General features: G+C 48.7%; 1 protein-coding gene across 1 annotated transcript; it reads left to right on the top strand.

Annotated features, from left to right (window-relative positions):
- Positions 1-23549: 23549 nt before the first annotated feature.
- TGM2 (transglutaminase 2) lies at positions 23550-56913 on the top strand. Its single transcript, XM_082857730.1, has 13 exons — positions 23550-23653; positions 27128-27307; positions 33169-33411; positions 37044-37162; positions 39820-39948; positions 40991-41168; positions 43456-43591; positions 44482-44585; positions 46171-46413; positions 48455-48727; positions 53029-53189; positions 54177-54313; positions 55040-56913. The coding sequence occupies exons 1-13, from the start codon at positions 23644-23646 to the stop codon at positions 55188-55190; spliced, it is 2064 nt and encodes a 687-aa protein (XP_082713856.1). The 5' UTR covers positions 23550-23643; the 3' UTR covers positions 55191-56913.
- The last annotated feature ends 9728 nt before the right edge of the window (positions 56914-66641 follow it).

The following is a 66641-nucleotide window of genomic DNA, read 5'->3' as shown; positions in this document are numbered from 1 at the left end:
GCCAAGTTAACACATAACAATGTTTTACTTCAATAAAAAGCTATTGGGGGCAGTGTCTTTGGACTGTCAGGGTTGAGAGCCACTAATTTAGCTGAAGCTCATAAAGAAATCCACAGTATGATTACAGTCATCAATCATAAAGCCAGTTCTACATTAAGTTCCATGAATAGGAGTATTGTAACTAGATCAAGGGAGGTGATTCATTCAGTCTCTCTCTCTCTCTCTCTCTCTCTCTCTCTCTCTCTCTCTCTCTCTCTCTGCTAATTAGTCATCACCTGGAGAGTTCCGGTCATTTCTACAGGTTACCCCTTGATAGTGACTCAGGTTTTCACTGGAATGGCGTGGCCAAGACAGTAGCCAAAGGAAAATGATTGGCATGTCAATGGAGCATGATTCATATAACAAAGCAGAAGTCTTAAAAAATGGGTGAGTCCTCAATCTGATAAAGGGTATCTATGAAAAACCCACAGCTAACATGATATTTACTGGCAAAAGACTAGACGTTTTCATTGTAAAATCAGGAGCAAGACAATGATGTCTCCTCTTGCCATTTCTATTTAATATTGTACTGGAGGTTCCAACCAGAGCAATCAGTTAAGAAAATAAAATTAAAGGCATCCAGATTGGAAAGAAGTCAAACTATGTTTATTTGTAGATGACATAATCTTATATAGAGAAAATCCTAAGGAACAAACTGGAAAATTATTAGAATTAATAAATGATTTTAGCAAGGTTCCAGTATACAAGATCGATATACAAAAATCTATTGAATTTTTATACACTAGCAATGAACAAATGAAATGCAATTAGGAAAACAATTCCACTTACAATAGTATCAAAAAGAATCAAATATTTTGGAGTACATTTAACAGAAGATGTGCAAGACTTGTATACTGAAAACTACAAAACATTGTTGAAAGAAATGAAAGATCTAAATAAATGGAGAGACATTCCACGTTTATGGACCAGAAGACTTAATATTGTTAAAATGGCACTACTCTCCAAATTGATCTAAAGATTCAGTGCAATCTCTATCTAAATTCTGGCTGGCTTTTTTAATTTTTTTTTGCAGAAATTGACAAGACTATCCTAAAATTCATGTGGTATTTCAAGCGACACCAAATATTAAAAACAATCTTGAGAAAGAAGAACTAAGTTGGAGGATCCACTCTTCCCAATTTCAAAACTAACTACAAATCTACAGCAATCAAGACAATGTTTGCTGGCATTAAAGACAGACATATAGATCAAGAGAATAGAATTGAGAGTCTAGAAGTAAACCCTTACATTTGTGGTCAACTGATTTTCAACAAGGATGCCAAGACTACTCAATAGGTGAAAGAAATCTTTCAGCAAATGATGCTGAGACAACTGGATATCCACATGCACACCATACCAAAAAAATCAACTCAAAATGGATCATAGATCTGAATGCAAGAGTTAAAACTATAGGGACTTCCCTGGTGGCACAGTGGTTAAGAATCTGCCTGCCAATGCAAGGGACATGGGTTTGAGCCCTGGTCCAGAAGGATCCCACATGCCACAGAACAACTAAGCCTGTGTACCACAGCTACTGAGCCTGCATGCCACAACTACTGAAGCCCATGCGCCTAGAGCCCATGCTCCACAACAAGAGAAGCCACTGCAGTGAGAAGTCCACGCACCGCAGCAAAGAGTAGCCCCCACTCCCCACAACTAGAGAAAGCCCTCACACAGCAACAAAGATCCAATGCAGCCAAAAATAAAAAATATAAATATAAATAAATAAATATATTTATTAAAAAAACCCAAGAGTTAAAACTATAAAACTGTTAGAAGAAAATACAGGAGTAAACCTTCATGACCTTAGGTTAGGCAAAGCCTTCTTAGATACAACACCAAAAACACAAATGGCAAAAAAAAAAAAAAAAAAAAAAAAAGATAGGACTTCATCACAATTAAAAACTTTTGTGCTGCAAACAATATCATCAAGAAAGTGAAAAGACAACCCAAGAATGGGAGCAAATATTTACAAATCACATGTATTATAGGGAATTTGTATATAGAATATATAAATAACACTAAGAACTATATAAGTAATGAAAAGATAACAATTTAAAAATGGGCTAAGGATCTGAATGGACATTTCTCCAAAGAAGATATACAAGTGACCAATAAGCACATGAAAAGATGTTTAACATAGTTAGTCACTAGGGAAATGTAAACCAAAACCATGACAGCCTCTAATGGCTATAATAAACAAAGAGAAAATATTAAGTGCCAGGGAGAATGTGGAGAAAATAGAAATTCAACCATTGCTAATAGGAATGTACAATAGTGAAACAACTTTGGAAAGAAGTTTGGCAGTCTGTCAAAAAATTAGAGTTACCATGTAATTCAACCATTCCACTTCTAAGTATATACCCAAGAGAAATTAAAATATACATCCACACAAAAACATGTACACAAATGTTCACAGATGCATTATTCACAATAGCTTAAAACTAGAAACAACCCAACTGTCCATCAACTGATGAATGATATATCCACTGATGGAATATGATCTGGCAATAAGAAGCAATGAAATTCTGATATATGCTACAACATGGACAAACTTTGAAATCATTATGCCAAGTGAAAGAAGCCCGTCAAAAAGACCACGTACTGTATGATTCTATTTATATGAAATGTTCAGAATAGGAAAATCCATAGAGACAGAAAGTAGATTAGTAGTTGCCTAGGATGAAAAGCAGTGTAGAGAATGACTGCTAATGGGTATGGAGTTTCTTTTAGGAGGTGAAGAAAATGCTCTAATATTAGATTCTGGTGATGAATCCACAACTTTGAATATATTAAAAGCCATGAAACTGTGCACTTTAAATGATGAATTTTATGGTACATTAATTATATCTCAATAAAACTGTTTAAACAAAGATTGAATCCTTGATTCCATGAATAGAAATTTATCCTGAGGCAATCATTGTCAACAGGCTCAAAAGCATAGTTTATATCATTCAGAGTTCAGTTGCAGGAAGCAGAAACCACATTTTCTGCTTTAAACAGAAAGAGACAATACTGGAAGTTGGGTTCTTGAAAAATTATTGAAAGACCTGGTGAGTGGGCTGTGTCTCTGGGAATGACTCTCGTAAGTCACCACCGTACTGTCTACCTATGGGAGCTGCTGCCTCTACCACATCCTGGAAGCTTGGTAACTGCTGTCTTCAGAAATTTGTCACTTCAGAGAATTCTCTGGCAGTCTACTGGTTAGAACTCTGCACTTCCACTGCAGGAGACATGGCTTTGATCTCTGGCTGGGGAACGAAGAACCTGCAAGCCATGCAGCATGGCCAAAAATTCTTTAAAAATAAATAAAAAAAAGGAATTTGTCACTTCAGCTTTAATCTAGGGATCAGATGTTGCTGTTGCCCTCATCACCATCTCTGGACACCTATGAGCTGGTGACAACACTGAGACCACAGTTGCAGAAAGACTTAATGCCTTCACAACCAGCAGGAAACAGCCAAAGCAGAAAGAGAGTCTCCACCTTGCTTTGCCTTTAAAATCTCACACATGTGCGTTTAATGGGTATGACTGAATTGGTCTCCAAACCCTAGCTGTAAGGGAGTCTGGGAGATGCAATCTTCACCCTTCCAGCCCCTGCAATACAGGAAGGCACATCAAAAGAAGTTGAAATGGATGTAAAATGAGCCAACCCACCATAACCAATGGCTTCAGGGATGACCACTGTTTGCAATAGTGAAAACATGGGAAAAAAAACTAAATGTGCAACAATAGGGATTTGATAAATTAGGCTTCATCTATTTGATGAAATTCTAGACAACTGAAAAATGTGTTGTAGAAATACATGTTGTGATCTGAAACATGTTAGACAAAAATGAAAAAAGGCAGGTGAGTAGTACTAAATAGGCAACTTTTATGACATTAGGAACCACATCTGTCTTGTCCTCCTGGGCATCCCACTGACTGGCACATAGTTGGCACAGAGTAGGTGCTCAATAAACTTTTGTTGGATGATTAAAAGTAATTCCATTTTTAGAAGTTAAATACATATTTATATGCATTCATATATACACACATATTTAAATATGGTATAGTAAGCCTGAAAGAAATACAGCAAAATGTTAACAGTTGTTCTCTCTGGTGATAATATTTGAAGTGACTTCTGCTTTCTTCTTTTAGCTTTTCTGTATTTTACAGATTTTGAACAGTGAACATGCATTAATATCAATTAAGGAAAAAACGCAGATGTTCTGGTAAAGCCACAGAAAGAAAACATGCCTGCTTCATTTTTCTGTCTCCCACAGGGCCTGGCACAGGGGTGGGCCCAAATCTATGGGTGGTGACCAAGTGACTGCACCTCTGTTTGCTGCCTGAGTGATTTCTGGGTATTTCTCAAGCAGCCTGAGGGAAGAATTGGGCTTTTAGGAAAAACCTGACTCTAACACAGTATGCTTCCTTCAGCTAAAACTGGACAAGTGCCAAAGCCATGGCACTCTACCTAAGTGCTACTCTTGAGTGTTGCAGAGGCTGTGCCAGAGTGAGGTCTTATTCAAGGGTCTTAAAGGGCTAGATCAATGACTCAGTCCTGCCCTTCCCCACGCACCTATCAGGCCCTGGAGCCATTGATGCTCTGGCTTGCAAAGCCCGCATCACTGTTACCAGCTGGGCTCAGGCAGGAAAGCCCTGGGGGAAATGGAAGTGGGGTGTCTGTCCTGCTCCAGGACTGTCCCTCAGTTTTGTGAGGAGTCCATCAGACAATGGTTTTTACCACTTTCACTTACACAGCTATTGAGGTCGTAGGTCACATTAAGAGAAGTATAGGAACAAGAATGAGAAAACTGAGAATTCAGTTGGCTCTGTGCAGCCCGGAGCCATGCTTGGGCTAATCATATAAATTATCAACCTTGTTTTCCCCATCTCACTAACAGCAACCTTCTGCCTCACACATTTTGCCAGTGGTCAGGAAACCTGGTCATGGCTGGCCTTCTTCCTCCTTGGGGCCTTAGTGAGGGTTGGCTTGGGGAGGCCCCAGAATGTTTGATAGTTAGCACCAGACATCACTCCATTTATTATACCCATTAGCCAGATGGAAAAACTGAAGCTTCTGAGGGGAAAGGACATGGTCAGGGTCACACAAACAGAAAAGGAACATGTAAGCAGAGGCTCCCATATACACCATGGTCTTTGGAGAATACAGGGCAGGACCAAAGAAGAGAAACACAAAGAGAGATATGTCACAGAAGGATGGGAACTGGTCCTGTTTGGGAACAGTTTATCTCATAGGACATGCAAACATATCCCAGCCTCAGGCTCAGCTCACCTACAAACCAGCTGGGAGAAAATGCTCTGCCCCCAACCAGCTGTGGGTACCATATTTTGGCTTCAATTTGCTCATCTTTAAAATAGGGCCCAGGGGAGAGGGCAGACAGCAGAAGAAGAGCAACAATTCTGCAATCTGTGGAAGGAAAACCACATTCACAAAAAGATAGACAAAATGGAAAAGCAGAGGACTTTGTACCAGATGAAGGAACAAGATAAAACCCCAGAAAAACAACTAAATGAAGTGGAGATAGGCAACCTTCCAGAAAAAAAATTCAGAATAATGATAGTGAAGATGATACAGGACCTCAGAAAAAGAATGGAGGCAAAGATCAAGAAGATGCAAGAAATGTATAACATAGACGTAGAAGAATTAAAGAACAAAGACCTAGAAGAATTAAAGAACAAACAGAGATGAACAATACAATAACTGAAATGAAAAATACACTAGAAGGAATCAAGAGCAGAATAACTGAGGCAGAAGAATAGATAAGTGACCTAGAAGACAGAATGGTGGAATTCACTGTCGTGGAACAGAATAAAGAATAAAGAATGAAAAAAAATGAAGACAACCATAGAGACCTCTGGGACAACATTAACCACAACAACATTTGTATTATAGGGGTCCCAGAAGGAGAAGAGAGAGAGAAAGGACCCGAGAAAATATTTGAAGAGATTATAGTCCATAAACTTTCCTAGCATGGGAAAGGAAATAGCTACCCAAGTCCAGAAAGCGCAGAGAGTCCCAGGCAGGATAAACCCAAGGAGAAACACGCTGAGACACACAGTAATCAAATTGGCAAAAATTAAAGACAAAGAAAAATTATTGAAAGCAACAAGGGAAAACCAACAAATAACGTACAAGGGAACTCCCATAACATTAACAGCTGATTTCTCAGAAGAAACTCTACAAGCCAGAAGGGAGTGGCATGATATACTTAAAGTGATGGAAGGGAAGAACCTACAACCAGGAGTACTCTACCCGGCAAGGATCTCATTCTGATTCAACAGAGAAATCAAAAGCTTTAAAGACAAGCAAAAGCTAAGAGAATTCAGCACCGGCAAACCAGCTCTACAACAAATGCTAAAGGAACTTCTCTAAGTGGGAAACACAAGAGAAGAAAAGGACCTACAAAAACAAACACAAAACAATTAAGAAAATGGTAATAGGAACATATATATCGATAATTACCTTAAACATGAATGGATTAAATGCTCCAACCAAAAGACACAGGCTCACTGAATGGATACAAAAACAAGACCCATATATATGCTGGCTACAAGACACCCACTTCAGACCTAGGGACACATTCAGACTGAAAATGAAGGGATGGAAAAAGATATTCCATTCAAATGGAAATCAAAAGAAAGCTGGAGTAGCAATAAAATACTCTCAGATAAAATAGACTTAAAAATAAAGAATGTTACAAGACACAAGGAAGGACACTACACAATGATCAAGGGATCAATCCAAGAAGAATATATAACAATTATAAATATATACGCACCCAACATAGGAGCACCTCAATACATAAGGCAACGGCTAACAGCGATAAAAGAGGAAATAGACAGTAACACAATAATAGTGGGGAACTTTAACACCTCACTTACACCAAGGGACAGATCATCCAAACAGAAAAGTAATAAGGAAACACAAGCTTCAAATGACACAATAGGCCAGATAGATTTAATTGATATTTATAGGACATTCCATCCAAAAACAGCAGATTACACTTTCTTCTCAAGTGCACACAGAACATTCTCCAGGATAGATCATATCTTGGGTCACAAATCAAGCCTCAGTAAGCTTAAGAAAACTGAAATCATATCAAGCATCTTTTCTGACCACAACAGTATGAGATTAGAAATCAATTACAGGGAAAAAAACGTAAAAACCACAAACACATGGAGGCTAAACAATACGTTACTGAATAACAAAGAGATGACTAAAGAAATCAAAGAGGAAATCAAAACATACCTAGAGACAAATTACAATGAAAACACGATGATCCAAAACCTATGGGATGCAGCAAAAGCAGCTGTAATAGGGAAGTATTTAGCAATACAAGCCTACCTCAAGAAACAAGAAAAATCTCAAACAATCTAACTTTACACCTAAAGGAACTAGAGAAAGAAGAGCAAACAAAACCCAAAGTTAGAAGAAGGAAAGAGATCATAAATATCAGAGCAGAAATAAATGAAATAGAAACAAAGAAAACAATAGCAAAGGTCAATAAAACTAAAATCTGGTTCTTTGAGAAGATAAACAAAATTGATAAACCATTAGGCAGACTCATCAAGAAAAAGAGGGAGAAGACTCAAATCAAGAAAATTAGAGGGCTTCCCTGGTGGCGCAGTGGTTGAGAGTCTGCCTGCCGATGCAGGGGACACGGGTTCGTGCCCCGGTCCGGGAAGATCCCACATGTCACGGAGCGGCTAGGCCCGTGAGCCATGGCCACTGAGCCTGCGTGTCCGGAGCCTGTGCTCTGCAACGGGAGAGGCCACAGCAGTGAGAGGCCCGCGTACCGCAAAAAAAAAAAAAAAAAAAGAAAAGAAAATTAGAAATGAAAAAGAAGTTACAACAGACACCTCAGAGATACAAAGCACCCTAAGAGACTACCACAAGCAGCTCCATGCCAATAAAATGGACAACCTGGAAGAAACGGACACATTCTTAGAAAGGTATAACCTTCCAAGACTGAACCAGGAAGAAATCGAAAATATGAACAGACCAATGACAAGTAATGAAATTGAAACTCTGATTAAAATTCTTCCATCAAACAAAAGTCCAGAACCAGATGGCTTCACAGGTAAATTCTATCAAACATCTAGAGAAGGGCTAACACCTATCCTTCTCAAACTCTTCCAAAAAATTGCAGAGGAAGGAACACTGCCAAACTCATTCTATGAGGTCACTAACACCCTGATACCAATCCAGACAAAGATACTACAAAAAAACAAAATTACGGGCCAATATCACGGATGAATATAGATGGAAAAAACCTCAACAAGATATTAGCAAACAAAATCAAACAACAGATATAAAGGATCATACACCATGATCAAGTGGGATTTATCCCAGGGATACAAGCATTCTTCAATATACACAAATCAATCAATGTGATACACCATATTAACAAATTGAAGAAGAAAAAAACATATGATCATCTCAATAGATGCAGAAAATACTTTTGACAAAATTCAACACCCATTTATGATAAAAACTCTCCAGAAAGTGGGCATAGAGGGAACCTACCTCAACATAATAAAGGCCATATACGACAAACCCACAGCAAACATCATTCTCAATGGTGAAAAACTAAAAGCATTTCCTCTAAGATCAGGAACAAGACAAGATGTCCACTCTCACCACTCTTATTCAACATAGTTTTGGAAGTCCTAGCCACGGCAATCAGAGAAGAAAAAGAAATAAAAGGAATACAAATTGGAAAAGAAGAAGTAAAACTGTCACTCTATGCAGATGACATGATACTATACATAGAGAATCCTAAAGATGCCACCAGAAAACGACTAGAGCTAATCAATGAATTTGGTAAAGTTACAGGATACAAAATTAATGCATAGAAATCTCTTGCATTCCTATACACTAATGATGAAAAATCTGAAAGAGCAATTAAGGAAACACTCCCATTTATCACTGCAACCAAAAGAATAAAATACCTAGGAATAAACCTGCCTAGGGAAACAAAAGACCTGTATGCAGAAAACTATAAGACACTGAGGAAAGAAATTAAAGATGATACAAACAGATGGAGATATATACCATGTTCTTGGATTGGAAGAATCAATAATGTGAAAACGACTATACTACCCAAAGCAATCTATACATTCAATGCAATCCCTATCAAATTACCAGTGGCCTTTTCCACAGAACTAGAACAAAAAATCTTACATTTTGTATGGAGACACAAAAGACCCCAAATAGCCAAAGCAGTCTTGAGGGAAAAAACGGAGCTGGAGGAATCAGACTCCCTGACTTCAGACTATACTACAAAGCTACAGTAATCAAGACAGTATGGTACTGGCACAAAAACAGAAATATAGATCAATGCAACAGGATAGCCCAGAGATAAACTCATGCACCTATGGTCAACTAATCTATGACAAAGGAGGCAAGGATATACAATGGAGAAAAGACAGTCTCTTCAATAGGTGGTACTGGGGAAACTGGACAGTTACATGTAAAAGAATGAATTTAGAACACTCCCTAACACCATACACAAAAATAAATTCAAAATGGATTAGAGACCTAAATGTAAGACTGGACACTATAAAACTCTTTGGGGAAAACATCGGAAGAACACACTTTGACATAAATCACAGCAAGATCTTTTTTGATCCACCTCCTAGAGTAACGGAAATAAAAACAAATGGGACCTAATAAAACTTAAAAGCTTTTGCAAACCAAAGGAAACTACAAACAAGACGAAAAGATAGCCCTCAGAATGGGAGAAAATATTTGCAAACAAATCAACAGGCAAAGGATTAATCTCCAAAATATATAAACAGCTCTTGCAGCTCAATAGTAAAAAAAACAAAGAACCCAATCCAAAAATGGGCAGAAGACCTAAATAGACATTTCTCCAAAGAAGACATACAGATGGCCAAGAAGCACATGAAAAGCTGCTCAACATCACTAATTATTAGAGAAATTCAAATCAAAACTACAATGAGGTATCACCTCACACCAGTCAGAATGGCCATCATCAGAAAATCTACAAACAACAAATGCTGGAGAGGGTGTGGAGAAAAGGGAACCCTCTTGCACTGTTGGTGGGAATGTAAATTGATACAGCCACTATGGAGAACAGTATGGAGATTCCTTAAAAAACTAAAAACTGAGTTACCATATGACCCAGTAATCCCACTATTGGGCATATACCCAGAGAAAACCATAATTCAAAAAGACACATGCACCCCAATGTTCATTGCAGCACTATTTACAATAGCCAGGTCATGGAAGCAACCTAAATGCCCATTGACAGGCGAATGGATAAAGAAGATGTGGTACATGTATTACAATGGAATACTACTCAGCCATAAAAAGGAAAAAAATTGGGTCATTTGTAGAGATGTGGTTGGATCTAGAGACTGTCATAGAGAGTGAAGTAAGTCAGAAAGAGAAAAACAAATATCGTATATTAATGCATATATGTGGAACCTAGAAAAATGGTACAGATAAACCGGTTTGCAGGGCAGAAATTGAGACACAGATGTAGAGAACAAACGTAAGGACACCAAGGGGGGAAAGTGGTGGGGGCATGGTGGTGATTGTGGGATGAATTGGGAGATTGGGATTGACATATACATACTAATATGTATAAAATGGATAACTCATAAGAACCTGCTGTGTAAAAATAAAATAAAAATCCAAAATTCCAAAAAATAAATAAATAAGTAAAATAGGGCCCAGGGATCATGATAATAACTCAATTCAAGCTCTAAAATTCCACGATTAATGATTACCTCATTATCTTCCCCAAACTCAGCCCTAACCACACCACTCCCCCATTTAAAAGCTTTCCCATGGCTCCCTTTGGCCTAAACTGAGCCTGGAATTCAAGGCCCTTCCATGTGGTCTGGGCTCTTCCATGCTTTTCAGCCTTAACATTCCTTCCAAGTACCCCTAAACTCCAGCCACTCTGTTTGACATCCCCTTCCCATGAATTCTCCACACTCTTCCTCACCCCTATGACTTTGCCCCAGTATGCACAGATAGGTCCCTTTGCATGAAATGCTCCTCTTTACGGTATCTGCCCAACAAACTCCTATTCATACTGCAAAACCCAGATTAAGTGTTACCTCTTCCATGAAGCCTGCCCTGATCTGCCACATGGAGATACTCTAGAGTCTCCCATCTGGGTTCCCTGAGGCCCCAAGCTTTCCTCCACCACAGGCTTGAACACAGTACATGGGAATGAATGTTTACACAGTGAGTGTCTTCTAACCTGTTTCACTCACTGACCTGAGAGTTCCTTGACAGCAGGAACTGTGTTTTATTCATGATTCACCCCATAGTAGGTGCTCAATAAATGTTCAATAAATAAAGTATCCCATAAGTAAAGTAATCACTTTTAAAAAAAAACCCACAGCTTTGTTTCTGATGGTTTATGGGTCTCAAGACAAAGAGAGCCCTCTCTGGGCCTCAGTGTCCTTAGCTATAAAATGACAAGGCTGAATTTGTTGGCTTCTGAGGACACGACCTTTTCTCTCCCCACAAGCTGTGATAAGCCAGAGACCGCAGTGATGTTGTCAGCTCACTTAAGAACTAAAGAGGAATTGAGACAGAAGAGAGTTAAGCAATCTCCAGGGTCTTACAGCATCTAATGTGGGGTTGGGGTTAGGGTTAGGGTTAGGGTTAGGGTTAGAGTTAGGGCCAACTCTTCACCCCTTCTTTCATTGAGTTTCCTCCAAGCTTATCACCGCCCCCCATTCAGATACAGCACACCCTTCTCGGCACCCACATTGTCACCACACCAGGGAAGAGCACCTCAGACAGAGGGAACAGCCAGTGCAAAAGCTCTTAGTTGGGTGCATGCCTGGCAAGCTGAAGGAGTGGCAGGGAGCCAGCATGACGGGAGCTGAGTGAGCAGGAAGGGAATGGAAATGGTGGATGGAAAGCGCAGGTCCCTACACACAGCGAGCGCTTAGCGAATGATGGCCATGCAGATGTTGATGTGGCAGCCATTGTTGGGACATGTGACCCTGGGGTAGATGTGAAGGATAGACAAGCACAAAGAACAGAGGGCAAAAGCACCAAGGCGTGAACAGGGCCCCACCACCTCGCTAGCCTGGGCCTCCATCCTCTCCTGCCTGGACTGTAACACCAGCCTCCTCTCTGCTCTCCCCACCTCCTTGCTCCCACCCCAGTGAGCAATTGGCCCCTTGACAGGGGAAAGGTATTTTGCAAAAAGCGTTGGGTTTCAGAGCTGGGCAGACCTGGTCCTGGGCAAGTGCATCAGTTTCCCCATCGGTAAAAGGCGCGGGAGGGGTGAGGGGTTGGCACTGAAAGGCTTTAACAAAAGCCATTGGAGGTGGCTGAGCGGCTGAGCTGGTGCTGGTTGCTCCCTGTGAACCTGGGAGGGAGGGTTAATGAAGGCCAAAGTCCTGCTGGCTTCTGGGTCCTCAGGGTACCGCAGTGAATGCCCTGTCTGAGCTCCAGCAAGGCAGTCCCAGTGGGTCTGGGAGCTGCTGGTCTGGAAAGATGCACTTTTTCCAGGGCTGCCAGATGGCAGCTGAGAAAGGGTGGGAGTCGGGGGTGGCACGTGGAGGTGGTCCATTGTGTTCAGCTGGCGGGATGTGTCAGAACGCAGGGCTGGGGGACTTCCCTGGTGGTCCAGTGGTTAAGACTCTGCGCTCCGCACTCCTAATGCAGGGGGCGCGAGTTCGATCCCTGGTCAGGGAACTAAGATCCCACATGCTGTGCGCCGTGGCAAAAAACAAAACATGGGGCTGGGATCCTGGGATCCACAGGGAATGGGCAGACCAAGTGTGAAACTGCCCGACAGACCCCAGGGTCCAGCCCACCTCCAGAATTTCCATCCAGTGACCACAGGCAACCTTGCTGCTGTCTCTCAACCACACTCTTCTCATTGGAAATTGGCGGGTGGAGCCATTCATCATGCAGACAGAGAATTACCGGAGAGAATGACAACTTAGGGTCTTTGTAGGGCCAGATGGGACTGCAAACAAATCAACGAAAAGCAAGAACATGCATAAGTCTTCTTCACACAGAGCTGGCACACAGTAGGTGCACAAGATGCTAGCATCCCCTCTCACCCACACCCCAGAGCTGACTTGCAGGAACAGATGGAATTGAGGCACCTGAAGCCCTTGAAAATAATAATGAGTCATTAAAACAGCCAACACTTGTGTAGCTCTCGCTGTGACCTATGCTATCCCATGCAATAGCACATTTATTCTCAAGTCTGGGAGGCTGGAACTGTCATTATACCTATTATCTGGGTGAGAAAATTGAGGTGCAGAGACATGAAGTTACTTGCATGAGGTTGGGCAGCTCTCGTACCCGGAAGCTCTCCATCACTCTGCCTCTGGGTTTCCTGATAAGCCTGGGTACCACCCAGGTAGAATGGAGACCTGGGAAGAAGGTGGGTCTTCATGCAGGACTTGATCTGAGATGAGGCATCAGCCACTTCCCTCCTCCCACCTCTCCATCACCCCAGCAAGGCCAACGGCCTGACTGTTGCTTAGGAAAGGACAGGGTTAATCTAATTGGAGCCTCCAGACCGTGCACAAGGTGATTCATTTTATTTTTAAAAGCTTAAAAAAAAAAAAAGAACTCAACCTGTCAGGTCTTATTTAGAAACCTGAACATTCCGAAAATATTGACGAAGAGAGGGGACTGCATCCATGAGAAGATTCTCAGCGAGAGGGGTGATGCTAATCCAATGTGACAGGGGTATTTTTTTTCTCAGGCCAGAAAGGCAGAGAGTGCAAATTGCTCTTCTGCGGGTCAGCTAGCTGGGGTGCAAGATCAGGAAGCCATCTGGGGTGGCTGTTGTGGGGTGAGCGCTGGGCTCCGCTCCCTTACCAGCTCCATTTCCCAGGAATGGTTTATCAGACGACTCCATTTTAGTCACAGCATGTCAAAATCACAGAATCTAGAGCATCAGAAATTCATTATTGGTCCAACCTTGTCATTTCTCAAATGGGCAAACTGAGGCCAGAGAAAAGGAGTAAAGCATTTATTCTACCAACCATCAGTCAATCAACAGGTGTTAGAACCTGCATTATGAAGCTGCTCCCCTCCCACCAAGGTGACCAGGGATTTAGAAAGGCAGCTATGGCTCCCTTCATGACTTTGATTTGGATTCAAGTCTCTGCTCCGTGGTCCAGGGCAGGTTATTTAGGCTCTCTGAGCCTCGATTTCCTCCGTAAAATGAGGAAAACAACCCCTAAACCCCGTAGAGTCATTGGGAGAATTAAATAAGAGAAATGTCCGTTCCAGTCTTTGGTTACATGAACAGGCACAGACCCAGGGCAGCTTCACGATTTCCCAAAAAATCACTTGGAAGGACATGGGAATGGCTTACAGGTATTTACACGAAATAAATGAAAATATATGTCCACACAAAGAGCTGTACCTCTATGTTTATAGTAGCTCTATCTATAACCACCCAGAACAACCCAAATGTCCTTCAGCTGGTTAATGTAGAAATAAACTGTGATGTATTCATTCAATGGAATATTTACTACTTGGCAACACAAAGGAAGGTACGGCCAATACTTGCAACAACTGGATGAATCTCAAATGCATTATGCTAAGTGAGAGAAGCCAGACTCAAAAGGGTATCTATCGTATGATTCCATTCATACAGCAATCGGAAAATACAAGAGTAGGAACAGTAATCAGTCAGTGGTTGCCGGGGACAGAGGAAGTGGGGAGAGAATTGCCAGGAAAAGGGCAGGAGGGAAATTTTGGGGGTAATGGAAATGTTCTATATCACGATTGTGATATAGTAACAGGACAGTATATGTTTGTCAGCTCATTGAACTGTATACTCAAAAAGGTGAAACGGATTGCATGTAAATTATAACTCAATAAATCTGACTTAAAAAAAAGTCAAACAAAAGTAAAAAAGCCTAGCTTCAGAAAAGACAAAAAGTGAAGTAGTTTTAGGAATGAACCAGCGAACTTTAACCATCATTTAGAACTTGTGTCAGAGCCAGAAGATTCTAAGTCCCAGGAGAGCATCTGATTGGCTGAGTTTGGGTCCCAGGCCCACCTTAACTAGGGTTGGGCAGGGCCATTTGATTGACAGCCCCATCAAGCCTGTAGAAAAGGGCAGTTTACCCAGAGGCAAATGAGCTGTGTCTACAAAGAGGACTCCATCCACTGCAGAGGCCTGTAGCCTTGGGGTTTATTATCCTGGATACTGAGCTCTGCCTTTGCAGGAATGAGACTAAAACTTGCATCTTCTGTGACGATGGGACATGGTGATGGCAGACTCCCCTCAGATGTGAAAGTTGGGTTTCAGACTAATGGGGTCGAGCTGAGTGCTGCTGCAGACCTACAAACACTGGGTTCGGACAATCTCTTGAGTGGCTCATCAAACAGGCGGGAGAAACAATGATTAGTTCAGCCACACAAGTGTTCAATTTAGCTGGACAAGCTCAGCCACTGCCCTAGACAGTCATTTATTTCCAAGAAAGAAAGTGTGTTTGATCCTTATTGACTGAGCGGGGTGTGTCAAGCAGACACAACCAATGACCTAGCCTCAGTGGGGGAGATGCAGGGTAATGCTACAGAATCCAGTGGTTCATCCCCCATGTCTTCACAGACCCAAACGGCCATGGGGGCTTAGCCAGGCCCCCATGCCAAGGCTTAACTCCCCTGGCATGAAGTTCCAGCAGTATGGATTACAGGTATGGACTTCAGAGCAATCGCTCTGCCCCTTCTAAACTGTGTGACCTTGGGCTAATCACTTCACCTCTCTGACCCTCCTTTTAACACAGTAAAAATTTTTCAAGCACTTTCTTGGATTTCACTGGGATTAAGTGCTCCAGAAGCATTTAAAGACATAAACAGGATTGTGACGTAAACAGAAACTCAGTGTACCATTCTCAAAATTCCGAATTTCAGATGTGGGAACACTTGTGAATTTCTCCTCTACTCATGTGCTGTGATCCTGGGTTTGGTTTTGTAAGATTGTGCCAGTACTAACAAAAGGGTTTTTTTATGGGCTGATTATGGATTTTGTTTGGTTTTTTTTTGGAGGAGGGCGGCCGGCAGATTTCCTTTCTTTTTTTTTTTTCTCAGTCTATATTTTTTCTACCTTCTTTGCCAGAATTTCTTTATTTTGGAGTATTCCTATTTTTATAAAAGCTCAATTCTAAATGTAAACAGGTTATTCTTTTTCTCTTGAAAAATTAATCTTTAATTACCAAAGGGATACATAAAAACACTTACCCCCTTAAAAATTTTCCACCTTCCAGGAAATACTGAAACCACCTTAAATCACAACGACCTACCCCTTAATTATGGCCCCAATACTCCTCCCATCACCGTCAGCAATTTGGAGAGAATTTTTCCAAACCTTCTTTTGTATACTTGTTTACATATTTTACATATATTTACTTATTTGTTCTCATGGGAAATGAACAGTCTTGTGGAATCATAACCTACGTAATGTCCTACAATTTACTTTCTTTGCTCAACATTATGACTTGGAATTGTTTTCATTGTCCATACACAGAGGACTACTTCTTCTGGTTTTTAACTGCCATATAATATCCCCAGGCATGGCTTATTAATTCATCCCCCTTTGCTGGGCACTTAGGTTGTGGCCAGTTTTCACCAGAAGGAATAATGATGTAAAGACCCTCCCTTTACAGACCCTTTGGGCACACGTGCAAGTATTTCTCTTCGGTTTAATTTGAAAATGGGACAATATTTGCAGGGCTTTCAGAGCTTTATTCTTGTGTTTTGTTTTTTAAATCCACTTTCATTTTAAAAAACCATGTTGTTGAGATATAACTTACACCCCATAAAATTCATCCATTTATAATGTTCAATTCAATGGTGTTTAGTATATTCACATATTTGTGCACCATCACCACAGTCTAATGGTAGAACATTTTCCTCACCCTCCCAAAGAAACCCCAAGCCCATTAGCAGTCACTCTCCATCCCCCCTCCCTTCAGTCCCTGACAACCACTCATTCACCTTCTGTCTCTGTGGAGTTGCCTGTTCTGGGCATGTCATATAAATGGAATCACAGAACATGCGGTCTTCTGAGACTGGCTTCTTTTCCTGAGCGTAATGGTTTGGAAGTTCCTCCATGTTGTAGATGCATCACTACTTCATTTTTTTTAATTGTCAAATAACCCTTTTTTGAGTGTTTATTCTCTACCAGGCATGGTGTTAATCCTCACAAAAAGCCTGAGAAGTAGGCATGATTATTATCATACCCATTTTACAGATGAGGAAACTGGGACTTGGAAATGCTGTCACTTAGCCAAGATCACACACAGGAAAGTAAATGGCAGAGCTGGCTTTGAACCCAGGTGTGTTGAGTCCCCATACCTGTGTCCTTGCAGCTGAACTGCACTGCTGCTAAAAGAAGCAGGGAGGGAGTGAAAAGTGTCTCAGGGGCTCAGTGGGCAGAGCACAAAGTCCCTTCTACTCATAGGATGCCTCTGGGTCACTATCATGACCGCTGATGATTGCCCCATGAGGCTGGACTATTTACCCAACTCCAGACGGCCCTAGACCTTACCAATGTCAGAGCTCCTGCACCTGCTTGTGCAGCTTTTCTGCCGTCTCCCTCTCTCTTGGCACTTCCCACCTCTAGTGTTTCTTCTCTCCAGTCCTAATGTCTTAACGTCTAACCTTTAGGGGCTGTTACTTCCGTGACAGTGTTACGCCTTTGCTAGGATTGTATGCCAAGTAAGTGATAATTGGTTGTGAGTAAGGGTCTGAAGTGGGTTTTCCTATGATTAAAGCAAATCTTGCTGCCTGAAATGGTCAGGACTCCACTCCCCCAAAATCCTAAAACTCTCCATTCCCCGGAGTGTCTGGAGAGTTAAGAACTGTAACCACATAATGGTGACAACAATAATAGAATCAAGTTACTCTCCTTGGGCGGGGAGTAACTTGGGAGGGGCTTTCACGTCTTTGGGTCTCCTCTTCTGAGCCTGGGGGTGGAGGAGAGTTGTCCCTTTTTATGGGAGATTAAGACTTGAGGCCAGGGGCTTCCCTGGTGGCGCAGTGGTTGAGAGTCCGCCTGCCGATGCAGGGGACACGGGTTCGTGCCCCGGTCCGGGAAGATCCCACATGCCGCGGAGCGGCTGGACCCGTGAGCCATGGCCGCTGAGCCTGCGCGTCCGGAGCCTGTGCTCCGCAACGGGAGAGGCCACAACAGTGAGAGGCCTGCGTACCGCAAAAAAAAAAAAAAAAAAAAGACTTGAGGCCACACAGCCAGTGAGAGGGAGAGCAGGGTTGCAGCCTAGTGCTCTCGGACCCCATGTCAACCCCTGCCACACCAACTCACCCTGGTTCCATTGTACGAGTCTCATGTCTCACCCCATTCCCAGTTACAACGCAATGCCCTGTTGCCAAGTTAAATAAAAGCACCTTTCTACCTTTTCAAAATTGAGAGTAGAGGTACAGGCCAGGACTTGCTTTTCTATTGTGTTTGGAGGTCCCACCCTGACTCTGCCCTAACTTGCTGTGTGATCTGGAGAAAGCTATTTGCCCTCTCTGAGGCTCAGCAGTGAGTCTGCCTACTCCTGGGATTGTAGGAGATATGACTGGAGAGTAAGTTGGGCCCAGACCTCTCATCTCTGGTGGAGGCAACAAGAATTGAAAGATGCCCCAGCACCATGCCCTGGCTCCTGGTCCTGCCCCAGGCACCACAAATCCTGCCAACCAAGGCTCTGGGGTAACCCCCTGAGTCTGGCCCAAGCTTGAATAAGTCTCTCTCTCTCTGTCTGTCTCTCTCTCTCTCTGCCGCAGGTCACTTATTCATTCAACAGACATTTATTGAGCAGCCACTAAGAGCCAGGCGGGCAGTGGGAGACAGAAAGACAGACAGACAGACAGACAGACACACACACACACACACACACGCACGCACGCACGCACACATTGGTCCTTATACAACGCAGACTGTGACTGTGTCCTGTAGGTACTGGGCATGAGGGAAGGGAAATCCTGCTCTAGGAGGAAGTGGCCTTTGGAGGGGCGTGAAGCCTGGGTGAAATTTTGATAGGTGAAGAGGGGAGGGCGTCTCTGACGGCACACCTTGAGCAAAGGCTTGGAGGTAGATAATTGCAGGGTGCATTTGGGGGCCGGTAGTGTGTCTGGTGAGGCTGGAGGATACAAATGTGGGAGATGCGATTGGAGGGTAAGCTGGGCCAGAGCTGCAGGGCCTTGAATGCCAGGCTGAAGAGCTCATACCTTCCCCCAGGGGTTTCAGAAGGAGAGGAACAAGCTCAGATCACTTCTCAGAAGACTCTCTTTGGCCATACCTCCTCTCTATCTCACATCAGCCCCAGGAGGGCTGGGTTGTGATTCCTGCTTTTACAGAAACAGAAACTGAAGTTTCAGAGAAATGAACTGAAGTGCGCATGGCCCCTAGAGCTCGAGTGGCAGAGTTGGGGCTGAGACCCTATGCTGGGGGCAGGGAGTTGGGAGGGGGGCACATTGTAAGGGTGGAGCTGAGGACACCATGGCCAGGTCAGCTTTTCCATCTGCAAAATGGACACATTGGGAGGGCCCTCCCAAGTCAGGTGCCCTGCTCTCTGCTCCCCACAGCCTGGGACACCCAGGTCCTGCCTCGGAGAGGCCACCCACCATACTCCCTCTCAAAGGGCCTAAAAGGTCATGCCTGCCCCTTGACATTTTCCCTAAGTCCCCTGTCCTAACACCCCTCCTTCAGCCCCTCCCACCTCAGGGCATTCTGCTAGACGCTGCTCATTTGCCATTAGTCACCAGCTGGTAGAAAAGCTGAGACCATTTCCTTATTACGGCCCCACCCACTACCGCCCAGCCCTCCCTCCCCTCCCAGCTCAGCCATCCAGGGCCATCTCTGCTCTGGGGGTCCGTTGTCCTTAGGGAATAGCTGAGCCCAGCCAGGGCTTGGGAGCCCAGCTGCGCTGTAACCTCAGGCAGTTTCCCCAACCTCTCTGAACCTTAATCCTTTTCCTTTTCTTCCCTTCCTTCCTTCTTTCCATTCTTCCTTTTACTCTGACTCATCCCTCCCTCTCTCATGCCATAGACATTTATTGAACATCTACAGTACACCAGACACCCATGGGTCACAAGCATGGACCACTGCTCTTGGAGGCCTCACTTGCCAAGAGCTGTAAGATTAGACAGGACCCAGGCCCCTGAGACCCCATCCCTGGGTGGGCAGGAATGGGGTTGGGGGGTGTGGGATAGGACTGACCTCTGAACCCTGGAAGAGCCAGCCCAGGCTTTTGAACCAAGCCCAAGTTCCATGCCCCGACTTACTGACTGTGTGACCTTGGGCAAGTCACTTCACCTCTCTGAGCCCCAGTTTCCCCATTTAATAAATGACTAGGGCTTCCCTGGTGGCGCAGTGGTTGAGAGTCTGCCTGCCGATGCAGGGGACACGGGTTTGTGCCCCGGTCCAGGAAGATCCCACATACCACGGAGCGGCTGGGCCCGTGAGCCATGGCCGCTGTGCCTGCGCGTCCGGAGCCTGTGCTCCGCAACGGGAGAGGCCACAACAGTGAGAGGCCCGCGTACTGCAAAAAATAATAATAATAATAAATAAATAAATAAATAAATGACTAAAATCATATTGTGAGATTTAAACGGAATATCTGACTGGTAATGGGTTATTCCAAAGTTCTAAAAATTCACCTTTGTCTCCACCTCAAGGCCTGGAAATCCTTATGGAATGAAGGACTGATCCCTCGAATGGGGGAGTTCAGGCATCAATCAGTGACCCTGGGTCCAAGACTTACTTACGAGGCAGGGAGTTCTTCTAAGAAACCCCCAAATATTATAGAATATACAAATATTCTACCTTGTTTGCAACCTGCTTCACCTACGCACGTCAGAATCTCCCTTTTGTGGGGGAAGGGGAGTCTTGACTCTTGATGACATCATCATAAAAAGTTTTAGGTGGCATTTACTGAGCACTTACTATGTGTCCCCCACTGCACAGACATTATCTCTAAATCCCAGAAGTGGTGATTCTTATTGTACCTGCTTTATAGATAAGGAGATTGAGGTTTGGTCAGGTCTAGTAATTTACCCAGGATCACACGTCAGGAATGACCTCAGCTGTGCCCTGCCCTGCACTTCCCCTGTAAGGGATGATGAAGGGTCACCTCCTGCACTGTCTGGGGACCTTGAGCTCACAACCACCCTCCCTGGGCCTCAGTTTCCCCCTCAGTAAAATGGTTTTGAATTTTTACTTGCACAGTGAGGTAAGACGAGGCAGGGTTTCCCAACCCTCCTGAGCAGATGGGAAAACTGTGGCCCAGAGTGAGGCAAGGGCCCCCTGGTCACCAGGCCTGGAATCCAGGTCTTTGGGCTCAGCCTGTGGTCTGGTCTTTATCGATTGTCACTCCTAGGAAGCCAGTTCTGACTCAGACAGCCCTGGGATTGCTTAAGAGCCTGAATCACTTAGGTGGTCATAGTTCTATAGAAACAGGGAGAGGAAAGAAGAGGCGGCAGCTGGCGTGGTCAGGGACGGGTCTCGGGCTCTGTACCAAGCCCCATGCAGGGCACCAGGAACAACCTGATGGGTAAAAAGCTTCCAGTGTATTCCTGCCCTCCAGGGAGCTCCCAAGTGGGGGTCATAAAGGGAGATTAGTACCAAGTGGAGAAGAAATGTCATTTCCAAACGGAAAAGAATGGACAAAGGCAAAACCCATCCTTTCATGTGGGGCAGGTCTGACTCTTGTAGAAACGCTGAGACTGCAACCTTCCTTCTGCAGAGCCTGACTGTCTCCGGGCCTCCTGTTTCTCTTTGAGGTCCCTACTCTCAGAGCCAGGTTCTGGGACACATGGCATTTTTGCTTCAAAACTCAGAGGCCCCAGTTATTGAGTGATCACTATGTACTAGGTGCCCAAACTCAGCCATTATGGTTGAGTCTTACTCCAGGCCTGTGAGGGAGGAATTCTTTTCCTCATTTTGCGGAGGGGGGAGACTGAGGCCTGGAGAGCCAAAATACCTGCCCATGGCTACACAGTGTGATCTCAAACCCTGGCTTCTTGACTGACGTTCATGCACCCCACTCCTTCCTTTCAGCTCTCGCTAGCTGTAGGGAACACTTTCTACAACAATCTATAAGATGGGGCAATGACAAGGTTCACCCATCGGGCTATTTGATGGGTCAGCAGGGCCCCAAACTGTTGTAAGTTTGTTCACTAAGACCTCAGGCAGGGTCCATTTGACTCAGGGACACACATCTACTAAAACAACACAGGTTTGTTCCCTGCGCTGTGTCACACAGGAATGGAAACTGGGGCCAATTTTGTAGCCTAATCCATCCATAAATATGGAACTTACTCTGGAAAAAGGGCTGGAGGAGGCTCACAGGCCCCTGCCTCTCCAAGGACCCTCCCTGTTCAGGACTTGTGGTGGCTAAGAACCATAGGAGGCTGGGGGACCAGAGGGAGAAGAATGGGTGATCCCCCCATCCCCTAGGGTGCTAGGAGTGAGAGGTCAGAGGTTGAGTCCCTGGGACGTTGGCTTTGTTTCCTTCTGGCACAGGCTGGACCTGAAGGAACATCATCAGTAGAGGGAGGGAGTGGGGGAGGGGTAAGTGGATGGATGGATGGATGGATGGATGGATGGATGGGTGAGTAGATGGATGATTGAATGATTAGATGGATGGACGATTAGATGGATAGAGGGATGGATGAGATAGAGGGATGTCTCTGGATTTTGCGACAGAGACAGGTGTGTTGTGTCTGTCTTTGTGGGTGTGTCTGCATGTTTGTACATGAGGCCATGTCTGTCTGTGTGTCCGTCTCCCAGTATCTGCACCTTTGTGTGTCTGTAAGTGCCCCAATCTGATTTTGTGTCCACCTCTGGTGGTGTGTGGTCTGTGTGTCTATGAGCTGGGTGCATCCGGACACCTGCTTATATGTGTGTAGTTCTTGGTGGGTACCTGTCCGTGTGTGTCTGGCTGTGGCTATGTACAGGCATGTCTCTGATTTTAATCTGATTTTCTGTCTACGTCACCGTGTCTGTGTGTCCAGGTTTACTTGTCGTATCTGTCACAGTGTGTCTGTGTCTCTGTGCGTCCACAACCCTACGTCCCTGATTGTGTGTCTGTGTCTGCTCCATATGTATCTTTATCTGACGGTGTATGTGTCTTCTTGATCCCGGGTCTGACCTGACTGCGGGTCCATGTCTGTGTATCCAAGTATGCCTGTGTGTCCTGGTGCAATTGTGTGTCTGTATCTGTGTGTGTTTCTGTATCCAGGGGTCTCTGTTACCCAAGATCTGACTCTATGTATCCAGGTGTGTCTGGGTGTCCTGGTCTGTGTGTCCCCGTGGCTGCCGTCCCAGCCCTGCTCTGTTTCCCCAGGGGGCGCCCTTGCCCAACCTTCACTTCCTCCCTCGTCTCCTGACCCCCGGGTGCGCCCCAGCCGGCTGGTGGAGAGGAGCGTGGACCCAGACAGGACACCGCCTCCCCGCCAGGTCCCCGCCTTCCCGCAAGGCCCCGCCCCTAGCCCGCCCCTAAGCGGGCTATAAGTTCACCGTCGGTCTCAGCCTGTGCATTGCCCGTTGCTAGTGGTCTGCATTTGGAGAGTCCTGCCACGGGTCTGAAGAGCACAGCCACCACCCGACCATGGCCGAGGGTGAGTATCAGGGTCAGTGCAGTATCAGGGTCAGCGCCGCTGCGACCGCTCAGGGGCCCCGGGTCCAGCCATCCTTACCTGATCTCTGTGGTCCCACCGGTGCAGTGGGGGTCAGGACCGGGCTGGGCTCAATCCCTAAGTCCTCGATTTGGAGCGCAACAGGTGGGCTGGGCTGGGTGAGAGGTGCCGGGCTCCCAGTCCTGGCTCTGCTTGGGGCCTCAGCTTCCCCATCCCCAGGGCATAGTCATTAACCTCTGCCTTCCTGGATCAGATGAGGCAATGGAACACGAAGGCATGTTATGAACGGTAAAGTACTGTGTTAGCAGACCATTGTCACTTGTCCTCCGTCAGTTAGTGGGAGCTGGCTCCCTGCTGCATGCCAGGCGTGAAGCTGTACAGAGGGTGCTGGCCTGGGCTCAAGTACTTAGTTTTGGTTAGTCCGCGGTGGTGTGTAACCCAAGCCTGGCTGTCTCCTTGGCCTTGGGGGCCAGAGAGGAGCTCCCAGCATCCTATGGGGGAGAGGCCTGAGAGCAGACTTGCTTTCCTAGGTCCCTCCCTGCCCTCAAGTTCTGCAACCCTGGTCCTTGGCCACTGGTTGAGTCTCAGTTTCCTCTCCTGTAAAACATGGACAGTAATGCCAGTCCTCAGTACATCTGTAAAAGGACTGGAGAAGGGGCTCAATTCATTTCCTACACACACACACACACACACACACACACACACACACACACACACACACACACGGCAGGGCTACAATTTCAGAGGAGGGATTTCTACAATGGGAGATGCGCCTGTACTAATGCTGCTGGACTCAGCATCCTGGCTGACTCTTGGGTCAAGTCCATTTGGAGGTGGCCTCTGCACCACCGCAGCCCCCAGGAAGGAGGGTGGGCAGAGCGAACATGGAGAGGGACCCGGGGCGTGTGGAGCAGGAACAGCAGGAGGAACCACCGACGTGCCCGACCTGCTGTGTGATCTCGGGCCACCTTTGTCCCTCTCTGGGACCCGGCTCCCCAACACATGCGACCGAAAGCCAGCTCAGGGCTGGCTGTGACGCGTCACCTAGGCGGCCACTTGTGCCCCATGCAGTTTCCCACCCTGTCCCCAAGAGTGGGGTTCAGTAGACCTGGGGGACTCTGGAGATGCCAATTATGATAAGCCCCCTGCCCCATTGCCAGAGTGGCCACTTCCTACAGGGGTCCCGGTGGCCTGGAAGACCTCGGGTCCTTTCTCAGTGCAGAAATCCTGAGATCCTAGACCCCAGTGTTTCTGCACCTCTAGAGCTGGGCATGATTTCTGGAAATCTTTCTTCAGACAATAGAGTGAGAAAGCGCTGCATCTGCCCCAGACCAGGGACTGACCATCTCCCTAAGGTCTCCTAGGGGGACAACAGTGGCCTCTTTCTTGCTTAAGCTCTCTGGAGTTGAAGTTTCCCAAAACAGTAACAGGCCAGCAGGAAGTTCTTCCCTGTGGCTAGCGGAGGTCTCTCTTGCTGTGATTGCAGGGGCCTCAACTTCCCCCAGGTCGCCTCCTAGGCTTGAAACAACACGGGATGTGGGCGGGGGATGGGAGGGGTGGAGGGGGTCCGGGGGATGGACAACAAATCCTGAGCTGTGAGTGAGGTTGTTACCAGTGCGGGCTCCCGAATCTACAGCCCTGGATTCAAACCCCAAAGCTTCAGCTTGTGCTTGCCGTGAGACCTGGGGCCGTGTAATGTCTCTGCCTACAAAGTGAAGGTAGTGGTAGTAGCTGTGTAGGTGGGTAGTTGTGAGGTTTAAGTGGAGATAATCCATGTCAAAGCCCTCGGCAGTTACTGGGCAATTCGCACCTCATTTGGGGGCTATTCCATGGCGGAAGGGAGGAGACCTGCATGTATGTCCCTGTGGAAGGACCCACTTGCTGGGTGAATTTGGCAAATCCCTGCCCCTGGGCCTCAGTGGGACCACATATTCTTAAGGGCCCCATAATTCTGAGCATCTCCCTTGCCCACTCCTCTCACCCTACGGTCCCCCTAATCTTGACCTTGATTAGGTCAGATTGAACTTGCCGAGGTTTATGAGATTTGACCCTCACTCTCCCATCACCCCAATCCCTCCCCTTGTCTTCAGCTCCCTCTGAAAATATGGGAAAAGAGAACTTTCGCATATCAAACTTTTGCCCTGGGCTTGGCCCTGGGGAAAGGGTGTCCTCTGCTAGACCTCACAGCAGCCCTTTGATGCTTCAGAAAAGGAGGCACAGAGAGGGAGAGACACCTTCCCCAGGATCACACAGCGGCACAGCAGAACTGAAACTCAGGTCCAGAAGACTCCAAAACCTCTGTCATTGAAAAAAATTTATATTATGGAGAATAATGAACATACAGAAAAGTAGAGAGAACAGTAGAATAAATGCCTATGTTCTCGTCACCTGGTCCCAACTACCACCAACTTATGGCTACTGTTGCCTCCTGCCCTCACACCCCACAACCCATTATTTGGAAACAAATCCCAGGCATCACATCATTTCATCCGTAAATATTTCAATATATCTCTCCAAAGAATAAGGACTCCTTTTGAGACATACACAAATTAAAAATTCCTTAATATCACCATTATACATCAGTATTCAAACTTCTAATTGCCTCATGCATGTAATAAATAGTTTTTAAAATCAAAATCCAAATAAGCGTCACACAGCACAGTGGGTTGTATGTGTTTTAGGTTTCTCTTAGTCTATAGGTTATCCCTTCAACTTTTTGTTCTTGTCTTTTCTGGGGTTTTTTTGTAATTTATTGGTTAAAGAAACCGAATACTTTACCTATAGTGTCCCAGAGTATGAATTTTGTGGATTGCTTCCTGGTTCTGTGTTTACATCTTCCTCAGTCCTCTGTATTTTCTGGAAATTGGAAATTGAACCTAAAAGGCAAAGCCTGTGTAATTAATCGATACCGAGCACCACCCCCCTTTTTACCGAAAGAGCCCTCCAATCACAATAGACTAGCTCGTGTTTAGTAGGCATTCATTATGAGCCAGGCACCGGGCTAAATGGCTCACCACAGCCCTGTTAGGTGGGTCCTGCTGTCCCCACCTGTGGACACATGGGGAAAAGTGAGGCCCAGAAAAGCTGAGTTGCCTGAGGGTCCACGGCTGGGAGGTGCAAAGCTTCCCCACTTGCCGCAGTGCACGCAACCTGTGATTAAGAGCTGGGGAGGGAATTCCCCATCGGTCCAGTGGTTAGGACTCCAGGCTTCCACTGCAGTGGGCCCAGGTTCAATCCCTGGTCTGGGAACTAAGATCCTGCAAGCCGCGCAGCATGGCCAAAAAAAAAAAAAAAGAGTTGGGGAGATTCAGGCCCAGTTAGCCCCTGGGGGACAGGGCGGGTGGGGATTGGGAAGGCTGGCTCCTGGGGGGGCGCCCTGAACCCCTCACGTCCAGGGAGCTCAGGGCTCACAGCTGGCTGAGGGATGGAACCACGGCTCAAGATCTGTCTCCACAGATCTTGTTCTGGAGAGATGTGACCTGGAGCTGGAGGCCAATGGCCGTGACCACCACACGGCTGACCTGTGCAGGGAGAAGCTGGTGGTGCGACGGGGCCAGCCCTTCTGGCTGACGCTGCACTTCGAGGGCCGAAACTACGAGGCCGGCGTGGACAGCCTCACCTTCTGTGCCGTGACTGGTGAGTCCCACGCCCGCACCTCCCTGTTCTGTGGTTTCGTTGTCCCCTGACAGACCATGGGACAGGTGACGCCGTTCCTCTTCACCCCCTGAGAAATTCCCAGCAGTCATAACCCATTTTACAGATGAGGGAACTGAGGCCAGAGAGTGCAGAGATGTCTCCGCAGGCCCTCAGTCTTGTAGATAAGTCTGTGCTTCTGGACGCCTGGGTTCCTGACAACCTGTTGTCACTAGGATTGAGGGGGAGGTTTGCCGCCACACGGGTCCATCAAGGTCCTGCCTGCCTTTTCCCACATGAGAACAACTTCCCAATTCTTATCAACAGCCACCCCCACAAACCCACGCAACCTGATGAAGCCTCTGGGATCAGGCCCAAAGAGGGTCTGGTTGGTGGAGAGAACCCCAGCTGCTCCAGCCCTCTGAGTGGGCAGTTTTATGTTCCCCTGGTTCTTTCTCTAAGCCTTGGGAGGCTGCCTCAGGCTCAGGAGCTGGACAGACAGACCTGGGTTCTGGTGTGGACCAGACTGCCTACCGGCTGTGTGACCCTGGGCAAGTTGCTTAGCCTCTCTGAGGTAAAGCGCTCCTGGTGGAAGGTAGTTAGGTGAGAAGGGCCTGACATGAGGGAGTGCTCTGCAGATGTTAGCAGCTGTTTGCTGGTCTTGCTCCAGGGACTCCAGTGATGGATGAAGGGACATTGAGGCCCCAACCACCCCATCCCCAGATGCCCAGTGTCCAGTCTTCTTTGCTATTCCCAGGAAAGTGGCCTTAAATGCCAAATCCCTGGGTTTGGCTTCTGATGGGAACCACTCCCTTGAGGTCAGAGAGGGGCCGCCTGGCTGGGACTCTGGCCCAAGTGTGGGAAAGGTGAGCTCTAGCTCTTTCTGAGGTCTCTGAGGTCAGAGAGCAAGAAGGCTGAGGCCCGTACTACCTGGGAGGCCGTTTGATAAAGCTTATCACAGTGCCTGCAGACCGGCCGCGGATATCCCCTTCATCCCTTTCCTTCCTCCCCCTTCCCTTCTGGCAGGAACACACCTACTAGCCAGGGCACCCCCCCACACACATACCCAGCATCCTTGGGGTTCTTCCAATAAATCTGAGGGGCCTCCTGCAAGTCTCTGATCTTTCCAGCCTCAGTTTCCCCCTCTGTAAAGTGGAAGGCTGAATCCATGGCAGTTAAGGGCTGGGTGTGGTGCCCTGAGAAGTGTCAGGCTTGGCTTGATGAAAATCACATCTATGGTGTATGCATACTCATCCTGAATCCTTCTGTTCTGGAAGCATAACTAACACCCATTTTACAGATGAGAACTCTGAGGCTCAGAAAGGTCAAGTTACTTGCCCAGGTCACACAGTAAGTTAGGGACACAGCAGGATTGAAACCCTGACCCTAGAGTTGAGGCTTTTCATTGATGTGATCTGAGAGCAGGGACATTTACTTGTTCACCACAAGTGCCTGCCGGCCTCAGTTTATTCCTCTGTGAAATGGATGGTCGATGAACTGCCAACTTGGGTATTTCCCATCTCTTTTTCCTTCTTTCACTTTCAAGGTGTCCGAATTTCTTTCTCCTTCTTCTCCATTTGTCTAGGTAGCCTGACACTAGGTCACGAGGCCCCAAGTTCAGGGTTGGGGCCACGGGGGAGGCAGGCAGCTGACCTTCCTACTCCAGCAACTAATCTCTGTTCTCCAGTCTCTGCCAACTTATCTCAAATCATAGCCAACCTGCCCTGGTAACGTCCACAGCCCCCGGGGCAGCCACAGAAGGCACTGTATCTCTGGGTGCACTCGGCCTCCCTGTCTGAGCTACCAAGACCCTCCTGTGGGCTGGGGAAGCTGAGAAACAATACCAGGAAGCGGGGCCTTCTGCCTTGAGACCTGGCTTTGGTCAGCCCCCGACCCTGGGGCTGGCCTGGGCACCCTGCCCTAGTGTTGGAACATTCTAGCTTATGATCAGCCTGTCCTACCTCTTCAGGGAAACTGAGGCCCAGAGAGGGGAGAGAGCTGGCGAAGGTCATTCAGCAAATGGGGTGTGTGACCTGACCCCACCCATGCCCAGATGCCATGCATTTCACCCTGACAATTCGAGGCCGGACAGGCTCTGCTGTGGGGTACAGACCACAGCAGACAAGCACCACCCTTGTGAAGGAATAAAGCTCTGCTTCCCCCCAAGGCGGGCCGGGGTTGGGAAGGTGGGTCGGGTGAGAGTGAGGTCATCCTGAAGCAGTGAAAAGAAGCCTTCTGCAGCTAATAGGAGGCTTGACTCTGGAAGGTTCCCCTCATCCACCCCACCCAGGCCCTCACTGCCGTGGTCGGGGTAGTGGCCAGGACCCCTCAGGTCTCCAGGGCCATTTACCCAGGGGGGTCTCTGCGGCGCCTCTAGCCCCACAAAGAGTACCGCATGGAACCGCAGCCAAGGAGTTTTCTAAGCCAGTTTATGTGAGCAGCAGTGGGGCCGGGGGGCAGCCCGTCCGCATCCCATCCACCAGGACCCCTCAGAAGAAAGGGGTGTGTAAGTGCGTGTATGTACAGGGTTGCCGCGGGACAGAGAGAAAGGGAAATGTGTTTCCTGGCCTGTCCCTGAGGGTGGTGTATCAATAGTGGTGGTGGCTATGGTACCTGGCCCAGGCCGTTACCATGGAGACCAGATCATTGATCATCCAAACAGAGTCTTTTCTGAGAATGAAAGGGGTGCCATTAAGAATTATGCTGGATAAACAAATGGGACCTAATGAAGCTTCCAGGCTTTTGTACAGCAAAGGAAACCATAAACAAGACCAAAAGACAACCCTCAGAATGGGAGAAAATATTTGCAAACGAAGCAACTGACAAAGGATTAATCTCCAAAATTTATAAGCAGCTCATGCAGCTCAATAACAAAAAAACAAACAACCCAATCCAAAAATGGGCAGGAGACCTAAATAGACATTTCTCCAAAGAAGATATACAGATTGTCAACAAACACATGAAAGGATGCTCAACATCACTAATCATTAGAGAAATGCAAATCAAAACTACAGTGAGGTATCACGTCACACTGGTCAGAATGGCCATCATCAAAAAATCTAGCAACAATAAATGCTGGAGAGGGTGTGGAGAAAAGGGAACCCTCTTGCACTGTTGGTGGGAATGTAAATTGATACAGCCACTATGGAGAACAGTATGGAGGTTCCTTAAAAAACTACAAATAGAACTACCATATGACCCAGCAATCCCACTACTGGGCATATACCCTGAGAAAACCAAAATTAAAAAAGAGTCATGTACCAAAATGTTCATTGCAGCTCTATTTACAATAGCCCGGAGATGGAAACAACCTAAGTGTCCATCATCGGATGAATGGATAAAGAAGATGTGGCACATATATACAATGGAATATTACTCAGCCATAAAAAGAAATGAAATTGAGCTATTTGTAATGAGGTGGATGGACCTAGAGTCTGTCATACAGAGTGAAGTAAGTCAGAAAGGGAAGGACAAATACCGTATGCTAACACATATATATGGAATTTAAGAAAAAAAAAATTATCATGAAGAACCTAGGGGTAAGACAGGAATAAAGACACGGACCTACTAGAGAATGGACTTGAGGATATGGGGAGAGGGAAGGGTAAGCTGTGACAAAGTGAGAGAGAGGCATGGACATATATACACTACCAAACGTAAGGTAGATAGCTAGTGGGAAGCAGCCGCATAGCACAGGGAGATCAGCTCCGTGCTTTGTGACCTCCTGGAGGGGTAGGATAGGGAGGGTGGGAGGGAGGGAGATGCAAGAAGGAAGAGACATGGGAACATATGTATATGTATAACTGATTCACTTTGTTATAAAGCAGAAACTAACACACCATTGTAAAGCAATTATACTCCAATAAAGATGTTAAAAAAAAAAAAGAATTACGCTGGGACCACAGGCATAAAATGAAACTATCCTGGGAAAACTGGGATGTATAGTCACCCCAACTTTACCCCTTTCGGTCTCAGTTTCTGTATCTGTGAAGTGATTCAATTGAGCTAGACAATTACCGCATTCCACTCCAGTCTCAAAATCTGTTATTTGGCCTGAGAATTCTGATTTGTAATATGGTCTCTTTGGATGACGCTGGGGGTAGTTCATATTTACTGCATAATTACTATGTGCTAGTCACTACTTTAAACTCTCACTGATTCTTCTAAACAGCGTTAGAGGTGGTAGTGACAATAATTAATAATAACTATCATGTATTGAGCACTTACTATGTGCCAGGCACCTTGCAATGTGCTTAACAAGCATCACCTTCTTTGAGCCTCACAATGACCTTATGAGGAGGTATTGCAATTGACCCCATTTTACAGGTAAGGAAACTGAGGCACAGAGAAGCTAAATAGCTTGTCCAAGGCCACAGAGCCAGTTTCAGACCTGGAGTCGAACCTTTCCAGGCGTGTAGTCTAAGCCTGTTTTCTTCTTTGATGAGAAAATCGCAGATCAGAGAGGCCTGGTGACTTAGCCCAGGTCACACAGCACTCAGGGTCTAAGTGGTGGAACCAGACCTAGGCTGGCTCTCGGGCCCCAGTGCTGCCCCACTTCTCCCCTAAATACTGGCTCTGGAAGACAGGGAGCATTTAAAGGCTTACAGCTGGCTCCTGGCACTCAGACAAGGCCCCAGAGGCCTGTGTCATGCCAGTTAGTTCATAGTTATATTTGGGCCTGGGAGTGGGTGGGGCTGGCAGGTAGCCCCTCAGTGAGCAGGGCCCCATATTGTCAGTAGTGAGGGGGGGGGGAGAGCTGCAGGGAGGGAGATGCAAGAATAAACAGAAAGCCTCCCGAGCAGCCGCCCAACCAGGCAGGGAAGGTTTTGTTTCTTCTCTCTGCCGCCCAAGTCCAGAAAGATTGACCAGCACCCCTCACCCTCCCCATGACTCAGACCTGCCTACATGGGCTAGGCCCTGCCCTCCAACTGAAAAAGAGCTAGTTCAAGACAGGCTCTCACCACACTGAGCCCTGAAACCCCCCCACTAGGGAGCCTCCCTTTTGGAAATGAGAGGCACCTTGGGGGCAGCCCAGGGCCTAGAGATGTGGGCTCAGATGTTAGCTTTGCTGCAGACCCCTGGGATGTTCTTGGGAGAGCCCTTCTCTCTGAGCCTCAGTTTTCCCTCCTGTACAAGGGGTCTTGGGAGAAGCAGGAAGTGCCAAGGTGCTTTGTAAAGTGTAAAAGGCTGTAGGGAGGTGAGGGGTAGTTCTGGCTCTTCGTGGCTGCCTATGGAGATACAGAGGCAAAGTTGGAGGGGCCCTTGGGAGATAGACACCTAGACCTGCATTGGCCAGCACCCTCTGCTAGCCAAGAGCAAGCAGGCTTTCAGAAAAGCCCCACTGGGGACATCAGAGGACCAAGGTCCCATTCTACTCAGAGTCTCGGCTTCTTTTTCTGAAAGTTAAAGGATTTAGGCAGGAGAGGAGGACCTTCGGAGAGTATCTTGCCTAATTCCTGTCCATGTTACAGATGGGCAAACTGAGCCCAGAGAAGAGAATGGTCTTCCCCAAAGTCACGCCAGTCCAGAGCAGTGTGACTGTGACCCTGTCCCAGGCCACACTGTCCCCTTTCCCAGGAGGAACCTCCTAGGAGATTGAGGACGTGCTGTGTGCCTGCACATTTTCACGTATTCCCACAAAACCGTCCTGCACATTTTGGGGTCTGATCCCCATTTTACAGATGAAGAAGCTGAGGCTCCGAGAGATGAAACCTGTCCCCAAAGTTCCCTCAATGGTTAGTGACAGAACTAGGCCTCAAACCCAGGCCCAGGGGACCCCAGACATGTGCTCTGCTCCTGCCAGCCCTGGCGCTCACCCCCCCTCACCACCCCTGGCTCACGGCCCCTGCTTTCTCCCTCTGCAGGCCCAGCCCCCAGCGAGGATGCCGGGACCAAGGCCCGCTTCGGGCTGTCCGATGCTGTGGAGGAGGGTGCCTGGGCGGCCACAGTGGTGGACCAGCAGGACAGTGCCCTCTCGCTGCAGCTGCGCACCCCAGCCAGCTCCCCCATTGGCCTGTACCGCCTCAGCCTGGAGGCCTCCACTGGCTACCAGGGCTCCAGCTTCGTGCTGGGTCACTTCACCCTGCTCTTCAATGCCTGGTGCCCAGGTGAGCTGCGCTTCATCCGCGGGGCAGGGTGTGGAGATGGGCAGGGCTGGACCCACCCATGGGAACCACTGAGGGTGGGGGGATGGGGCGGAAGAGACGTGCAATTGAATTGAATGAGGCCTGCTCTATACAGTTCCGTGCTCCAGCCTCCCAAAGACCTCGTGATGTCGGAACTCATTATTCCCATTTACAGAGGAGGAGACAGGCTTGCGGAAGCAAAATGATTTGCCCCAGCCTACGTAGCTACGAAGGGATCTCACCCTGTGTCTGAGGCCCTGGCACTGTGAGCTGGGCCTGGAGGTGGCCCGGGTTCAGGAGCCCCGTTCAGGAAAGGGCTGCCCAATGGATGCCCAGGGCCGCGGCTTTACGCCTGGTTCTGTTCCGTGGGGCTCTGTTTTAAATCCCACCAGACTGGCTTGGGGAAGGGAAACAGGGAGGTGGAGGGGCGGGGTACCCAGGAGAGGTGGGCAGGAGCAGTTTGGTCACCTAAGTGCCTCCTTATGCACTCTTTCAGTGATGGCTCTCAACAATCCCCAGGGGGAGAGGTTAGCATCCTCGTTTTACAGACGGTAAACTGAGGCTCAGAGATAAGTGGTTTTAGGCAGGTCCTTCAAGAAGCAAGTGGGCGATGCTGGACAAAACTAGAGAGTCCGGGAGAGGGCTGAGTCTATCTCGAGCAGATGGGAGGAGACAGGGGCGCGCCACAGGCCTTCCTCAGTTTCCGCATGTGACTTACAAGACAGTGGGCTCTCTTTCCTTCCTGCTGCTACGGAGCCCAGCAGAGAGAGAGGCCTTGTGGGTGGGGCCAGCTGGGAATGGGCTGTCCCTCCTCAAAGCCTGGGGCCCAGGGCAGAAATTCTGGCCTCTCCAGCATCAAGACAACCAGCGTCTTACTAGGCCACTGCTTTCTTTCTTTCTTTCTTTCTTTTTTCTCCATTTTGGGGCATTTTATTTGAACAGAAAGATTTAAAAATTTTCTCTTTTACATACTTTCGCTTTTATTTCTAATTATAACAGTAAGACATGAGAACACCCTCTCTATAAAAGCTTCAAGCACTACAGAGAGACAAGCCCCCCTTGACTCTCTTCCTTGGGAAACACCATTATTAGATGTCTTTGGCGGGGGTTATCTCCTTAGATTCCAATGTATGTGCCTGGAGAAGTCACTGTATTTTTTCTTCTTTCCAGTTTTATTGAGATATAATTGACATACAGCACTGTATAAGCTTAAGGTGTACAGCACAATGACTGTACACGATGCCTTACGTACATCGTGAAATGATTATCACAAGTTTAATGAACATCCATCATCTCATATAGATACAAAATTAAAGAAAGAGAAAAAATTTTTTCCTTGTGTTGAGAACTTTTAGGATTTATTCTCTTAAGAACTTTCATATGTAACATACAGCAGTGTTAATTACATTCATCGTGTTGTACAAGACCTCACTGCATTATGGGTTTCCCTGTCTTTCTTAAACATAAAAGAATCTTACCATATACATCAGCCCACAGCTTGGGTTGGTTTTTTTCTCCCTCTACTGTACATCTTGAGGCTCTTTCCGCATCAGTCTGCAGACATCTGCTCATCCTTCTTAAGAGCTGGGAGTGCCCTGGGTCTTGCCGGGTGGATGGTTCATTAGTCTGGCTCCCACCCACAGGCATGAGTTGATCCCCTGTGGCTTATCAGAGGGAGGAACACCCTTGATCACATGCCCTGTGGCCACACGGAATGGTTTCTCAGGACAGAAGTGGCCTTGCTGGACCCACTGTCCACTCATTTTGATTTTAGTCAATGTGAACTTACAGCTAGTTGGCAACCCTGCCCGCAGGGCAGGAACGTGGCAGTGCCCCTCCCCGACCCCAACACCGTGGGGTTTCAGAGTTCAGGGAACTGGGAGTGAGGGTCTGGGGTATGTCCCCTTCCTGTGTCCTGACCTCCTCCCTGACAGTCAGCCAAGCAGCACAGTGACTAAAGGGACCCACATCCTAGGCCGGGAACTGGAGATGCGGAGGCAGGAAGTTGGGCTCAGTGGTGCTGGGCACACTAGGGGAGGAAACTGCTCTCCCTCTGGGGGGAGGGGGGATCTGCCCGTGACCTGGGGGCCTCCCGTCCCTGAGCTCCAACATGGTTGGGGTCGGGATCTAGCGGCCCCAAGGCCTCCACCTTTACCAGCTAGAGACCTGAGCGGGGACATCATAGTCCCAGCTTCCTGGGCTGCGGTGGGGACAATTCAACATGTGCTGACACCTTCACTGGATGAGAAAGTACTGTGGGCTTTGCCTTCTTTAAATTCTTCCTCCTGTGCTACCACTGATTGACAGCCACATAGTTTATTTATCTGAAGGCTGATGTTTATTGCACAATCTTCAGAGCCACAGGGCAGGACGCAGAAGACACCCAGCCACTTTCACATTTGCTTCCTCCAAGCTGTAAAGTTGCTGGTCGCTGTAGGGGAGCCCAGGGGTCTGAGGGGCCGGGCAGCTTCATCCCAGGCACTGGGCATGTTTCCCCAAGCTGATTTCAGTAGGCACGCTGCCTGGGCCCGCCATACTTTTAGGGACCCATGAAAATGTGTTAATTTCTTTTAAAATCAGAAGAAACAAAATGAATGTTCAGGCCAGAGAATGTGTTTTAACATATAATATTAATATGTTCATCATTATACCAATGCAGTCATAAAATATATTTTTGTTTTTTTATTTTTTTGTGGAGGAAGGAGCCCACGGAGGCAAAAATGCCCAGAGCCGACCAAAGTCATACCATGGCTCTGGAATTCCCCTTCCCAGCCTCAATTTCTTCACTTGTGAAGTGAGGATTAGAAAGGCCAGGCTAACCTTTGCCTTCCAGTCATCTGGCCCCACCGCCCCAGGCCCTTTTCTGTCGTCACTAACTACAGGGAACTAAGTGCCCTGCGTCTTCCAGCAGGCGCACTTCTGCTCTCTCTGGTCCTCTGCTTAGAATGTCATCCAGGCAACCTTCAGATGCCAGCTGACCCCCCAAGCTGGACAAGGACCCTCCTCCCCTGAGCTGCAGTGACACTTTCTCGGCTTTCTCTCCACCTGAATGATGCTTCTTCCTCGCACTGGCTCAGGACTTTAGCTTGCAAAGCACCTTTCAGATCTGGGATCACATTTTACTCTTAGGGAACACAGTCAGGTGGCAGGAGAAGAAGTGACCTGCCCAGGGTCACACAGCAAAGGAGACTCAGAGCTAGGGGGTTCCTGACTCGTGGCCCAGCGAGTGTGCCCGTCTCTTGTTTTGGCATCAGTTTTCCCATCTGTAATATAGTCTTGAGCCTCAGTTTTGCCATCTGTAAAATGGGGCTTCCAAGGATCCCTTCCACATGGGGCTTTTGTAGAGATTAAACAAGTCAATATATGTCATACATTTATCATGGGTCCTGGCACATGCCAAGTGTTGGATAAAAGACAGACATTGTTGTCACTGATAATACCTTATCTCACTGATATGGGATTATTAATTAATGACTAGTTTTTCTGATTAAAAGAGAGAAAGGCCTCTGAGAAACTGACCTGGCCCTGGGGAGTTGGCACCCCGGCTGCCATGTCTGTGGGGAACCTGGGCCTTGCCAGACCTCGAGTTGAGGCCCTTTCCTTTTCACCCACAGCGGACGCTGTGTACCTGGACTCAGAAGAGGAGCGGCGGGAGTACGTCCTCACCCAACAGGGCTTCATCTACCAGGGCTCAGCCAAGTTCATCAATAGAATACCTTGGAATTTTGGGCAGGTAAGGCCACACCCTGCCCCTCCCAGCCATCTTAGGCCCACCGTGTGCTAGGTCCTGGGTCTGAGACAGTCAAAATCAAAGTCAGAAGTGTGAGCAGGTCTGAGTCACCCACGCCATGCTGTCAAAGATTCAAGGGCCCTGAAATGGCTAGAGGCTTAGAGAGGGCCCAGGCCAAGCCTGAGGTCACACAGCAAAGGGTGGCCCTTTCCACTGTGGGAGCAGCAGCTCTGGATTCAAGGTGGAAAAGAATAGGAGGGCCTTTGAGAGTTGTGGGGCTGGCAGGTGCTCCATGAGGGAGAAGGGGAACATTCAAGGCCATATATCAAAATAATGGGCAGTACTGGAGGAAGCTTACGATATGCTAGGCATGTGCTGAGAGGGGCTTTAAACCATTATCTAGATCAGTGGTTCACAAACTCGAATATATGTCAGAATGACCTAAAAAAATGGGTTAAAACAGAAGTTCCTGGGTCCCATCCCTAGTTTCTGATACAGTAGGTCTGGGTGTGGGCTGAGAATTTGCATTTTTAACAAGTTCTCAGGTGATGCTGATGCTATTGATCCAGTGATACTTTGAGAATCACTGTTGTATCAGCTAGCTACTGCTGACTAACAAACAAGTCCAAAACTTGGAGGCTTGAAAAAACAATCATTATTTCTCATAAATCTATGGGCCAACCAGGACATGGCTGTCTAGGCTGAGCTGGTTGGCTCATCACTGTACCATGTGATTCCTCCTCTTTCAGCAGGCCAGCCCGGGCTGGTTCTCCAAATCAATACTCTTATTTCCTCTACTATCCAGCATCCCATAAAAATTCTTGAGATATTGCTGAGAAAACTCATGAAGCAAGAACCATCACACCCCTCGCCCTTCAACCTCCTGGTGTATTAGTGGGTGTTGGCCTCCTGGGGTAGGGTTCACCTTGAGATTTCTCTTAGCAGCCCCTGGATCAGGCTCCATGTTCAGGACTAGAGAGTCCTGCCCTGGGATCATAGGATGATCCCTGAGATCTGGGGCTCTGGCCTCAGTTTCCGCTTCTGAATATTGGGGATAATAATCGTAAAACTGTCTGCCTCCAAATAACTGCAGAAACCCTGTAGTCCTCTGTGGGATGTAAATGAAATGGCGATATGACTGTGATGCATAAAATACATCAAAAAATGAATTGGCTCTTATTTCCCAGGGCTCTGTATTCTCCCCTGAGAGACAGAACAAAGCTAACTCCTCCCTTTCATTTTCTGAGTTGCTGGTCTGTGTCCAGGTTGTGCGGGGCCGTGGGACATGGCCTTGCAAACTTCCGGAAGTCATCACTAGCCAGGATGATAAGACCTAAAGGAAGGAAGGGAATCAGGCGGTTCCTGAAGTAGGCAGAATTTGAGCTGACCTTTGGAAGAGGTGGGTGCCTGGTATTCCAAGCAAAAGGAACAGCATGAGCCGAAGCTCAGAGGCGGGAAAGTTTATGTTGTACCTCAGAAGTATGTTACAGTTTGGGGAGCACTTATATGAGAAGGGGCCCCAGGAGATGACGTGGGAGAAGTCAGCAGTGTTCAGGTTGTGAACAGCCCTGAACGTCAGGCAGATGGCAATAGGGAGCCACAGAATGAATGGTTCAAGCCAGGGAGGGCTATTCTGTGTCATGGAGGGAGACCTGCGATAAGGCCTGGTTTGGGACAAGACCACAGAGACGGGGAGCAGGGGGCAGACAGGAGAGCTCTTGAACGTGACGGCTGGGTCGTCCAATGGAAGGTGACAAGGAGGGATTTTGAAAAACATAACATCTGAGTTGCAAGGATGAGAAGGTGTGCGTCACACAGAGAGAGGCAGGAAGAGCATTCCAAGCAAAGGAAATAGCAAGTACAAAGGTCCTGAGACAGTGAGCCTGGAGCAGAATGAGTATGGGTGAGAGCGGTGAGAGATGAGGTCAAAGATGGGGTGGGACACAGATCGGTTTTTTTTGAATTTTATTTATTTTTTATACAGCAGGTTCTTATTAGTTATCGATTTTATACACATTAGTGTATATATGTCAATCCCAATCTCCCAAGTCATCCCACCACCACCTCCCTTCCTCCGCGTCCATACGTTTGTTCTCTATGGGACACAGATCTTAATGGGCCTTGCAGGCCACAGGGAAAAGTCTAGATTTTACTCTGGGTGCAGTGGAAACAGGAGTGATGAGATTAGATTTACTTCTTTACAGTCTATACTTTGGTTCCAATCCGAACGGTGTGTGGCGATAGGATGGGGAAGGAGGGGAGGCTCATCAGCTCTGCAGGGTGAGTCAGGCTTGAGGGAAGTGAAGACGTGGTGGTGGGGGAGTGCAGTGGCTGGGCCTGAGGTGAGTCGGAGGGGAGGGAAGCTCCAGGGACGCTGGGCTTTTCACTCTGGGCTCTACTCCAAGTTCCCAGGACCCCCCAGCCTGGATGCAGTCACACCCCCTCCCCCTTTCTCACACACTCAGTCATTGTCCCACCTCATCCCCCCTTTCCTGGGCCAGGAAAAGCTGGCACTACAGAGATGTGACAGACCCAGCCCGAGCCTCCGATCTGCTGTGTGAGACAGATCGGAGTCCCACAACTGCTGGACTTCAAGGCAGGCTTCCCAGAGGAGGTGACTTCTCAGCTCCCTCATCCTCCCCTTGTTTCCTCTGACACAGTTTGAAGACGGGATTCTGGACATCTGCCTGATGCTCTTGGACGTCAACCCCAAGTTCCTGAGGAACGCTGGCCGCGACTGCTCCCGCCGCAGCAGTCCAGTCTACGTGGGCCGGGTGGTGAGCGCCATGGTGAGTGAGTAGCAGGCCCGCCCCAGGGGCCCTCCCTTACTGTGATGATGGAGGCCAGGCCCCGCGCTGGGCACGGTGGGGAAACCCAGGAGATGGGTGAGTTCTAGCTAGGAGACCTTGTATTTGGAGAGACAAGGTACAAATGCGGGTAATGCCATGTGGTCCCTCAAAGCAATCCATTCATTCATTCATTCACTCACCCATCCAGCAAGTATTCGTCAAGTGCCACCCACATCCTAGGCACCGGGGAAAAGCAGGTGTAAGACATGAATGGTCTCTAACTTCATAGAGCTTCCGTTCTAGGGTGTGTGTGGGAGGAGACAGGCGGAACCACAGTATCACATGAGTGCACAGTCATAAATTACGATGCACTCGCCAAAGGGGCCAGATGTGTGACAGTGTCTGACACAGGGCCTAACCCCAGCAAGGGGCTGGGGGACCTCCCTGAGTGATGAGTCCCGAGTTGACGTAGTAACTGGGAGGATAAGAGCATCCCAGGCAGAGGGGACAGCTTGCGCAAAGGCTCCCTGAGGAGGGGCGGCTGTGGCAGGTTTGAGGAGCAAAAGGGGGGCTGGTTTGGCTGGAGCAGAGCACAAGCAGGAGGGTCGGATGCAGGTGGGCTGCAGAGGGGGCAGGGCCAGACGGTGCAGGCCTCAGGGCCACAGTCAGGAGGCTGCATTTTATTCTCGAGGTTCTGGGAGTCTGGGGGCAAATGACACAATCTGGGCAGGGGCCAGAGGGGGTCTTTGTAAAACTCAGGTCACGCCATGTCACTCCCCTTCCACTCCACGGACAAATTCACATCTCCAGCATCACTCTCACGACCTTGACCCCTCTCTACCTCCTCCCTCCCGCTTCTCTCTCCAGCACCAACCATCTCTAACCTCCTGGTCTGTCACACCTTGGGATCTTTGCACCTGCTCTTCCTTCAACCTGGAACACCCTTCCCTGCCTTTCACCATGTGCTGAATTCATGCCCACCCTAGTGCAGCTGTCACCCTTTCCCCAGGCTTGGTCCCTCTGATGCTCTCGCTGGTTGCAGGTCAACTGCAATGATGACCAGGGCGTGCTGCTGGGACGCTGGGACAACAACTACAGGGATGGCATCAGCCCCATGTTCTGGATCGGCAGCGTGGACATCCTGCGTCGCTGGAAGAATGACAGCTGCCAGCGCGTCAAGTATGGCCAGTGCTGGGTCTTTGCTGCTGTGGCCTGCACTGGTGAGCGGCACACGGGATGTGAGAGGGCCTGGAACTGCCCTTGGCTTCTGTGAGCCCGGGTCCCTGCAGCCTTCTCCCAGGCCTGATGTGTAACGGAGCCAGGGAGATTTGGTCAAATAAGGGGGCGTCTGACCCCCGTGGTCACGGGGTTTCTGCAGGGAGCCGAATGGTGGATCGGCCCAGGGACTCGAGATGGACTGCCCGGGTTGAATGCCAGCTCTGCCTCTGACCCCTGGGAGAACTTGGGCAAGAGAACTGGTGTCTCCAAGCCTGTTTCCTCATGTGTAAAATGGAGACAGCAGTCACTGACCCAAGTCCCAGGGAGCTCTTAGGACGTGGGGAGATGTCACTTAGCACAGTCTCTGGTTCAAGTTAGGTGGGGTTTGGGGGTTTCCGGGGCAGCTGGGATTCCTCAGCTGGATCTTGGGGCATTTTCTCTGTGTCCATAAGTCGGCTGACCGTGATCGGATGGACGTTTGCAGTGATGGGCACCGTGACACACTTTTCTGTTCGGCCAGGCCGCCCATACCCATTACCCTCTGAATCATTACAAACTGCTATTATTAGCTCCTCTTAGAGGAGGAAACGGAGGCTCAGAGAAGAGAAGTGGCTTGGCCAAGGTTGCACAGCTGGTGAGCGGCACAGCCAGGCTTGGAACGAGGTGGGCCCGCCCCTCTAAGGCCAGCCTCCTGGCCTTAGACTGTGATGATGAGGCCTCCCGGGACACCATCCCTGGGACAGGAGTGGAGCCTTGCTCCCTGGGCAGCGGCGACAGGTCTCCCCAAGCCTCAGGTCTGTACTCTGAAACCTGTCACATGGTGGGGCAAGGCCTGGGGTTGGGACATCAGCCCTCGCCACGGGCAGCAGAGCATCCAGACTCTACCCAAGTTAAAGGGCACAGGAACCAGGCAAGAGGTGAAGGGTCACAGCTGCTCCTTCCTTCCTCCTCCCAGTGCCCTCCTGTCTCCCGGCCAGAATCCAGGGCCATCGGGGAAGCTCTTGCTCTGGTTGATGGTGGGCACAGGGCAAAGGTCACATCCCTGTCCCTCCCCCGTCTCAGAGACTCAACCTCAATCAAAACTAAAAGTAAACCAAAGGTCCTACAGATTATATTTAGTAGGCCTTTCTGTTGCACTTCTTTTTTTAGATGTTACTTTCTTTACCTTACCCTGAGAATATGTTACTTTTACATTTTATATAAAAAGTAACATAAAAAAATGAAGGAGGAAAAACACCCATAATTCCCTCTGTCAGGAGCACCTAGCATCACCATTCGGGCAGGATTGGTGCCCGGGGTCTTCGTCCCTCCTCTGTGGTCTATAGTTGCCACTTGATATCCTGCCTCTTTGTCACCTATCATTCCAACACCAGTCCCTTTCCCAGTTACTCTGGGCTCTCTGTAAACTGTGCTGAGGCCCAAATGCAGGCCCTCCTCGTCCACGATGGAGTCCCAGTGCACCTGAAGCCCGGGCTAGAGAGGAGGAAACAAGGCCCAGAGAGGCGAAGGGACTGGCCTCAGGCCACACAGCCTGAAGCAGCTGGGGCTGGAACGGAAGGGCTCCTGACCTTTGTTCCCTCTTCTGCTTGCCCCGCTGTTCACTCCTCACTCTGAATCTCTGTCATTCCTTTCCTTCCTCCTTTTCTTTCTACTTCACCCACTCCTTCATCCCATTTGACAAATTAGCCTGTGCCAGGCCTGTGCTGGGCTCTGGGGATATAAAATAAGACAGCTCGCTCACTGCCCTCAGAGGACAAATTAAAGAATCCCTCACACACCTGTATATTGAGAATGATGATGACTCGCCAGTTTTGCTATGAATGCAAATGATGAGGTAATCTAAACCCAGCCAGGTGGGCTTCCTGGCCCAGGGTACAGCATATGCCAATGTCCTGGGGCTGTTGGCAGCATGGAGTGCTGGAGGAGCAGCAAGGCCAGTGTGGCTGGAGCAAAGTGTGCAGGAGGTGGTCAGGGGCCAGACCCTCCAGGGTAAGGGCCACGGTGGAGGTCTGGCCTTGACCTCGAGGGCTGTGGGGAGCCATTGAGGGTTTAGCAGAGGACCGTTAATGTCAGATTTGCATTTAGAGTCTTTTGTTATCTGTGATGTGAAAGGGAAAGAGTGGACATGGGCCAACCAGCGAGGTGGGTGCCATTGTCCGGGTGGGTGCACCCTTACCAGTGTGCAGTGCTCCCTGGGTACAGATGGGCACGTGGAGGCCCAAGCAGAGCAGATGTGTCTAGGGCCTCAGCTCATCCCCTAAGCTCTCTCCACTGTGTCCCCCGACCCAGTCCTGCGGTGCCTCGGCGTCCCCACCCGCGTCGTGACCAACTATAACTCGGCCCACGACCAGAACAGCAACCTGCTCATCGAGTACTTCCGCAACGAGTTTGGGGAGATCCAGAGTGACAAGAGCGAGATGATCTGGTGAGGGGGGTGCTCAGTGGGAAGGATCCCCTGGAGAGGAAACTTGGGTCGATTTCTCAGAGGAGGTCACATCTGAACTGGGTTTAAAAGTTGAACAGTATTTGGACAAAAGGAAGCGGGCCTTGGAGAGGCTCCAGGAGCGGGACAGCAGGAGCAAAGGCCAAGAGGAAGGAAAGTCAATGCAGGGAGCATGAAAGGGCGTCAGGGAGAACACACCGTCCGGGGTCTGCACTGCCAGGCTGGGGGTCTGGTCTTGATTCCAGAGGTTTCAGACTGGAGAGGGGTGTGCTGATGACCAGGGGGACAGATCGGAAGCAGGGGGCGGGGCTGTGGTCCAGGTGGGTGGTGGTGGGGTCTGAATCCAGGCAGAGCCTGTGAGCTGAAAAAGAAGGAAGAGTCGGGACTTCCCTGGTGGCGCAGTGGTTGGGAGTCCGCCTGCCGATGCAGGGGACACGGGTTCGTGCCCCAGTCCGGGAAGATCCCACGTGCCGCGGAGCGGCTGGGCCCGTGAGCCATGGCCGCTGAGCCTGCGCGTCCGGAGCCTGTGCTCCACAGCAGGGAGAGGCCACAGCAGTGAGAGGACCGCGTACCGCAAAAAAAAAGAACAAAAACAACAAAAAAAAAAAAAAGAAGGAAGAGTCGAGAAATTAGGAGGTCCGGTCAGCTGGGCATGCAGAGCCACTGAGAGGGGAAAGGAGTTGGGGAGAGGGGTTGAGGACTCCCAGTGTAGTTGGGAGCACCCGACTTGGGCCCCCAGAGGAAGAGCAAAGTGTGGTGGGGGACGTTCTGGGGTCAGCTTAGGACAAGGTGAGTGTGGACAGCCCGCAGGAGGTGACCGTGAACGTTTGCATGAGAGTCCTGGTCCACGTTTTGCTTTGTTTCCCCAACAGGAACTTCCACTGCTGGGTGGAGTCGTGGATGACCAGGCCTGACTTGCAGCCGGGATATGAGGGGTGGCAGGCCCTGGACCCCACGCCCCAGGAGAAGAGCGAAGGTGGGTTGGCAGGTGTGGCTCCATTACCGAGATGAAGAAACAGAGGCTGGAGGGGACCCACCCAGCAGAGGGGCTCCTCAGTTGGAGAGGGGCAGAGCTGGGATGCTAACCCAGGTCTGGCTGACTCCAAAGAACATTGAGTGTTGGGGGACCTCATTGATATTTTATAAAACACCTCTTTTATAATTTGAAAAGTAATTCATGCACATTGTGGAAAACAGGAAATATGGAGAAGCACAGAGAAAAAAAGTCAAATAGCATCTTTGTCCTCTTCCCCCCAAGAAATTTCATTAACATTCACACACAGCTTCCAATAATTTCAAATGAATCCTTCCTCAGAATAATATTTTAAATACACACAATATAACACCTAGGTTTCAATTACATTGCAATATAGTTATCAAAAATTTTTAAATAAATTTGTGATATAGTAATATATGCTTTATATATATAACAAGATTTATTAGTAGAATCAATAAGTTCCATAATTTTGTGGTAGAGATGAATGCAATCTATATTTCCGATTATCTGTAACAACTATAAAGAGAGATCAAAATATCTGTGGTTCTTATGAGTGACAAGTCATAAGTGCACCTAGGACTGTGGTTTTTGGTCTTTCACAGTCGAAGGAAGTGAAAATAATGATGTAATTTTTTCCCATCCAAGTTTATGAACTCCTGAATTCTATTTGCTGCACCTTGGGGGTTCCATGGACCCCAGGTTAAGAACTCTTCCTGCACATGGTCTTTCATCCTGGCCCTGTCACTTCTCCATATATTATTAGCATTTCTCTATCAGACAGTTTTCTGTGATTTTAATTTTAATTTAATGTTACCACATTCCATCAAATGGACGCACTGTAATATAGCTACCAAGCCTCTAGTCCTCAACATTTAAATTTGTGACCAGTTTGAGGCAGTGGTAAACCACACCCAGATAAACATCTAGCTCTCTTGTTCATTTCGTTAGCACACACTCCCTGAGTCAGTGTCAGACACTGACTGCTACTCTCAGTCTCGGCAGGAAACCAGACAGACACACACCCTTGTAAAGTATTGCCTACAGTTGGCTTCCTCATTTCCTTAAGTGCCTTGGGATACATTTCTGTTTATCAAACACATAGAAATAAGTGTTTGCCAATCCTCCTTAGGTAGGTACAAATATCCCCACGTGAAGCCAGGACTCAGAGAAGTTAAGTGACTTCTCCAAGGTCACACAGCTAATAAGAGACTGAGCTTTGAACCCCAGAAGCTGGGTTCCAGGGTCCCCTGGAATTCTTTTTTTTTTTTTTTTTTTTTTTGTCTTGTTGCATGCCTTGTAAGATCTCAGTTTCCCAACCAGGGGTTGAACCCCAGGGCCCCAGCAGTGAAAGCACAGAGTCCTAACCACTAGACCACCAAGGAACTCCCTCCCCTGGAATTCTTAATTCTTACCTGATGCTGCCTTCTTAGAAATGGAATCCCTGAGTCAAAGGCTATATGGTCTCTAGGTTTTCGGCTACGTGTGGTTGAATTGTGGAAGATTCTGGAGGTACCACCCTCCCCTCAGCCCAGGCTCGTCTTACCCTTCTCCTCCTCCCAACCAGGGACATACTGCTGTGGCCCGGTTCCCGTTCGTGCCATCAAGGTGGGCGACCTGAGCACCAAGTACGACGCCCCTTTCGTCTTTGCCGAGGTCAACGCCGACGTGGTGGACTGGATCCGGCAGGATGATGGGTCCATGCACAAGTCCATCAACCACTCCCTGGTCGTGGGGCAGAAGATCAGCACAAAGAGCGTGGGCAGAGACGAGCGGGAGGACATTACCCACACCTACAAGTACCCGGAGGGTAGGGGCCCTGGGCTCATCACTGCCTTGTGGATAAGCAGCTTGTTTAGCAGCCCAGAGGGCGTGTGTGTGTGTGTGTGTGTGTGTGTGTGTGTGTGTGTGTGTGTGTGTGTGTGTGTGTGTGTGTGTGTGTGGTGTGTTTCCTGGCAGCTTGCAAACAACAATGATCTGTAGGTTACTCTCCATTTCAAGAAATTCCTTAGAATCAGGTGCAAACTTGACAAACACCCTGGGGGCAGGGGGACAGTGGTAAAGGATCATTCATTTAGGAAAAGAATTCTATATTCCACAAAAAGATTTCATGTGGTTTTTAAGCCTCACTTTCTTTGTTGGTTTGACTCAGTAAAACTGAAAGGGATGGCTGTTATACAAGAGAGGCTTTCATCTTCACAGAAAAATCATGATGTCCATGTTGTTTAACAGAGCTTATTAGTGGTGGGAGCTCCAACAATAGATGGTCAATTCCATGCTTTTTTTTTTAATCTTTATTTTATTTATTTGGCTGCACTGGGTCTTAGCTGCGGCATGCGTGATCTTTAGTTGTGGCATGCGGGATCTTTAGTTGCAGCATGAGGGATCTAGTTCCCCGACCAGGGATCAAAGCCGGGCCCCTTGCATTGGGAGCATGGAGTCTTAACCACTGGACCACCAGGGAGGTCCCTCCATGCTTTTTTTTTTTTTTTTTTTTCCGGTACGCGGGCCTCTCACTGTTGTGGCCTCTCCCGTCATGGGGCACAGGCTCCGGACGCACAGGCTCAGTGGCCATGGCTCACAGGTCTAGCCTCTCCACGGCATGTGGGATCTTCCCGGACCGGGGCACGAACCCGCGTCCCCTGCATCAGCAGGCGGACTCTCAACCACTGCGCCACCAGGGAAGCCCCCTCCATGCTTTTTTATTGCAACGTATTTGTGCTGAAGAGGTTTGGAAGTCCAGAGGGGCCAGGAAGAGAAGTTCCTGGAACTCTGTAGTATTAATTGTTTTAGCATTTCACACACAGGTGGGGAAGTGGGCATGAAGGTAGATTGGAAAGGTTTAAAGAGAAATGGACCAAAAGAAACTTAATAAGATGGGCTCAATCAGACACAAAAATGAAGCTTCTTTCTGCTACTAATATTAAATCAATAGTGGGAAAAAGATGTGGTTTATTTTAAAAATTGAATTTGAGCACATCCAATGGCCAGTTCAATAGACAGATATTTTCTAAGCATCTATGGTGTGCCAAGCACAGTAGGGTTCACAGAAGTGACTAAGAAACCACAGGCTTTATCTGACCCCCGTTGACTCTCCAGGGCTGACTTGGGATTGGGTATTAAGTGGCCGTGCTCCAGTGGGAAGGGCTAAAACAGAAGGAAAAGATGCTTTCCCCGGCCTCTGAAAGGTCTAGAGCTGATGATTTGATAGAAGAAATAAATATGTACCCAACAACACTGGGGACAAAAATAAAAGGCACATGGGGAGAAGTAAATGGAATATAAAGCAGGGGGCAGTCATTCCTGCTGGAAAGCTCAACAGGTAGAGAAGGGAGGGAAAGGATTTCAGGTAGAAGTGGTCCCTGTGCAAAATGCTTAGAGGTGAGAAAGTTCTCATTGTATCAGTGCCTACTAGGCACCAAACACTGTTGTAGGCATTGGGTATGACTTCAGATTAAGTAAAACACAGTCTTAGTCCTCAAGAGGCTTGAGAGTGTAAGCATATGAACAGAAAAAAACCTGGTGGGCCAAAACACCATGACAGGCAATAGGCAGCTATGAAACTCCAAAAGACATTGTGACTCTTTCATCCTGGGAAAGGAGGAGTCAGAGAAGGTGTCCTGGAAGAGGGGTCATTTGGGGATGGGTCTTGAGGGATGTATAGGAGCTCACTTGTGGAAAGTAAATAAAATACTCTTTCCTCCTCCTGGCACAGTAATGTAAAGAAGGGGCTCCCTCAGGGGGTGCTCTGAGTCACCAGAACTCTGAGAAGCCAGCTTGCCCTGCTCCCAGCCTCCTTCTCATTGATCCCCCTTCCAGCTGCGATGAAGCTCTCTTCCCTGTCCCCACAGGGTCCGCAGAGGAGAGGGAAGCCTTCACAAGGGCCAACCGCCAGAACAAACTGGCTGATAAAGAGGAGACAGGAGTGGCCATGAGGATCCGTGCGGGCCAGGGCATGAACAGGGGCAGCGACTTCGACGTCTTTGCCCACATCACCAACAACACTGCCGAGGACCACGCTGGCTGCCTCCTGCTCTGTGCCCGCACCGTCAGCTACAACGGGATCCTGGGACCCAAGTGTGGCACCAAGGACCTGCTCAACTTTTCCCTGGAGCCTTTCTCTGGTAAGGCCCTGTGTTCCTGGAGCAGCTGTTGACCACCCTGACGATATGCTAGGTCGTGCCCTGAGAGCTGAACGTGTGCCATCTACCTCACAGACACTCCCATTGCCCTCACTGTGGGTCAGGCCCTGTCCTCGGCACTTTATAAATAGCAACCCAGTTCCTTCTTATAACAAAAGTAGGAGGATTCTTTTATGGTCCCATTTTCCAGATGAGAAGACTGAGCACAGAGAGGTTAAGTAACTTTCCCAAGGCCACACAGGAAGTGACAGGACGGAGACTTGAACCTGTACTCGTAGCAACTATTCTATTTCATTCCATCTCATCTTCGCAGGACCCCTGACTGCTTTCCCAGACTCTCTGCTGCCCCTTCCAGCAAATTCCTTTCCTCCGTCTCCAGCAACTCACACTACAGGTGCCTCTCCCAGAGCCCCTTTGAGAACCTCTCCTATTTCTCTGGAGGTTCTCAGGCTCAGAGAGAAGAGATTCAAGACCAGCACTACCCAGAGAACTTTCTGTGATATAAGGATGTCCTGTATCTGCGTTGTCCAGTATGGTGGCCACTAGCTCCATGTGGCTATTGTGCACTTGCAGTGTGGCTGGTGTAATTATGGGACTAAAGTTTTAATTTCACTTAAACAGCCGCATGTGGCCGGAAGCTGCCATACTGGACAGTGTGGCTCTAACAGTGATAGGAAAGGAAAAGCCCTGATCTTCTCCTCTTCCATGGCTCCAGTGCCTGGCCCGACCTCCCTGGGAGCAGATCCCCTTCCCCGTTTGGGGCTGAAATGATGTCAGTAGCTCACCCAGCCCTCAACCCTGGGCAGAGCCTCTGTCGCTCTGGCTTCTTGGTCGGATGCCTGCACAGTCATCGTCCCCTTGATCCCTTTTTTCACTGCTGGCTTTGTCACCACTACTGGTTATCTCCCTAAAATTAAGCTGGAGACCCTGAGAGGGGTTGCGGCAGCCGAGGTCACTTAGGGAGGCAGCACGGAGCCCAGTCTCCTATCCCCCGCAGCAGCCAGTTCTCTGTTCCTGCACTTGGAGCTTGTGGGCATGGGGAGGGCAGGGGGGTCTTCGAGTTGGGAGAGGACCCGGGGTCAGCATGATATGAGTAGAACATCAGTCAACCCTGGGGCCTCTATCTCAGGGCCACCTCAGGCACCCTGGAGCCACACGCCGGGACAGAGCAGACCCTCTGTCAGGGTCCCTGAGCAGCGGCAAACTCTAGGGGCAGAGCCACGTGGCACCAGGGCTGGGGCCCCAACACTTATGCTGCTAAAAGGCGTGTTCGGAGGCCAGACTTGGCTTTGAATCTGGCCTCTCCCACCTTCTATTATTAATATTAATTTTGTCTGCGCCATGTGGCGTGTGGGATCTCAGTTCTCTGACCAGGGATCCAACCTGTGCCCCCTGCATTGGGAGCTTGGAGTCTTAACCACTGGACCACCAGGGAAGACCCTCTCCCGCCTTCTAGATGTATGACCTTGGGCCTTGACTCACACTCATGCATCACAGGGGGCATTAGCATGCCCCTCATGGGCTGCAAAGGAGATGTATGTTCAGGAAAGATCTGGAAAGTGCATGATGGTGCCTGGACACGGCGGGGCTCTTCACTGTTCGCTGAGCAAGTGGGGAGGCCGAAAAGCATCTTTCCTGAACGCTGCTGTGCCAGGCAATGGGCTCAGGGCCGGGCTCAGTGCTTCCTGAGTCACTGCCAGCCTTGCTGGTGTGCAGAGGACTCAGCTCTCATCTCCACATCCAGGCCCCGAGTCAGGGGCAGGGCTCCATCCCTACAGGTGTGTGGGGTGGCCGGGATACCGAGGTCCTAGTTCCTGCAATTCTGCCCACAGGATGTGGGCTCCTGGGTATTTCTCTTCTCCATTCCAGGCCCCGGGTTCCCCATTTGTACAAAGGCTGGCTCATCTTTGAAGAGCCCTTCCAGCCCCTTTGTGTGAATGCACACGTGTGAATGCACACGTGTCAGTTCTTCCTCACGCTCAGAACCGCTTCAAAGGGAGGAAGTGCCTTTCCTGGAATGTGTGTCATCAGGTGAACTCCAGCCTGAGCCAGGGATGCCAGAACAACTTCCACCCAGGCTGCTGTTGAGTTACCCTTTGCCTCCCAGATACCCTTTGCCTCCCAGATACCCTCAGGCCCTTCGCAGCATTCTTCTGCTTCAGCCACAGCCGCCAGGGTTTCTCCCTGGGGATGTGTTCACAGCGGAGGGGTCCCTCCTGCTACGGAGACCTCTGAGGGGCACAGCCTGTCGGGAGAGGGCAGAGAAGGGCAGTGGTACTGCGTGTTGCCCTCAGGTGGGGCTAGGCCAGGATGCTCTATTGAGGCCTCCAAGGCCAAAGTCAACCTGAGAGTGATTCTCCCACCCTGTGAGACCCTGAACTTTGGTTGAGTTGCGGTTATTCTTTGATGATAAGATCTGGGGGATTTCCATGTGCTAGCGGACAGGAAGCCAGGCCTAGGACAGCTGACCTCACTCCAGCTGACCCCACCCCGCCTCCTTGCTCTCTTCCTTCCTGCCACCCACCCCTTCTCTCTCTCTGGATACCCTCACCCCTCCAGGTGGGTCATGAGGAATGCAGGCAGCGTGATCTCTGTGATGATCAAAGGAATCATCTAAGGAATGAATAGACACTAACCGCAAATGTTTCCCTCTTTCAGCCAGCATCTGGCCCGAAGCCAAGGCCCCTGGCCTGTAGACAGCAGTTCTCAAAGGTCCAGCCCCACCCTGGCCTAAGCCTCCTGGAAAAGTTAACAGCTGGGGCCACCTCCTCCAGGCTCCTGGAGGACAATGGTTTCCTTCTTTCCTGTGGAGCTGGTCAGAGTTTCTACTCTGCTCCACCAGGTCCTGACCCAGGAATTTTCACTCCTTTTTTCGCAGAAGCTTTGGTTTTTTTTTTTCCCCCCACGCCATCTGAGCAGAGGTTGGGGCAGATCCACCCCAGGAATGAGTGACTAGAGGGCTGGGCACACATTTTCCAGAGAGTGGGACGGGGAACACCAATGTGCCCAGCCAGGACCTGGACCTTGACTCATGCAGAGAGAAGGTGACCATCTGTTTGGGCCTTCACGGCCCTAGAGATGACCTCCCAACGGGTGCTCACTGGCCCGGGCACCCCAGACCCTTGCTAACCTCCCTCTTTAACAGTAAGCTCAGGTCTCAAACTCAGAGCCCTCAGCAGATGAGAATATTGGCCCGAATTGAATAAACATGACTTTGTTTGCTGGTGTTTGTTTTTACCAGCTTCCTTCTACTTACGGTAAATTTCTGCAAATAATGATGAAAAGGTTCCCTAAGCAAAAAAGGTTAAAAAGTGTAAAGTGAGGGGACTGAAAGAAAAATTATTTACTGAGGAGTTACTCAGACATGTGAAAAATCACATGAATGGCTGGAGTTTGGGAAACGCTGGTCTAGTGCAGGGACGGAGGGGACAGATGGCAGAAAAAGAAGAAACAGCATCTCCCATCATGGCACTGGGATAGTGAGGAGAGGTTGGCTGGGCTCCATGGAGCCCCAAGACCATCCCTCCAACATTGTTGTTTGATGGGGGGAAGCCCGAGGAGCAGAAGGGATTTTTCCCAAGGTTCCCTGCGACCAAGTGAACAAGCAGGGCCTGTGGAGAATCAGTCCTGGGCCCGTTTCACTGCTCCTTCCTGCCTCCTGTAAGCTGACCCCTGGTGCCCTAAGGCTTCCGTGTTCTTGTCAGAGAAATGGGGCTGCAATCCACACTTTGCTTCTCTGCAGCGGGAGGGGTTGGCCCTGCCGGCTTTTTTCTCACCCCTATCACTTGTGTGGCTTTTGCTCTGAAATGACCTCTGGTCTTAGCTCTGCCCAGCGGGTGCCAGATGTCCCAGGGAACAGAGAAGGAACAGAGAGGGGAGGTCATCTTCCCAGGCTCACACAGTCAGACAGTGGCCAAGCAGGGCCAGCTCTCCTGATCTGAACACTTACTGGCAGAAGTGTTTCTTCATCTGTAAATGGGTACAATTCTACCGACCTCATGGGGGGAAATGGAGGTCCTGAGAGGTGGAGTGACTTGCCCAGCATCCCCAGTCAGCGAAGGGCAGAGGCAGGATTAATGCCCAAGCCTCTCCTCCCCACTTCCTCCCTGGGAGCCTTGGAGCCAGGGCAGGTGAGGGAAAGTGCTGGGACATGCCCCTCCATTCACCAGCTGTGTGACCTCGAGTTCATTCCTTGCCCTCTCTGTGCCTTGTGGAGATGCCATAGGAGAGGTGGGGGCCACGATTCAGATGTCATGAGTGCTCTCCCCTCTCCCCTCCTGCAGAGAAGAGCATTCCCCTTCGAATCCTCTACGAAAAGTATTGTGACTACCTGACCGAGTCGAACCTCATCAAGGTGCGGGGCCTGTTCGTCGAGCCAGCTGCCAACAGCTACCTGCTGGCTGAGAGGGACATCTATCTGGAGAATCCAGAAATCAAGATCCGGGTAAGGGCTGGCTGGGTCCCTGGACAGGTCCCCACACGTGCATGCACCTCCCTCCCTGCAACCTCAAGATCTCTGATGCCCCAGGTTCCTCAGATCCTAGGTTTATCAAAGAAAAGCATCATGAAGCAGAATTTGGGACTCACAGCCTCTAGGAATGAATCCTAAAATCCCAGAGTAGTAGGATCATGGCACTTAGGGATCTCAGACTCGTGGACCCTTAAAAGCTAAACTACTAATGCTAGATTCCCAGGTCCTGGGGCCCTGGTGGGGCAGGAAGGGATGTGTTGTTAAGGGCACAGACGCTGGAGTCCATTTATTCATCTATACAATGGGTGTTGTAAAGATTAAATGTGAGTCTACAGGAAGCACATAGAACCATATCCAGCACATTATGAGGGCTCAGTAAAAACTGACTATTCTTATCACCAACTTCATGGTCATCATAGTGATTCACTTGGAGGAGTCACAGCCCCAGATCCCCAAATGCTGCAGTTACAAATAAATGGTAAAGAGCAGAGCAGGAGGGAGTGAGCACTGTGTGCCAGACAGTCTGCTAGGAGCTTGCACATATTAGCTCAGTTAATCCTCATGAGAACCCTGCAGTCAGGCATTTCTCTTCTCTGAAGAAACCAAGGCTCAGAGAGGGTAGTAAATTTGCCAAGGTCACACAGTGAGAAAGGGTCAGAGATCAGCCTGGCTCCAAAGACTCTGATCTTTCCACCCTAGACCCTAGAATGAGGGAGGCATTTTACACATCCTGTGGGTTGCGTGGAGCCTCACTTCAGCTCCATGAAGGAGGCCTGGGCAGGTGTCATCATCTGTGTTTTCCAGATGAGGCGAGGAATGTTAGCGGCGGAGCTGGGCAGACATTGGGCCAAACTGCAGCAAAGATGGAGATGGACCAGTTGGGACCCTGCATGCCCTTGAGGGGCTGTGGGCTGCTCTCCCTTCGTGCTGCCCCTGACATCTGCCCCATGCCTCCTCTAGATCCTGGGAGAGCCCAAGCAGAATCGCAAGCTGGTGGCTGAGGTGTCCCTGTGGAACCCGCTCACCGTGCCGCTGTCAGGCTGCACCTTCACCGTGGAGGGGGCGGGCCTGACCAAGGAGCAGAAGACCGTGGAAATGTAAGTGCCGGTCCCTCCAGCTTGGGGGCCTGGGAGCAGAGGGCAGATGCTGCGGGGGGAAGGGCGCCCTCCGGCACTGAACCCAGGCCCGTAACCCCCTCTTCTCCCTTTCCACACACCCACCCACACACCTGCCTAATATTCCCCCGTGTCTATGCCCAAATACCCACACGTTAGCTGCGTTCTGTGCACATGTTTTCACAAACCTAAACAGGTACACATTCACTAAGCACCCACCTCGGGACACCCGAGTCCTCACATGCACACAGGTGTACATGCGTGCCTGTGTGGAGTACCCTCATGGATACGTATTTATATATACGTACACTCACAAGCATACACACTTCTTGCTTTTCACTTTTTCATTGTAATTTATATAGAGTAAAGCATACAAGTCACGTATGTACAGCTCAATGCGTTTTCATGCATGTGGTCACATGAGCATCCGCACTCTTACCCCCAGCACACCATCCACTTCCATGTACACACACACACACACACACACACACACACACACACACACCAGCCCCTCTACACATAGGAGGGCAGATGGCCCAGGCCTTCGGAGAGTGGTGAGCGGGACCCATTGTATTCTGTCGGCACAAAGCTATACATCCATGGAGTTTCTAGGCTAAGATCTCAGCAGTCACGTGTCATCCTGGCCTGTCCCCATTGTGGGGACCAGGCCAGGGCCCTGATCTCACCCTCTTTCTCTCTCTCTCCCAGCCCACACCCCGTGGAAGCGGGGGAGGAAGTCAAGGCGAGGGTGGACCTGCTGCCCCTGAACGCGGGCCGCCACAAGCTGGTGGTGAACTTCGAGAGCGACAGGCTGAAGGCCGTGAAGGGCTTCAGGAACGTCATTGTTAACACCTCCTAAGGGCCCCCGTGCCAGCTGAGGGCCCCCAACTTGACCCCAATCTTTATCCCAAGGTAATGAGCAAAATTTGCCCCTTATTGGGCCCCAGACCCCCCGGGCACGGTGGGCTGCCTATGGGGCCTCTTTGGAATCAAATGTACTTCCGGCCCATCTGGTCCCCCTGAGCCTGGCTCCCCACCTCCCTCACCTGTGAGGAATGTTTTGTGCCTCCACAGTAGGAGCCCTGATCTTGGCTGACTGGGCCTGGGGGGCGGGCCGGGGAGGAGCGACTCCAGCCTCCCTTCTCAGCCCAGATGCCATTTGGAAAGCCACTGACCACCTGCCATATTGTTTGATCAACTCCAGAGCCCCTTCCCTGGGAGCAGGCGAAAAACAGTGTGCCCAGTGACCAGATCAAGGAACTCAGCTCCCTGGGGTGTCCTGAACCCCTTCCCCAGATTGTGCCCAGGCCCCAGGGGCCGTTGGCAGAGCCTGAGCAGGTGCAGATCGAGAGGGTCCCAGGAATAGTCCAGACCCAAGCTCCCCCCACATCCCAGCAGCCCTGGCCCAACAGTACCCCCGCACGCCGCAATTGTGAGGCACCTACTAAGTGCTTCCTGGGCTCACGCGGCCACCAACCCATTTAATTGCCATGGAAAACTGCAGAGTGGGAGCCACTTTCTCAGTGAGGAGACTGCAGCTTGGAGAAGGGAGGTGGCCCGCCCTGCACCGCTGGATAGTTGCAAGGCTGCTTAATATGAAGGTGCAGGAATGGAGCCAGGCCTTCTGACTCTGAGTCCAGGGCCCCGTTCACCACACCAGCCCTGACCTGACTGTCAGAGAGGCCATCTGGGGCCTGATCAAAAAGGATCCAGTTCGGATGAGAGGTGGGGAGGAAATTGGAGGGGTTAGAGCCCTGGGTTTGAGCCCCAAGTCTGGCCAGCCACTGCCTTCCCCTCTGTGGGCCTCAGTCTGCTCATCGGTCACAGAGTGGTTGAACCAGCTCCTCTCCGAGGCCCCTTCAGCTCTGCACTTCTGGTGCCTTATATGACTCAGCCTTGCCAATGACATTGAGTCTTACTCCCTGGCTTCACAGAGCCTTAGGTCACAGGCCAGGATGTTTTGGAGAATGAGACCATGACCATGACCACCTTCCTGCCCCCAGCCCTGTCTGAGTCCCCCACCTGTGCCCAGGCATCTTCCTACAGAGCCCAGTTCTAGGGGAAAAGAGCCCCAGAGGCCCCATGACCCCACCCACCACAATGTGTAGACTTCACAGGAGCCTTAGTTGCCTGTGCTGGTCACTCACCAACAAGGCTGGCATCTCAGCCAACCCCTCTTTGAAGAGCCAGGGCCCTAGAACACAGCCTTTGCCCCTAGAACTAAGCTCAGGGACCCCACAAGTTGCCATCTCTGACTTTACCACTCGTTCTCTCCATGTGACTGGGCCTCCCTCAGCCTGGAAGAGGGAAGTGGGGAGAATTCTGTATCTGGAGTGGGGTCAAAGACTCCAGAGTCCCCCAAATCCCAGAGAGGGATTTGGGGAAAGTCACGCTGATGCACTTAGAACTTTCTGCTTTGCACAGGAAGAAGCACTTGAGCCGAAATATATATGTTCTATTCTGTATACGTATTGCTCGATTTCTCTATGGTTTTATAAATACTTCTGGGTTCCAAGCAAGCAGTAGATGTGCTTTTGAGCCACAAAGAGCAAGTACTGAAATAAAAGAGTTTATTTTTCACATTCAAACCAGGTCTGGTCTGTTCGCTGCATGCTTTTGAGGAGAGTGGGTGGGTGAGCTCACTTAACATCTGGACCAGCCACTTCCTGCCTAAGAGCCTTTCCCTAGCCTCAGCGCCGCCCTCAGATCTAAACTTTACTGGCATTCAATGCTCTACAACTGTCCAGCTCCACCTCCAGCCTCTTCTCCAAACAAACCATGTTCAGACCAGAATGAACTGCCTGTATCTCTTCTAACATCCTGTGTACTTGTCAACCTCTTAGCTTGGAGTGCCCCTCTTTTTCCTTACCCAGCTTGTGAACTCCTATTCATCTTATAATGCCTAACACTAAAGTCACCTCTTCTGTGAAGCCTACCCAGATTTCTTCTCAGAACCCTGGAACATGGACAACTCAAACATTTATCACAGTGACTTTTAGTTCCATGTTGATATACCTGTCCCGCTCCCCATCCTGTCTGAAGTCCCAAGAGCAGAGACCAAGAATCTCTTAAACAGACACTAATAAATGCTAGATCAATGTGTTTCAACTCAGCTCCCATAAGACCAGTACTGTCCAGTAGAAATATAACGTGAGCCACAAATGCAAGCCATATATGTAATTTAAATTTTCTAGTGGCCATATTAAAAAGAGAAAAAGAAACAGGTAAAATACATTTTAATAATGCATTTAATTTAAGCTAATATGTCTGAAATATTGTATTGCAACACATAATCAACATAAAAATTATGAGTGAGATATTTTACATTCTTAATTTTCATACAAAGTCTTTTAATGTGGTGTGTATTTTACACTGACAGCCTGTTTCAATTCGAACTAGCTGCATGTCAAGTGCTCCATGGCTGCAGGTGGCTACTGGCTACTACATTGTGTTACCAAGCAAGGGCTCGTTTGCCTGCCACACAGAAAGCCAAACTCTGACAGTGGGTGTTTGCAGCAAAGTAAGGTTTTATTTGCAGGGCACCAAGGAAGGAGAATGGGCAGCTCATGCTCAAAAGACCTGAACACCCCGATGGCTTTCAGGGGAAAGACAGTGTGAGGGGATATGGTCTCAGGATGTGTGATCAGCTTGTGGGCCTTCTTCTGATTGGCTGGTGGTGAGGTAACAGGTGATGTTTCAGGAATCTCAACCTTCTGGTTACAACCAGTCTGGGGTACGTGCTTGTGGTCAGCATGTAGCCGCCATCCTCCACCTGGGTGGGGCGGGGGTTCTTAGTTTCTACAGAGCAACTCAAAGATACGCATCAGATTGTTATCTGTATCCTTTCAGGAGGAACTGGGAGCCCTGTGACTCTATGGTCTTCATCATTAACTGCTTGAATCTGCTCTTTGGAACTCAGGGAAGGCCTAGGAGACTAAAGCCTTTTTCTTTCTTTTTTTTTTTATTACAAACAAGAAACAGGGGACACAGAGGGACTTTTGTACCTGGGAAGACCCCACAAGGTCCTGCTTCGTTTCAATCCCCTCTTTTCGTTGATACTCTTCAATCCTTAGGGGAACAGGGATGGGACAAGAACGTGAATAAAGTTTTGGACAGAGAAAGATGAATCAAACTCAGCAGGGGAACTCAGTTGCAGGGGACTCAGTTTCAATTGAATGGTTCCAAGTCTAGACTGATTCCAGGAGCGTGGGGATTTGGTCATTCATCTCATTCCCCACCAACGAAGCACTAATCAATGTTTGTTGATTAAATGGATGATGGAAGACAGTCTCTGCCTTCAGGGAACCCATGTTGAAACATCTGACATGCATGCAAAAAATAAATCAAACTCGAAGTGTGACATCACATTTTCGGGGTGCTAAATCCTTCTGTTCCTTAAAAACTACACCTGGGTCTGGCCTTGATGGCCTGAGCATTTTATCAATTAGTGACCAGCAAGAAAATAGAAAACACTCGGCTATTTCAGGTGGAGAGGGAGTTTACAAGGGAAACTGACTCCAAAAACATCTGAGATGCTGGAAGAGCAGAGGGAGAAGGAGTGGTACCCAGAAATAGGGAAGCAGCTGCCACCCAGGATGCGCAGGAGCCCAGGAGCCGGTCCCCACCACCCAGCTGCTGGAGGCACTGTCACTCCAGCTCTGGAACCAACAGAGCTGCCGAATCTACAAATCCTGCCGAAGTCAGCCCTGGTAGGAGCCAGAGGCAGGCTGGCATCTCTCATCCTCCTCCTGCCTTCTCCCCACTGGCAGATCCTCACCAGAAATAGCTAGCGAGGGGCTCTGGCAAATATCACTTCCAGGCTTCCAGCCCCTGAAAAACAGACATGGCGAGGCAAGGGCTTGGGGGCATGGAGTTGAGTAGCCGATGCCTACGGCTGCTCCCTTTGTAAGAACACCCTTCCAATCATCTCCACCTAAGGAACTCAGCTTTCAAAACCCTGCTCCAGGGAGACCTGCTCTGTGAAGCCTCCTGGACTGCAGCCGACTGCTTCAAGCTCTGTTCCCCTTGGCATATGGTAGAGAGCCCTCTACAACACTCAGGTTAGCCTGGCTTAGGACCAGCTGCTGATGTGCCTGGCCCATGCTCTGGAGCACCCCAGGAGCAGAGTCAGGGCACACCTCACACAAGGGGGTCACCAAGTGGACGCGGTACTGCCGACTCTAGCTCCCAGGCCTGACTGCCTCGCCTCCTAGAGACAGGGCTGCCCCGGCCAGGTCTGCCAATGCTGGACAGATTGGGAGGCGCCTCCTGACCACCCCCTAGGCCTGCCCCACCCCTGAGAGCTCACTAGCCAGGAACCCAGGAAGGAGGAAGGTTTTGCTGGCCACGAGGGCCCATTAGAGACAGGGGGAAAGAGCCTGAGCTCCTTCTGCACAAACCAGAGGCAAGGGTTGAGTCTGGGGCCCTACACAACAGTGCTGGGCACAGCTCCGCGGCAGCTCAGAGCTACTGGGCCCACACCAAAAGCTCGGCTCATAGCCCAGGTGGCAGGGGCCTGGATTCTGGAGCCAAACAGACCTGGGATCAAATCCTGGCTCTGCCACGGGTTCACAGTGTGGCTTCAGGCAGGTTCTCAGCCTCTCTGTGCCTCTGCTTCCTCATCTGTCGAATGGGGATGATTTGGTATCTACTTTCATGACTGGTGTGTAAGTTCAATATAACAGTGTCCATAAAATATTCAGCTGGCTCCTGGCACATTCTAACCATAACAGCCAACTTTCCTCCAGGTCAGCAACATTTATATGCACTGAGTTCTTCGCTTCTGAAACAATCCTATCCAGTTTTCCCCCCCATTTTACAGCTGGTAAGGTGCAGAGTGGGGAGACTTGAACCCAGGCAGCCTGCCTTCCCCAGGGCATGGCCTAGCCTAGAGGAGGCCCGATTTCTACTGGAACCCTCCGTTCCCACCAAGTGCTAGGGTGCACGGGACACAGGCCTCCAAAAAAGCCCCCGTGGAATGGAGGTCTGATCCGGTCTATCTTTCCACCCCCAAAAGTCCCTCTCCTTTCCAGCTGCTCTTGTTTACCTGGGATGCCTGCCAGCTCCGCCCCTTGGCCTCAAGTCAAACCCAGAATAACAGAACTTTGACAGAGTCCAAGAGGAGAGGCTTAAGTGGGAGGGCCAGGTAGGGGCCTCCTAGAGGCACACGTGCCTTGGGGCCAGGACTAGGTCATCACATACACTTTCCCAGCCGCCCCACTTCCCTCCCGGACAGGCCTGAGAACACACACAGAGACGCACGCCCACGAGACCGTGAAGCCCTGTGTCTTGTTTCAAGATGCAAAGTCCAAAGTGTTCCATTAAAAGCAGAAGGAATGACAAAAAAGTGGTGCATACAGTCTTGAGAATGCAGGAACTCTAACAACCTGAAGTTGAGCAAGAGCGGCAGACATGAAAGACCACGATCCACATAATTCCACTCGGACAAAGTTCATGAACTCATCTGTGGTGTTAGAAGTTGGGGTCGTGTTTTCCATGGCAGGGGAAAGACTGGACAGAAGCACGAGGGGGCTTTTGGGGCACTGGGATGGCTTTGATTTTTTCCATCTGGGTGCTAGGTAAACAAGTACATTCAGCCTGTGAAAATGTGTCAAGTTCAGAAAACATAGTACTTGAAGTTTCTAAAATTAAGTCCAAAGTGGGGTGGAGACTTGATCCACAGACCCTGGCCACTGGGAGTAACAAGTCTCCCATCGGCAGCCCCCAAGGTCTGAGAAAGCCAGAGCTAAAAGGCTGGGCTCATAAACATAGTTACCATATGACCCAGCACTTCCATTCCTAAGTATAAACCCAAGAGAACTGAGAACATGCAACCACACAAAAAGTTGTATGCAAATGTTCAGAGCAGCATTATTCATAATAGCCAAAAAGTGGAAACAAACCAAATGTCCATCAGTCAACGAATGGATAAATAAAATGTGGCATATCCAGAAATGGAATATTATTTGGCAAGAAAAAGGAACGATGTACTTATACATGCTCCACCATAGATGGACCTTGAAAACATAATCAGTGAAAAGAAGCCCGTCACAAAAGACCACATTTGTATGAGTTCATTTATATGAAATGTCCGGAAGAGGCAAATGTATGGAGATTGAAAGTGGATTAGTGACTGTCTGGGGCTGGGGGGCTGGAGGGACTGGGAGGGGGTGACAGCTAAAAAGCATGGGGTTACTTTCTGGGGTAACGAAAATGTTCTAAAATTAATTGTAATGATAGATGCACAATTTTATACTAAAAGCCATGGAATCATACACTTTAAAAGGGTAAGTTGCAAGGTATATGTACTATATCTCAATAAAGCTGTTTAAAAATAAATAATGAACAGGGGGAAAAAGGAGAAGGCTGAGCCCCAGAATCTGACTTGATTCAGATTCAGGAGGTCTGCCTGGGTGTGCTGGTGACCTTGGGTAAAGCTCTTCCCTTCTCTGGGCCTTAGTTGGCCCTGCTGCCACAGGGAGAGGAGAGAGTAGCAGCAGAGGAGTGCTGAAACACCACTGATGTGGGCATCATATCCATGACCACATAGGCTCCTGGCCCAGCCTGTGGAGTCTGGGGGTCCCCCAGGGCTAGGAAACCCCTAATCGTTCATGAGATCTTTGCACTCTGGTCACAAGCGCAACGTTTCCTCAACAGCCTTTAAAAATGGGAGAAGGGATGCTTTTCCAAACATTGCTTTCAGCCACTGCTCCATGTCAAGGATACCAGCGGCGCAGTGGAAATCCCAGTTTCTCTCTAGGCCCTTAGTCAGTTCCCAACTCCACGTCAGCTCATTCCAAAGTCATCTGGAGTAAACATACAGAGAGACCAAGGAGAAATGCCAGCCAGACCTGGTGAGACAGGGATCCGCCTTCACTTGGTAAGTGAAGCCCATTTACAGATGGGGAAACAGGCACTGATGGGGCAGGGGCGGGTCCATGGTCCCAGATCCAAGGCTGAACCCAAGGACTTTCTCTTTCCACTTGTCTTGAACAAGCCTAAGAGCCTACTATGTGCTCAGCCTGAGGTGCTCTCCAGAAGGGATGAGAGAGGGCCTCCGACCAAGTGTGGGCAGCCGCTCCCCAGGAGTCCTGGGCCTGTGTCCCATCTCCCCTCTCTCTCTTGCTGTGTGACTCTGAGGAAGCCACTTTCCCTCTCCAGGCCTTTGTCGCACTGGAGCTCCCAATTACTGCCCTGTCACCCAAGCCAGGGATGTGATTATGATGGGAACAGGCCTTATAAACTGTAAAGGGCTGTAGAGATGGAAGCCAACAGGAACTCCAGCCGTGAATGAGAAAGGCAAGATCAAGGCGAGCGACTGAGGCTCATTTATTTAACCAGGAGTAGCTATGGGGTCAGCAGAGGTGGCTGCTGCCTGAAGGGAAAGGATGAGGTGGCCTGGACCGGGGTGTGGCTGTCTTGGAGTCATCGGAATGGATTTGAGGTACACAGAGGAGATTCATTCATTCAACAACATCTTTTTTTGCCCCAGCTGTGGACCAGGTGCTGCATGAGGCCCTGGGGATACAGTGGTCACCATGGCAGGCCTGTCCTACAGAGTATTCAAGCAGATCACCAGTGTGAAGTGAGATGTGTCAGAAAAAAAGACTAAGGCTCAGGATAATGGGGCCTCAGCACAATCATAAGAGCAAGGGTGCCACGCACCCTTTTAAATGCATCACATGCATGAACTTGCTGGGTCCTCATAACACCCTGTGAGGCGGGAGCTAGTCTTACCCTCTCCACTCTGTGGGCGAGGAAACTGAGGCCCAGAGAGGTTACGTGACATGTCCAAGGTCACACAGCTAGAAAACAAGGAAGCTAGGATGCCAACCAGGCAGGCTGGGTTCACAGCAACTGCTCCTAACCTCCTGCTCTGTTGTCATCTGTCTTGTGATGTGGACTTACAAAACAAGAGGGTCTTCTTCGACAAGGTCAGGGAAAGCCTTCTGAGAAGGTGATGTGGAAGCTGAAACCCTAGGGAGGAGGAGCCAGCCCAGGGAAGGGTTGGGGGCAGGTTCGGGGTGGGGGAGGTGGGGGCAGAGGCCATTTCCCAGAAAGCTGATGCTCTAGGTTCTGGGACCCTCACTTGTGTGGGGCCTTGTTCACACAAAGATCACAGGCAGCTGTGGAGTACTGCAGGCAGGGAGGGGAGCCAGACTGCTATCAGGAAGCATTTCAATGTAAGCATTTCTGGGAAATAGCTTGAAAAACGCTCAGAAGAAGGGAATCTGAAACTAGCAACTCTCCAGCAATTTATTATGATTTCTTTTCACATTCTTCATAAATAATCACTTTTGTACTCAATTTTATATTTGTAATTTTATCTTATATTCTTTTTATTAAAGGTGGTCCCCCCGCCCCAAATTAAAACTAAATCCATGATGTGATAACACAGCCTTCTCACCAGAATGGTTAAAATGCAAAGCAAAAGAAAAAAAAATTAGAACTGTTGGTGAAAATATGGAACAATAAGAACTTTCCTATGTGACTGTGAGGGGAATGTAAATAGTTATGACCAGTTTGGAAAACTATTTGCCATATCTTCTAAATGTACTATCATTTATCTTTATGAGGCAGCAATTCCACTCATGGATGGTTACCCAACAGAAAGAGTCCATATATTTTCTGAAAGACATGTGCAAGAATGTTCCTAGCAGTCTTTTTTTTTTTTCTTCATAATACCCCAAAGCTGAAAACAGCCTAAAAGTCCTACACTGGCAGAATGGATATATAAATTGGTATAGTCATTCAAAGTGACACTACAAGAAAGAATGAGAAAAAAATAAATGACACCTACATGCAACAACTTAGTTGAATCTCACAAGCATGTTAAGGAAAGATGCCAGATGCACGGTACACCGAATGATTTTATTCATATGAAGTTCAACCCCAGGCAAACTCATCTATGATGTGAGAAGTCAGACAGTGGTTGCCTTTAGGGAATGGTTAGTAACTGGAAAGGGGCATCAGGGAGGCATCTGGGGTGTTGATGCTGGGCTGATTGTTGAGCTGGGGGCCGGTTTACACGGGTGTGTTCAATTTGGGGGAATTCATCCAGCTATATGCTTATGACGTATGTTTTTCTATATGCATGTTGTACTTTAATGAATGCTTCCCTCTCCAATGGTATAAGCTTCAAGCCCCTTGAAACCTTGACTTGACCTTGAGACCAGAGAAGCATTTGGTATTACCATGCAGTGGTTCCCACTGGACGGTTGTGAGCAGGTGATATGATCTCCTTGATGCTTTAGGAAGCTCCCTCCAGCCACCCCAGGGAGGGAGTGATAATGCCAGGGTAGCAGAGGGGAGGCTTGGGAGGGGCTGCAGAGATGCCCAGTGAGGGGGGAAGGGCAGAGAATTCTTCCTGGGCGGGACCTCAAAGGCAAGACAGGGGCGGAGGAGGTGGAGGTGGCTGGGGAGGATATTTTGGGCAAAGACAGGGAGACTGAAATAGGACAGGGGCAGCCAGTGTGGGGGGCTGAGGAGGAGAGGCAGGGCTGGTCTTGATCATTCCAGAATGAGCTTCCTTGCCCCCTGCCCGGCCAGGCTCAAGCTCCAGCCCTGCCCAAGCCTGGTACACCCAGCTCCACATGGAAGCCAACTCTCTGTCAGCCAACTCCCCCTTCATTCCTTCCCAGGCCTGGTCAGCTCTGCTCATGGAAACTCTGAGCGGCCCACAGCCAGCTCTTGGCAGTCACCCAGATGCTCACAGCACTGCCAATTTGTCTCTCCTCAGTCATGACTGGTTTTTTTTCCCCTCTTCCCTGTTTTATTGACTCAAACCTTCGTGATGGTGTCCTTGGGGCAGATCTGAAGCTCGATGATGTTGTATCTTGTATCATTGAGGCACCTGGTGGTCCTGGTGAAGTGGGTAGTACTAACCCATTTCACAGATGAGGAAAGTGAGGTCTGACGAGGTGAAGTGACTTGGGGCCAAGATCACCCACTCAATCAGGGGCAGAGCTAGATTTTAACAATAAAAGAACAATAACAGTTGCTGTGTATTAGCACTGAGCGGAGCCAGATGCTGTGCCGAGCACTGTGCAGGCATTTGCCCATTCGGTCCCCACAATGACCCAGGGGAAGAAGCTGCAATTATTATTATCACCCCTTAACAAAAAGCCTTAAGTACATGTGCAGAAAAGTCCACAAATCATAAACTGAACCCAGCCATGAAACCAGCATCCAGGTTAAAAAATAGAACAATTGACACACCACTAAAAGCACAAGTGATAAAAGAGAAGATTGATAAATTGGACTTTATAAACATTTAAAACTTTTATTTCAAAGGATACCATCCAGAAGTGAAAAGGCAACACACAGGATGGGGAATATATTTGAAATCATCTATCTGATAAGAGTCTAGTACCCAGAATATATAGAGAACTCTTACAACTCATTAATAAAAAGTCAAATAACCACATTTTAAAATAGGGAAAGGACTTGGAGACATTTCTCCAAAAAAGATATACAGATGCTAATAAACAAATGAAAAGATGTTCAACATTATTAGACATTAAGAAATGAAGGTTAAAACCAAAAAGAGATGCCACTTCAGAGCAACCAGATGGCTATAATCAGTAAACAGATAATAAGTGTGGGCGAGGATGTGGAGAAGTTGGCACACTCATACACTGCTGCTGGAAACATAAAATGGTGCAGCTGCTTTGGAAAGCTGTTTGATGGTTCCTCAAAAGGTTAAACATAGAGTTACCATTTCATTCAATTCCATTCCTAGTGGAATTAGAGAAAAAAACCGTATGTCCACCCAAAAAGCTGAACATGAATACTCATAGCAGCATTATTCATAGTAGCTTAAAAGTAGAAACAACCCCCGCACCCCCACACACAAAGTAGAAACAACCTAAATGTCCACCAACTCATGAGTGGGTAAATAAAATGTGGTACATCTGTACAATGGAATATTATCCAGCAATAAAAAGGAATAGAGTACTGATACATGCTACAACATGATGAAACCTGAAAACACTATCTTAAATGAAAAGACCACATATTCTATGATTCCATTCTATATGACACGTCCAGAATAGACAAATAGACAGAAAATAGATGAGTGGTTGCCTAGAGTCACGGGATGGGGAAGGGTGGGGTCAAGAGGATAGGGAGTGACTGCTAATGAGTATTTTCTTCTGGGGATGATTAAAATTGTTATAAAATTATATTATGACGTTGGTTGCACAACTCAAATATACTTAAAACTACTGAATTGTACACTTTAAATAGACGAACTTTATGGTATGTAAATTATATCTCAATAATTATATCTTTTTAAAAATAAGAAGATACT

This window comes from Leucopleurus acutus (genome assembly GCF_964270905.1).
Source record: "Leucopleurus acutus genome assembly, chromosome: 16".
Classification (NCBI taxonomy): Eukaryota; Metazoa; Chordata; class Mammalia; order Artiodactyla; family Delphinidae; genus Leucopleurus; species Leucopleurus acutus.
Note: the sequence above shows the minus strand (reverse complement) of the source record. Positions and strands in the feature narration are given on the sequence as shown.

Coding starts and splice junctions, on each gene's coding strand:
- TGM2 (XM_082857730.1), top strand. Junction 27,308..33,168: donor CACCTTCTGTGCCGTGACTG/GTGAGTCCCACG, acceptor CTCCCTCTGCAG/GCCCAGCCCCCAGCGAGGAT. Junction 43,592..44,481: donor GACAAGAGCGAGATGATCTG/GTGAGGGGGGTG, acceptor TTTCCCCAACAG/GAACTTCCACTGCTGGGTGG.